A 72089-nucleotide genomic window follows, 5' to 3' on the forward strand; every position below is an offset into this window, starting at 1 on the left:
AGGTCTACCTTTTCAAGTCCTGTTAATGTTTCATGTCTATTTTGTTGTTCTTTGACAATTTACCTAATTCCATTGATTTTATTACGAGTTACTGGTTCCCTATGTTCTTCTTACTCTTATCATATAACCTGTGGCCTGAATTTCATTTTTGTATGAGCAGTTGCTCGAATTGCTCTTGTGAAGCCTGACAAGGCCAGAGGAGTGGAAGATGTTATACTCAGAGCTGCTCAGTATGGGCAGATCACAGAAAAGGTAAGTTTTGTTTTTCTTTACTTCTTTGGCAAAATACATAGATAGCCCCTCAAACTTGTCAAAAACTTTTGTTTAGACACCTCAAGTCAGGCCCATGACCCCTTGGCCACTAGACGTGCGTAAAATGTGCCTAATAGACACGTTTTTGCTGAATATGGCAGCTCGTGTATTTCTCACTCGTTTTGAGTGCGGTTTGCTTGAAAATATGAATTTTTTATCTGGAAAAGTTGAATTTCCGGTTACTACATGTGTTTTCAGCCAGTTTTAGCTCATTGTCTTCTTATTTTTCTTCCTGCAAACCCATACCAGATTCAAACCTCAAAAATCTCCTCTTCCTTATTCAAACTCATACAAGATTTAAACCCCAAAGTGTAGAACTCCAAATCGGAGGAGAGCAACATGGGTTGAATTTTACTCACTATCATCTTTATTCTAAACTTTCATCTTCTAAAACACCATGGCTTTCATTCTCTCAGTTTTCCCCCTCAACATGCCAGCTACCACCACGTACCTTACTCTCTTTCCACTTGCACAAACACACTACATGGCTCTCTGTAAGATATCACACACCAGTAGGCACACACACTCACTTGAATCATCCACAACACTAGACCTACCTTTTTCATCTCAAGGATAATCACCAGATGATTCATCTGGTCTCACAGTCACCACACATACAAGGAATTACCTCACATCCTCCACCACCTGCGTAAGGTAAAACCACTTGAAATCTTTCCTAGCCTAAGAAACATAGTTAGTTACTGTAGCTGGTAACCTTCTCAAATTTTAAGAATCCTTAGTGAAGTAAGAGCTATATGTTGACGGGTATGAGTACCCAGGATCTGGAATCATAAAACTGATGTGCCACATCTAACCCTTCTTCACGGAGAACAAATTCACTCCCTCACGAACATTCTTCACATTAGAATACCTTCGCTTCATTTTCCCAAGAGTGAAAAAGAAGCAGCTTAGTTACGTGTATTTTCTTAACTTTTTTTTAACAGACGCATGTCTCTTTTTTATTGGTTTACAGCTTAATACTACAAATGTTTTGTTTATTTGACTTGCTGATCTTAAAGGGCTTAATAGGCACATATCTGACTACATAAGGTGTTCAATAGATCATGACCTCTGTTGAAGTCTTAAAAGGAAATTCTTTAACAAGCTGATGGGCTGTTTGTGTATTCCACCTACTTCTTTTCTTTAACCTTTTCCTTTTATCTGGTTATTGTATGGTTGCCCTTACTGCTTTGCTTGGAATGATTTTACTTTTTGTAGGTTTCTGAGGAGAAACTTATACAATTACTTGAACAAATTAACACCCAAACTACAAAGCAAACGAAAGTAACAGTAAGTCGCTCTTCTGCTCTGATTTTTTATCCTTTTCCATTCATAAAGCAGAACCTGAATCTTCTTGCGTATTTGTTCTGTCCCCTTCCCAGATCCAGAGGCGCCGGAATGTTCTTGAGGACGACGATTAGAGTGCTACAAGATATGGCAGGCTTGATTATATAGTGCTGTATTTGTAGTTTATATGAGACATGATTGCGGTTTGCACTTTGCAATGTACACTCACAAAGTTTATCAACCTCTTGGCTATTTTAGTATTGTGTTGATATGATTGAGTCCTGTTTTCCAGGTTGAGATTGCTTCTCGTGTAATAGTTGTCAAGAGAGAAATAGAATGGGCTTAGAGCCCGTTTGGGTTAGCTTATTAAAAGTTTGTTAATGACATCAAGTGCTAAAATGAGTAGCTGCATATTTGAATGGAAGTGATGTAGCGGATAATAAGCAGACTTGGCGTTTTTAGTTGGGCATCACCTCACCTTTCACCCCCGAGTACTCTCTCCAATCATGAGGGCCGTTTGGCCAAAACCCCACCTAGTATCTCCAGATTCATTTTTCTTCAGAAGTCCTTCATTTTAAATAAACAATTATGCTTCAACTTTATGCAATTTAGGGTCGACTTTATGAGTTCTTATGATTATTTGTATTGCGCTATTTAAGCATTTCATTTTCGATTATAAATATGCAAGGGTATCTATCACATCTGTTACATGAACTAAACCAGAATTACAGTACAGTATTTCATTAGATAATAATATATTTGGTGTACTCAACCCTCGGACCAAAGAAACATGAAATTCTTAAAATTGCCTTCGCCTCAACACAGATGAATATTTTTATTTTTATTATTTTTAAAATACCTCTTACTAGAGGTGCTTTATCTCATCCAGAATTCAAGCGAGGGCAGCAATCAAAATTGAGAATTTTAAAATAAAAAATTGATACCTTACACAAGTTTTGATCTAAAAGAGTGGATGATATTTTGTGGACCTAGGGATAATGCAAGGCGTTGTCAATATTGACAGAGCTGCTCCGATTTCGTTTTTTTTTTTCTTCTTAATTTGGTAATTGCTTTTGTCTTTTAAGTTGTACCCATCAAAAGGTTGACGTTTTCCCAGACTATAATTATCCTTTGTTTGGTCCCGAGAAACTTACAAAATGGAGAGTACAAATATAGTAAAGTAATTCATCTGTCTTACTTTACATTAGTTTGTGAGAAACTAATTTGATAGAAATCACATCAAAAAATTTGAGTCATTAAAGGAATTTGAATTATTATACATAACTGTTTTTATGTTTGGTTATAAGGGATTTATATTCGAGTCTTTCTCATATGATTTATACGCCTGAGGATGATTGTTACAATATTAGGAAATTAAAGGGTGTTCCCAATGGAGTTTGTTTTATTCAGTTAGCAGTCGTTTGGTAAGATGCATTAGAAAAAATAATGTATGCATTAGCTTTTGGTATTACTAATCCCTTGTTTGGTACACTTTTTCAACCTATATACTACTAATGCAAGCATTAATTGTACAACATATTTGGTATTATCCTATGTATTACTAATACATAGCAATACCAAGGCTATTAATGCATGCATTAACATTGATAAAGACAAAATTATCCTTAAAGCTAAAGAATATGGAGCCATTTTTGTAAACAACTAATTTTCTTAAAAATTATACAATGTATTTTAATTTCTAATACACCACACCAAATAATGGATAAAAAATAATCTTTGCATAACTAATACTTAAGCATACATTACTAATCCACTTTTTTCTGGAAGACTCTGTTTGTGTTACTGATCGTAATAGTTGACTAATTATCATTTGCTATCAGACAAGTACTGTTTTAATTAATTTAATCATTGGATGTAATTGGCGAGAGGTAAGGATAATTTGCAGAAGTGTCATTTTCAGGAAACGGTGGCTTAGCAAAAAATGATTTTGAAACGTTTTTGGTTCACTACTTGTACTTGGACATGGGAATAGGCTGGAAACCGTGTCTTCACACTGTTTTGTTTTCAGCTCTCAGTTTATGTTTATGTTTATGGGCCAATAGTTCTTTGAATTTAACAAATTAAAAATGACTTTTAATATATTTCAAAAGTATCGTCCGAATTTTTAAACTTTAGAAATTTATATGGATGTTTTGAAGATCTTACAATATGAATGTCATGTAACTTGAGATGTGATATTAATAGTCTCTTTGACCAAGCTGGAAAAATTAACTTATTTTGATAAAATACCTTTTTCAAAAGTACTTTTGGTGAAAATAGTTTGTGTGTAAGCAGCAATTAGTGTTTGACTAAGCTTTTAAAAAGTATTTCTAAGTGTATTTTTCTCAAAAGTATTTTTCGAAAAAGTGTTTATGTGAAGAAGCTATTTTTTCTGTTTCTCTTCAAAAGTATTTTTTTTTCCTCTAAAAGTTTGGCCAAACACTTTAACTTTGAAGGAAAAGTATTTTTTTTTTTCCGGCTTGAAGAAGCTTGACCAAACAAGTTATAAATTGATAGCTGAACAATATTTAATTGAAGTTGAAATCGTAAGCCTAAATTTCGACGTTATTCTAAATTTTCTGCCATCTAGGACAAAGGAGAAATTGGAGGCCAGGTACTCATTTCTTCCATCATTTATCACTATTGACATGTTTGGAAATCTTGGTGCCTTCCGTGTTTTTTTGTACCCCTAATCTTAGGTTACTACTTGCTGTTGTCTTGTATTTTGGTTTATTATTTTTTGCTAGTTTCCTATTTTTACTTTGGTTGTCAGATCGATTTGCTTGTTATTGCCTCTCTCCTCTCTTCTTCTTGAGTCGGGGGTCTTCCGGAAACAACCTCTTTGCCTTTTTAAATGTAGAAGTAAGGTCAGCGTATACTTTACCCTTTTCAGACCCCACTTGTGAGACTAAATTGGTACGTTGTTGTTGACATGTTTGGAAATCAAGGGAATTATTTGAACACATTTTACAGAAATGCCAATTAGTACTTCCTCTATCTCAATTAATATGAAAGGGCTCGGAGTACAGTCGGATCAAATTATTTAATTTTATTATTATGAGTTCAAAAGTAGATTCTTTATGTTTTTAAAACAAAATTTATATTTAAAAATTACTATATGAAAAGCACTATAAATCTATATAGTTAATAAATAAAATATTTAAAAAGAATTGCAAAAATTATAGACAATGAAAAAGCTATATTTAATTCCACAAATAGTAACACCATCATATAAAATATCAAACACATCACCATGAATGGGTATTTATACAGACATAAGGGACATTATCGATATGTAGTCAATTGCAATATTCAGCATAGAATACATTTGACGTATGTGTTTTGGTAATGTAAGATAGTTGCCAGTTCTTTAAAAAAAGTCATAGCCAATTATGTTACTTTAATATGCAAAACACATTATTATTATTATTATATTTAATTATGTATTATTAATTAGTCTATTTTTGCACCCTTTAAGTCAAAATTATTCTGTTGACAGCTAAACTATGTCAGTGGCATCTTATTTAAATAATGAGAACCCCCAGATTGTCCTAAATGTTTCACCTAAACATTAATTAGGAGTTTATTCCATGTGGCTCAATCATATAGCTTCAACTTTATTGGAACAGCTCAACCATGGACAAGTCCTGGTTCATCTAGTATTCCTACAGGTAAAGGATAATCCAGATAATTTGGTCCTTTTATTTGATTGTACTGTCCGTGGGACTCTCTTGTACCTATCTTTCCTACTTGAGTTATATATAAACAATTATATTATGTACTGCATATAGTGTGAGAGAAATATTAATGTTGTTTGGCTCAAGTTATGTACTTCTTTCGTTTCAATTTAGATGATGTGGTTTAGCTTGGTACAAAATTTAAAAAAAGAAGAAGAAGATATTAAATATGTCATTTTAAAAGCTTAAGGGGCAAAAGAATTATGGGGCCATAATATTTGTCCGACTATAAAAGCTTCTCATTAAGGGTAAAATGGTAAAATGAAAAGCTTAAAGTTAAATCGTTTCTAAATATAGAAATGGGGTATTCTTTTTTAAACGTACTAATAAGGAAAGTGTGTCATGTAAATTAAAAAGAAAGGAGTATGTTATTTACTATCATAATTAGTTGGGATTGGAATCTGGTAAAGTTGTGTCACGGCTTGAAACCATGAGAGCACCCTTGCATTAGGGTAGGTTGTCTACATCACACTCTGTGGGTGCAACCCTTTCTTAGAACCGGTGTAAATGCGATATGTTTTATACATCGGACTGTCTTTTTTTTAAGTAGAATTTTCACAAAGCACTATAGTTTAGAATCTAATAACTATAATTTGTCTAATTACCATTCATAGCTACTGTTCAATTGTTACTAATTTGTATCACTTGTATTCAAACGCGCAACAAATACAACATGTGTCAACTGTATTAGTTCGCTCAACGAATGTCTGTATCAACTGTATTTATTCGCGCAATTATATTCATTCGTGCAACGAATACAATATGTATCAACTGTAACCAATGCACGAATACAATATGTATAAATTGTAACCAAGTCGAAATACAAGAGGGTATACAAAGGGTACAACTTGTATCAAGTGTATACAAAGGTATATACATACAAAGGATAAACTTGTATCGGCTATATTTGTTCTCACAGCGAATACAATTAAGGTGAAATAATTAATCTCTTATTTTATAAATTTGTTATAAAATTTAAATATAGCTACAAATAGTAGATTGGCTAAAAGTATAGTTACGAATGGTAAATACAATATAAATATTTAATGTGTCTGCGTAATTTTTACTTTTTAAATTTGTTGGGACTAATAGCTAAAATCCAAGAAGAGCGCGTGGATGTGGCAACCAGACATGACGTCTTTTGTAAAGTTCAGTGAAAGTACGAAATTACGAATTAATGGAAACGAAAAAAGATAGCCGCAAAACTTATGACTGAATCAAAACAATTATGGAAAAGATTGTAAAATAAGGCCGCGTTTGGGTGCGAAAATAAGTCATGGGACAAAAAGAGCATACAACTACTTTCCCCAAATATATAGGTACCGCCTTGCAATCCAGCCGTCCACCTCCAAATTGCGTTTTGTTTGCAAAAACACAAAATTGTTGTATTTTCTTCCTTTTGGGAGACTACGGAAATGTGAGATAGAAATCTAAAACGCAAGTATAGTGTTTGAAGGAAAATACGCCACGCATTATTTATACTAAGCAAATGAATACAAAACGATTGATGTAAAATATGGTATCACTTAATAATGATTAGGAAGAGGAGCCTTAATGTAATTGGTAAAATTATTGTATGTGACCAGAAGGTTACGAATTTGAGCCGTGAAAACAGCTTCTTGCAAAAATACAGGGTAAATTTGCGTACGATAGACCCTTGTGGTCCGACTTTTCTCCGGACTCCGCCCATAGCGGGAACTTAGTGCACTTGACTGCCTTTTAAAAAAAAATAATGATTAGATGATACATATTTAAATTTTTGACTTTTATAATTATATTTATTAGTATAGTATAAACACCAACTAAGTATTTCTCATGTTTGATTATAAATTACTTTTATTGTTATTATCTTTTTCTTCTAAATTGTTGGGATGCGGAAAATTGGAGATGGTAAAGAATGGAGACATTTTGAAAAGGTAACATTTTCCTCTCGTCCGAAAAGTATGTTCAACTACCTTTCGCAGAATGGTAGTTTAGCATAAAGCCATGTCAAAAATGATAAGTTTTGAAAAATTAAAAGAGCGACACAATATGGTATGTCACACCTCCTTTTTCCGCCCCGCGAGGGCGCAAAGGAGTTTCTTCCAATTAAAGGACAATCGAAGCGGAATTGGTTTAATTATTTCAGAGTCGCCACTTGGGAGATTTAGGGTGTCCCAAGTCACCAATTTTAATCCCGAATCGAGGAAAAGAATGACTCTATATTACAGTCTGCGTACCAAAAATCCGGATAAGGAATTCTGTTAACCCGGGAGAAGGTGTTAGGCATTCCCGAGTTCCGTGGTTCTAGCACGGTCGCTCAACTGTTATATTTGGCTTATTTATCTGATTTTAAATACAATATGAACTTATGTGCAAATTTTATCTTTCAACCGCTTTTATCATTTACTGTTATTTTTATCAAGAATTGCAACGTTATAAAATGTATCTCGAACCGCGTTACAATCAATGTACCCGTGGTCATCGACACACTTTGACTCCGTTGAGATTTGGATTTGGGTCACATCAATGTGCACCCGAGTTTAAGCAAATTAAATTATTAAAGACGCGCTTAAAGCGACTAGCATATTTATTTTGGGTAGGACCGTGGAATTTTACTAAAACGGTCCATCCCGAAGTCTAAACAATTTTAAAGCAGATGTTTACTGAGGGCCCCGCAATTTGGCGAGGCTCATCTCATTCTTGTTTTTAAAAGGAATTTGCGATGTCATGGACGTGCATTCCGAACCACGTCACAATCAATGTACCCGTGATTAGAAACACATTTCGAATCCGTCGAGATTTGGATTTGGGTCACATAAATGCGCACCCGAATTTAAGAAGGTAAAATTATTAGGTACGCGCTTAAAGAGAATATCGCGTTATTATTCTGGGAAGGTCGTGAGATTTGCTAAACGACCCACCTTGGGGACTGAATGCTTCAATATATACATTTAACGAGGGCCCCGCAATTTGTACGTTTTTCTTTATTTTTGTCGAGGCTCATCTCGTCCTTATTTTACAAGGATATCCTATAGCAACTACGTTTCTTGTTGCGTTTGTCTCTACTAGTTGAAAACAGTATATAGTCCTAGTTAATTATGTACTTGCAAGTTATCTATAACAACATTCAGAAAAGCTTGAAAATCAGAAATGAAGTTGCGTGTACAGTCAGCCGAACAAATAATCACGGGCCCAAATCCAGCCCATGCGTAATAGGCCAGACCTGGGCCACTGCTCGTTCGATGCGGGCCCGCCTGGTCTGTTTTGACCTGGGCTCGACCTTCATGAGGTTGAGGCCCTGAATTTGTGTTTTTTTTTGTTTTAAAGGTGTAGCTTATCAATTATAATGAGGCAGTTTATCAAAAGAAATGAACTTAGCTAACAATGGATGGCTTCATGCTTAGCATGTATTAAAGAATATGCTCCACGATTGTACTAAGTCTAAGATACAACCCAACACATTGAGAATACTTTTAACTAGCAGCATACGTATACAAACTGATATTCAATTACCATGCATTGATATCTACTAGGCGTACAAGCTGCTTCCAGCATCCAAACAAGAATAAAATTATTCTACATTACATGATATTTAATGCAACAATCTATGTATAAAAGACATTCTTCAGGTTTTCTTATTTGTATTCATCCTCAATTTTCCAATTACATCTGACAGTGTATTAGGTGTGTACCTGGTATAGAGAACAAAAGAAGAAAGGAATGGTCAGTCGGGCAGTATGCCACAAACACAGCAGCAGCAGATACACAGCAACAGCACAGCAACAAACCAACAACCAAAATTGTTTTCCACAGTCCACAAACAACCAACAATAATTCCCAGAACAAAAGAAACCAGCAGATAGTCGAGCACCAAACAAACAATCCCAGGAAAGAGTAAGGAAACAACAGGAGGGACAAAGTGTTCAATGCAGCAGACCAACAGTTTGACAATCACAAGCAGCTCAGTCAGTGCCAAAGAAACAGAACTTGGCCAAGACAACTTGACCAATATGAACTCTTATATAGCTCTCAGACGGTGTTTGGTTACAATGTTTTACTGAAACTCTCTTATGTTTTCAGTCTTTTTCTTTAAACTCACAAAACCTTTCTCAAGACTAAAAATTCCAGCCTCAAGACTCAAAATTCTCCCCCCTTCTTAAGTTCTCAAAGGGCCTATTTATAAGCCAAATGACCCAGTGCAGCTAGGCTGCCCTCCCCTCTACTTGCAGACTGCCCATACTCTTTTAAGCCCATGCCTAAGCATCTTTTGGTGCCAGCCCTTTGTTCCCCATGCCTGGTTTTTGTTTAATCAAGAGTTATGGGCTCATTTTATTTATTCATTTTAAGCCCCATACCCTTGTGTCTTGTTCCCCATTGGTATTAGTTTAATCCCGAATTAGTACCCTACTTGTCAGCTTCATTTAAACTAATCTTTTCTATCCTTTTCAACACCCCAGAATACCCTTGTTAACCCTTGATTATTACTGCCCTGCCTATTGCAGCATTAGGGCATTTTTGAACTTCTGAAAGTTTAATTTCAGGACTGCCCTGGACTGAACCTTTTCAGTCATTTTTGCAATGCAAGCAAATTTATTTCAGACAATGCTGGGGCATTCAGTCAGTGACAAGGTTCGATTAGTCACGTGAAATTATTAGCTTATTTGATCCATCAATTATAGAGAACTAATCGACGACATTTATCGAGTCGACTATACTAATTATAACAGGTAATAATCAGTCGTTCAAATAAACAATATGTTCAGGGACCTAAAGGGCTTCGGACAACTTTGGTCAATTACTGGGAACCTATATAAGTTAACTTATTTGACGATTAATCTAATCGACGAACATGTATATCACGAAGTACATTCAGAACACACACATAGAAAATCAATCGACCAAATAAAAGGTCTTTGCTAGAGATGGAAGAAAACAGACAAAGTAACAGACCATAACAAATACCCACAACAACAAATCATCCTGACAACTCAATTAGAACTAAACAAGGGAAAGGAAAACTTACCGAAAATGTTTAAATCAAACAGACCCAAATCTGACTCAACTCTGCCCATTCGAGGCCGAACAAATTTTAACCAGGGTGTTCTCACATGAGAACACCTTGGTTAAGATCCATTGAACCTCAAACCCCTTTCAAGACCGGCCGAATTCCCTAGGTGCATGTGTTCTAAGGTCTGGATTTTCAGATCTGGATTTTTGGGAGTTGTGGGTAGATTCGGACCAAACCAAGCTTGGTTTGGTCACGAGGGGGGTCAGGGGAGTGTCTGGTATGAAGATGGGGTAATTTGGTATAGGTTCGGGTTCGACTCAAATCTTCAAACGAAGATTCGAGACGAAGGAAAGTGATTCGAGGCTAGGGGGTAACAGATCCATGTTCAGGAGAGTGAGGGTGTCTTAGGGTGTTCAGGAGGTGGTCACTGGCGTTCGTGCCGCCGGGTTCTAGTGAAAGGGATATCAGGGCGGCTTGCTAGGGTTTGGGGGTTTCAGCTTGGGGAAGGAGACGAGTGAGGGGTGGGGTTCGGATACGGGGCGTGGGGTGAAGGGTTGAGTTTATATATGGTCTAGGGGTTTAGATCCTGGCCGTCGGATCAAATGAGATCTACGGCCAGGATCTATCCACTTGGGGAAGACGGTGTCATTTGGGTTTTGGTAGTGGGTGAGGCCGGGTAAGGCTGGATCGGGTCAAAACTGGACGGGTTTAGGGGGGAAAACCGGGGTCCGTTGGATCAAGGGGTTGAACGGCTCAGATCAAATGCTTAAGACGACGTCGTTTGGGGTTGAATGGGTGGCTTGATCAAGACCGTTTGTTTGAGTCAGATCAACGGCTCTAATAAGGACGCTAATACGACGTCGTTTGAATCAACGTTTGGGCAGGCCGGATTTGGACTGGGTCTGAGTGCCGGTTTTGGGCCTCTTTTGTTTCACTTTCTGGGCCCAAATCGATTTAATCCCTCTTTTCTTTGTTTTCTAATTTCATTTTTCTTTTAAAACAAAATGAAGATAACAAATAATAAAATAATGAAATTAAAACTAAACAACAATGCAACATTTTAACACAATTATCACAAAAATATTTAAGTAAGTTAACTAAAAGCCTAGAACGAACGATGCACATATATATATTTTTTGAATTTTCTTTTACTGACCGAATTATGGTTTAATCACCCTGACATGCATATTTTGTATTTTGTTTGTTAATGATTAAATGCAAAATGGACAGATCCACAAATGACTAACAACACATGTCACGAAAAACTCGAACAATTGTACAGCGAAATCATTTGTCACTATTTTTATTTTCTTTTGGAGCGATTGCTCGTAAAGCAAAAATCACGTGCTTACAGCTGCCCCTCTTTGCACGAAGACACGAAGGGTTTTCGCGCAAAGATAAAGCGGGCGATTTTTGCTCGTCCGAGTACTCCGTGTGAAGCATTTTTTGAAAAAGATTTGACCGAACCTTTGCTTCAAAGGTTTCCTACATATCCTGGGCTGAACAGGAATCAGGTCAATGTAGTTCGGGAAATTTTGGTAGCTGGGACTACCGTGTGACTGTAGTGCTTGCTGCTGTTGTGCGCTATTGCATGCTGCTGTAGGATGCTACCGCTCACTGATTTCCTTGTTACATTGATCTTGAAAGGAAAAACAAGAAGCTAAGCTAGAGTAGGAGATCTCGTCTATCTCCGACTTGTATTGCTTTCTTGTCGGCTAACGCTTTCCTCTGACGCCTTTATTTTGTGAACTTTGGAGATGATGTTGGTCCTTCACCTTTTCTGAATGTCAGTTCTCATCACTTTGCTTGATTTGCTGGGAACATGGCTTTCTTCTTTAAATCTTTCAATGGTTTCTTCAGTGATATGGCTTTTCAACAGAATTGTTATGTTGGGCATGCCATAGCGTTCTTAAACTGCTTCTTTTGAGATGCGTTCCTTCTTCCTTTTGAATCGCGCGCTTGCCTTTGCAACCTTCTGCCTCTTGGTGCTGGGGATTTTATTGCTTCCTGCTTGGGGATCTCTGTTGTAACCTTCCGTCTTCAGGTGGGGAAAACTGATTCCAAAATCTAGAGCTAAAAAGTATTCCCGCATTTTGCTGGTGGGCGACCTAAAACTTAAATGTATTCCCGCATTATACTGGTGGGCGACCTAGAACTCAAATGTATTCCCGCATTATACTGGTGGGCGACCTAGAACTTAAATGTATTCCCGCATTATACTGGTGGGCGACCTAGAACTTAAAAGTATTCCCGCATTATATTGGTGGGCGACCTAGAACTTAAATGTATTCCCGCATTATACTGGTGGGCGACCTAGAACTTAAAAGTATTTCCGCATTATACTGGTGGGCGACCTAGAACTTAAAGTATTCCCGCATTATACTGGTGGGCGACCTAGAACTTAAATGTATTCCCGCATTATACTGGTGGGCGACCTAGAACTTAAAAGTATTCCCCCATTATACTGGTGGGCGACCTAGAACTTAAAAGTATTCCCGCATTATACTGGTGGGCGACCTAGAACTTAAATGTATTTTGAAATTGTCTCCCCGTCCTTCCGAGAAAAAAAATTTTGGCAGAAAATTTTCTGCCCCGGTTTTGGTGACTTCCCTGGCGTTGCATCTTGCTGCCATCATCAATCCTTTGTTTTCCTGCAGCAGACAAAGGGATTTAATTAGTTTTTATCGTGGTGGTAGAGGGTGCCTTTCTGGCGGGTGATTTTTCCTTTCTTCTCTTTTCCTGCTCTATGTCCCACAATTGATTAGTGGGCAGAGTTGCCTGGTGGGGGGTCTCTAGCCTGCTGGGGATTGGCTTTCAATTAATCCCCTCTTCTGCTTTCTCTTTAAGCACATGCTGTGGGAGTCTGCTTTTAAACTCTTGAAACCACCCTCTTTATGAGCTTACTCTCTCCAAAATTGCATGGCGCGATCACTGCATTGCCCGGGATCAGCCTTTAGGACTGTTTGTATTATCCTGCATCGGATGAATTCCCCTCCGGTTTCTGGTAGTAAGCTTTGAAAAATCCTTTCAAGACACTTTTTAGAAAAAGAAATAAAAGATATGAAAAGGAGAAAATCTTTCTGAACCAATATATTTATGGGAGGAGAAAATCAAAAGAACTTATCTGGAGGACACAACTGGTCCCCGTGATCACGGCGTGCACCACAGATTCCCGACCCAGTCTATTTGTATCAATCGATTTGCCCGATGGTCTGACTTGCTGGGGATGATAAAGGAGTGTTCATTTCGTTTCGAATGTGGTAGCTTTTGCTGATTTGTCTTGTCGCCTCATAGTGCCCTTCGAGGGTTTTCACTAATGAGACTCTCTCGTTTCTCTCATCTCCCGACGCCTTATGGTGCTTGTGAAGGTTTCCACCAATAAGACTCTCTCATTTCATATCCCTCATCTTACATCGCCTCTCGGCGCCTGTGAAGGTTTTCACCGATAAAACTCTCTCATTTTATTTCTTTCGGGAAATTGGGGTGTTGTAGATACGACCCTCTTTTCTGGAGATTCCCTTGACCATCGATTCATTCCCAGTCTTACGATCCTCTTCTTGGCTGGGGATCAGTGTATTATTCTCGGCCTTATTTGCCGGACTTGGCATCTCTCGAACATTGATCGGGAGGTCTTTTGGATGTTGATGTTGGTTTTGGTGTGGGGTTAAAGAAAGGCTTATAAAAATGAAAACAATTTGAAGGGTGATGTGCTACAACCTTTGGAATCAAACCTTTGTTGGAACTCAAAACATAACTTCTGCCCCAGTTTTCTTTGCTTGGGGAATTTTATTTCTTTACACTTATGTTGAGCTATGTGCGTTACGCACATTGTGCCATATTGCACACTATGTACATTATGCATCCTATATTTATTATGATGCACACTATGACCGAGCCGTGAGGCGCCTACGTATCCTCTTTGAGGAATCAGGTCAAACGTAGTTCCCAACGGTTTTATATTTCTTATGATTTTATCTTCTTCTCCTTTTTTCTTCTTTTTTTTCTTTCATCTTTCTCTTTTTTTTTCTCTTTTTTTTCATGTCTTTTCCATTAGTGATTCCAAAAGAGGGGTATGAAAGAACTACTTAAGGCTCAAAGGGGAAGCAAGGGTTAAAAGTGTTTGGATAGAAGAAAGAACTGCCTCCGTCATCTCATTATCCAATAAATGTCAAATACAAACAAATAAACCAAAAATTGCCATAATTAAAGAAATTACGCATAATATCTCTTGATTGCATCTGAATTGATAGCCATGTCGACACATCTACCTTCGACATCTATCAAACACAAAGTACCGTTGGACAATACTCTGGTCACGATATAAGGCCCTTGCCAATTTGGGGCGAATTTGCCTTTTGCCTCGACCTGATGTGGGAGGATCTTCTTTAATACCTGCTGCTCTACTTCAAACTTCCTGGGGCGCACCTTCTTATTATAGGTTCTTGCCATTCTCTTCTGGTACAGCTGACCATGGCACACTGCTGCCAATCTTTTCTCATCTATCAGGCTCAACTGTTCCAATCGAGCTTTGACCCATTCATCATCATCAATCCCGGCTTCAGCGACAATTCGGAGGGACGGAATTTCGACCTCCGCTGGTATTACGGCCTCAGTTCCATACACCAACAAATAAGGAGTTGTGCCTATGGAAGTTCGGACGGTAGTGCGGTAACCCAACAAAGCAAAGGGTAATCTCTCGTGCCATTGTCTGGACCCTTCCACCATTTTTCGCAGTATCTTCTTGATATTCTTATTGGCTGCTTCGACTGCTCCATTCGCCTTGGGACGATATGGGGTGGAATTGCGGTGTGTAATCTTGAATTGTTGGCATACCTCTTTCATCAAGCTGCTATTAAGATTCGCACCGTTATCCGTGATGATCACTTTTGGGATCCCAAATCTGCAGATGATATGGGAGTGAACAAAGTCCACCACTGCCTTCTTGGTTACTGATTTGAAGGTTTTAGCCTCAACCCATTTGGTGAAGTAATCAATGGTCACTAGAATGAACCTATGACCGTTGGATGCTGCTGGCTCGATGGGCCCAATGACATCCATGCCCCATGCTACAAACGGCCAGGGTGCTGACATCGTATGTAACTCTGTTGGCGGAGAATGAATCAAATCTCCATGTATCTGGCACTGATGGCATTTCCTCACGAAAGTGATACAGTCGTGTTCCATGGTGAGCCAATAACACCCTGTTCGAAGGATCTTTCTTGCCAACACATATCCGCTCATGTGTGGTCCACAAACTCCCGCATGTACCTCTGCCATAACCGTCGTTGCTTGACTGGCATCTATGCATCTCAACAATCCCAAATCCGGGGTTCTTTTGTACAATACTCCTCCACTGAGGAAGAAGCCATTCGACAAACGCCGAAGGGCTCTTTTTTGGTCTCCAGAGGCATGTTCTGGATATATCCCCATTCTGAGGTATTCCTTGATATCATGAAACCAGGGTTCGCCATCTGCTTCTTCTTCTACGGCATTGCAGTAGGCGTGCTGATCACGGACCTGGATGTGCAGAGGATCAACATACATTTTGTCAGGGTGGTGCAGCATTGATGCTAAGGTGGCCAAGGCATCCGCAACCTCATTGTGAACTCTCGGGATGTGTTTGAACTTCACCGATCGAAATTGCTTGCTCAGATCATGCAAGCATTGTCGGTATGGTATGAGTTTTAGATCTCGTGTTTCCCATTCTCCCTGAATTTGATGTACCAAGAGGTCCGAGTCTCCCAAGACCAAGACGTCTTGGACATACATGTCAGCAGCCAAGCGCAGACCCAGAATGCAAGCCTCATACTCGGCCATATTGTTGGTGCAATAGAAGCGTAGTTGAGCCGTAACAGGATAATGCCGTCCTGTTTCAGAAATGAGTACTGCTCCTATTCCAACCCCTTTTGCGTTTGCAGCTCCATCGAAGAAAAGCTTCCAACCCGGTTCCTCAGGTAATTCCAACTCATTCGTATGCATCACCTCTTCGTCAGGAAAATACGTTCTTAAGGGCTCGTATTTTTCATCAACGGGATTCTCTGCCAAATGGTCTGCCAGTGCCTGGGCTTTCATGGCCGTCCTCGTTACGTAGATGATATCAAACTCTGTGAGCAGAATTTGCCACTTTGCCAACCTTCCCGTGGGCATAGGTTTCTGAAAGATATACTTCAATGGGTCCAAGCGGGATATGAGATAAGTAGTATATGAAGACAGGTAGTGCTTCAACTTCTGAGCTACCCAAGTTAGGGCGCAGCATGTTTTCTCGAGTTGAGTGTACTTGACCTCATGCACTGTGAATTTCTTGCTAAGATAGTAGATGGCTTGCTCCTTCCTTCCTGTGTCGTCATGTTGCCCCAACACACAACCAAATGAATTTTCCAAGACCGTCAGGTAAAGAATTAGGGGCTTCCCGGGCTTAGGCGGGACCAATACGGGTGGATTAGACAGATACCCTTTGATTTGGTCGAAAGCCTCCTGACACTCTGCCGTCCAACCTACCGCAGCATCCTTTCTCAGCAGCCGAAATATGGGCTCACAAGTTGCTGTGAGTTGAGCGATGAACCTGCTGATGTAATTGAGTCTACCCAGCAAACTCATTACCTCTGTTTTGTTCCTTGGCGGTGGCAAATCTCGGATGGATTCAATTTTGGATGGGTCTAACTCAATCCCCCGTCGACTGACGATGAATCCTAGCAACTTTCCTGATGGAACCCCGAATGCGCATTTGGCCGGGTTAAGCTTGATATCATACCTCCGGAGTCTTTGGAAAAATCTCCTTAGGTCTGCTACATGGTCCTCCTGACGCCAAGATTTGATGATCACATCATCGACGTACACCTCGATTTCTTTGTGTATCATGTCATGAAACACAGCAGTCATTGCTCGCATGTACGTTGCCCCGGCGTTCTTTAACCCGAACGGCATTACCCGATAGCAGTAGGTTCCCCATGGCGTAATAAACGCTGTCTTCTCAGCATCCTCCTCGTCCATTAGGATCTGATGATAACCCGCATAGCAATCCACAAAGGATCCGATCTCGCGCCCAGCGCAATTATCGATCAGGATATGAATGTTGGGTAGCGGAAAATTGTCCTTGGGACTTGCTTTGTTGAGGTTGCGGTAGTCAACGCACACCCTGATTTTTCCATCCTTCTTTGGGACTGGTACCACATTGGCCAACCACTCGGGATACCGAGTGACCCGAATGACCTTCGATTGCAACTGCTTAATCACTTCTTCTTTGATCTTTACACTCATTTCTGTTTTAAATTTCCTTAGTTTTTGCTTGACCGGAGGGTATGCCGGGTCAGTGGGCAATTTGTGAACCACTAAATTGGTGCTTAATCCAGGCATATCATCATATGACCATGCAAAAACATCTTTGAATTCCATGAGAGTTTTGATCAATTCTGCTCTGACATTCGGCTCAATGTGGATGCTAATTTTGGTCTCTTGGACGTTATCAGCGTCTCCTAGATTCACAGCCTCGGTGTCATTTAGGTTAGGCTTGGGTTTCTCTTCAAATTGGCACAGTTCTCGGTTTATTTCTTCGAAGGCTTCACCTTCGTCACATTCAGATTCATCGTCACAAACGACCTCTTGCATCATTGAGTCGGATTCAGATTGATTTATTAGACTAGGTCGAAGATCCGTTGTGCATGCCATGTCATTAGAACCAGTAAAAAGAGAACTGTTCAGAAAGAAAAAGAACAAAACAAAATTAAAATGGGACAAAAGAAAAGAACTTTATTAAATTTGCGGGATAAAAAGGGTTCACACTTTTACAAAACGAAAGTAAAATTGGGATTACACCCTTGAATAATCCGATCAAACAAACAAACAAACAAAACATTAATCAAAGCCTACTACCAAGACTCCCCTCGGACAGGAAGAGGAGTAACCGTCCAATTGTTGGTCTTGGCCTCAGGCCCCACAAATTGTATCTCTGCTCTGCTGGAACCTTCTCCAGCTTCCACCATACTGACATCCGCGAATAGCCTCTCAAAACTCTGATTCAGGTCTTCATTTATACCGATCAAAGGTCCTCGAATCATTGGGACCGGTGACCCCTTGGCACTTGCTTTGACAAAAGACCTTGAGAGGCGTGGTACTGGTTTAGGCAGAAAGCAGACCCTCTTCTTCATTTTTCGCGCTTGCTTCCTGTCTGCTGCGGTTGGTTTGAACCCCAATCCGAAAGTTTCCAGATTTTTAGGAAGGGAGACAGGTTGGACAATCCCTTGAAGCTCGACTCCCAGGCCTTTTCCCGGCACAAATCCATTACCCAGCATTTCTGAGACCATCATGACTGTTGCGGCAGCTACCCTAGGGTGCGGGATGATTTCTCCTTCAGAAATTTTGTTGGCCGACCCTGTATCGAAAATCTGGTAGACCCAAGGACCTTTGTCATCAGCGGTCTCTATGAAAGGTACAATGGTTCCGCCCATGGTGCATGTTGTATCCTCGCCGTGTAACACGACCTCTTGTCTTTCCCACTCGAACTTCACCGTCTGATGTAGGGTGGAAGGCACCGCTTTGGCTGCATGAATCCAGGGTCGTCCTAACAGCAGGTTATAAGAAACTGTGGCATCTAACACCTGGAATTCCATGGTAAACAGGACTGGCCCAATGGTCAGTTCAAGTACAACATCCCCCACAGTGGCTGTTCCGTTTCCGTCAAACCCCCGGACACAGATGCTATTCTTCCGGATTCTTCCGCGGTCGATCTTTAACTGGTCCAGAGTGGATAATGGACAAATATTGGCGCTTGAGCCGTTATCCACCAATACTCGAGTTACCACCGAGTCTTCACATTTGACAGCTAGGTATAGAGCTTTGTTATGCTCCGTACCTTCCACTGGCAGGTCATCATCTGAGAATGTTACCCTGTTCACCTCGAAAATCTTGCTGGCAATGGTTTCCAGGTGGTTTACAGAAATCTCACTGGGTACATGAGCCTCGTTCAATATCTTCAACAGGGCCCGACGATGTTCCTCAGAATGGAGGAGTAATGACAATAGTGAGATCTGGGCCGGTGTTTTTCTCAGCTGCTCAACCACAGAATAGTCTTGTACTTTCATCTTCCTCAGGAATTCTTCAGCCTCTTCTTCGGACACTGGCTTCTTGGTTGCCACTGGGTTGGTTTTTCTTAGCTCCACCGGAGCAAAACATCGACCTGATCGAGTCAGCCCTTGCGCTTCACAACTGACTTCTTCCACCTGCTTTCCTTTGTACATCACCACCGCCTTTTCATATTTCCAAGGCACAGACTGCTGTCAATCATTGGCAGCTGGACCACAGGCTTTATGGTCACCCGTTCTCTACATACCCCTTTCAATACGACTGCCGGTGAGGGCGAGATCCCTGGTATTACCAACTTGCTTGGCTCGGGTTTGCTTGTCATGGCAGACGGGCTCTTTCCCAATATCACTACCGGCTTGATGCCTCCTCCCTGCGACTGTACACTCGTTCCTCCACTGGTTAAGACTTCTTTCGGGGCGGCTTGGATCATCATCACTGTTTGTGAGGGTTTTCTTAATTCTCCTCCCTCACACACCAACTCAATCATGTGAGTTTCGTGGTGCGCTGGCAGTGGGTTTTGGTTGATGTTAGGAGCCTCCGGTGTCTGGACCTCGATCTTATTGGTGTCAATAAGATCCTGTATGGCATGCCTTAACTTCCAGCACTTCTCGGTATCGTGCCCGAGCATCCCTGAACAGTATTCACAACTGATTGATCGATCCAAATTCTGATGTGGGGGATTTGGTTCTCGAGTCTGGACAGGACTAACCAAACCCAATTGCCGCAGCTTGTGGAACAAAGCAGTGTAGGTTTCTCCCAGCTCTGTGAAGGTTCTCTGCTTCCGCAACCTGTCGTTCCTAGCATCTGGATTTCCCCGGAAGCCTGCCCCTGAAGGATTTCTATATGCCTTTGGTGGAGGGTAGGTGTTTTGTGGTGGTGCATATATGTTCTGGGGAGCCGGTGCGCGCCATTGTGGGCGAACCAGAGGCTGAGTGTATACCTGGGCTTGGTGAACGGAACAATGTGGTTCTCGAGGTGGATAGAAATTTTGTGGTGGGCTGTATGGGTAGCTTGACCTATGAGGCCTGGGTTGGTTGTAGTGTGGCCTGCCAGCCCTGGACCAACTGCCTGCCTCGATCGTGGCAACCTCTTCTTTCTTTCTTCTCAACGCACCTCCCGTGCCGTTTTGAATAGCCTGGGTTGTGGCCTTGAGTGCCGAATAGTTCAAGATCTTGTCAGACCTCAAACCCTCTTCTATCATGACCCCTATCTTGACCACCTCGTTGAAAGATTTTCCAACCGTTGTCACCAAGTGACCAAAGTAGGTTGGATCCAATGTCTGCAAAAAATAGTCCACCATCTCTCCCTCTCTCATGGGAGGGTCGACTCTAGCTGCTTGTTCTCTCCAGCGGAACCCGAACTCGCGAAAACTTTCCCCGGGTTTCTTCCCAGTTCTCAATAACGTGAGACGGTCAGGGACTATCTCTAGATTGTACTGGAAATGACCTGCAAAAGCCTGCGCCAGATCATCCCACGTGTACCACCTGCTGAAATCCTGCCTGGTATACCATTCCAGTGCAGATCCGCTCAGACTTTGGCCGAAATAAGCTATCAACAGCTCATCCTTGCCGCCTGCCCCTCTCATTTTGCTACAGAATCCCCGCAAATGTGCCATGGGATCACCGTGCCCTTCATATAAATCAAACTTGGGCATCTTGAACCCAGCCGGGAGTTGGACGTCTGGGAAAGGGCACAGATCTTTGTATGCCACGCTGACTTGATTGCCCAGCCCGTGCAAGTTCCTGAAGGATTGCTCCAGGCTTTTGAACTTTCTCAACACTTCATCCTGTTCAGGGGCCTTAACCGGCTTCTCAACCTCTGCCGGTACTTCCAAATGGGGATTGTAAGCCTGTGGTTCGGGTGCATGGAATGTAGGCTCAGGGGGATAGTATTGGGTATCGTGAGCCTGAAACAATGGCTCACTGGTCGTTCTCTGCAAAGGGGCTGAGGTCGGTCCCACAAAAATGGGAATATTGGGTGTTGGGAGAGGTTGATGGGGTGGTGGAGCTTGGGAATCATGAGGGATTCTTTCTTGATGATAAAAGGGATTTGGACGGCTTGTGGAAGGGCCAGAGTGAGGGTATTCTGGCATGTGTCCCAGTGTTTCAGGGCTCTTTTGTGTTTTGGCTAGGGCTAGCTGCATTGCATTCATCTCTAGTCCCATCCTTTCAATCTTTTCCATCGCTTCTTTTAGCAACTGGCTCATCGGCCTTTCTTCCTCATTACTATTCTCTGAAGTAGTCATGCTTGTTGCTATCGGTCCTTTGGATCTGGTTTGGTAGGAGTGTGTTGCCAGAGTTCTTTAACGACTAACTTGTCTGGTAACAGACAACAACAAACTTTGTTAGCGTTAGAGCTTAACAGATTTGATCATAACACATAGAGGATGCAATGCACCTAGGCAGTTAACCGTTTCTACATGCTTTGCTTTGAACAACATGCGTCATCCCGGTTTGCTCATTCGTCCCTTTAAAGTATTTTGCGAAACCCTGCGTTTTATTTTATTTACATTTTCTTTTCTTTATTTATTAAAAGCGGTCGAATCTTATGGGGATTGCCTACGTATCACGTCTCCGCGTGAATCAGACCAGGCGTAGTTCTGCCTCAAAGTAAAGACACATAGAAATTCTTCCGGAGTCACTTAATTTTATTATCAAAATTTGCTATTACACATTGCTTCAAACAAAATAGCAACAGTACAGGCTCCACGGTTCTTTGACTCTATTTGGTTGACGGAAAAATAGAAAACAACATATGGGAAGCTCAACTAAAACAAGACTTGACCAGAGGTTAATTTTCCAACTTGGGGACCCGCGAGGCATCATTCGGCCTTTTCGCGGTTCTAGGTGCGAGATCCCTTTCGAGCTGCTCCAACTCGTGCATGGTCTGTTTGACATAACCCATCACTGCTGGGAGAATGGTAGCGCAGGTCATGTTTTCACACCGCCGACACCTTCTGATGACGGCATGGGCAATGGCCCTGATCTTGTCTCTGGTTTGTTTCTTCTCTATGAGTAGGTGTCTTATCTGATCACTGCACGTCTTAAATACCTGTGAGTCCTGTATATGCTGATCCCTCAGCTTCCGCACTTCCTCCTTCATTTGGGCCAACGAGTCGTAACAGTATCTACTTTCCAATTGGAAATCCCTGGCCTGCTTAACTGTTTTAAACTCAAGTGTAGCCATTTCCCTCTTTACTTTGGCAACAGTCTTCTCGTGGTTGCATTTCAATTGGTTCAAACTTCGGCGATGCTTATCTACTCTTGCATCCCACTGTGCCCTGAGCTCTGCTATGACGTTTTCAGATTTCTCCAAACCATCTTGCCACTCCCTGATTTCACTTTTTAGTCTTTTTATCAGGTGTTCGTCTGATCGACGCCTTGGCTGTTTATCCGCATCCACCCTTATCTGTTTGATCTGGGCCCTGAGCATTTCGTTCTCCTAAACTAATCTGTTCCGTTCTCCCAAATCGGTAGCGGTTTGCACATTGTGTTCATATTTCAAGCCTTCTACTTGTTGCTTTAACCTGCTGATTTCGGCGCAATAGCCTCTTTCCTTTGCTAACCAATCCCACTGCCTTTGCGATGATTCGGTGAAATTCCGGATGTGGGGTCTCTTAGCTGGCCTTTCATGCTCAAGTTCCCTTCTATACCATGCAAGGTAACCTGGCGCCGTCTCTCCTTTGGCTCGATCCCGCACGCAAGTATCTGATTTCAAATATTGACACTCACTCCAGATTTGGCGAATCTTTGCTTCTGGGAATTGTCCGTTAGGACTTATCTCAACTGCTTGAGTGCTAAGATCTTCCTCATGAGGTACTGTCTGGCATCTTCCGAACTGTCTCAAAACTCGGCAGGGTGCGTAAGGTTGAATGCTCTTAAGCCCCATCAGTAAGAAATGAGTTTTAGCTGCAGACATATATAGGATCTCATCAACAGGCAACCATCCCAACGTCCATTGTATTTGGCTGGCAGTAAGAGCTTGAAAGAACGAGGTCCATGCCAGGACTCCTTTGGGCAAAATGATCTCTTTGGTTCTCGTGTAAGATTCTTCTATGCAGGTCTTTTCCGGGGAACCATGGCTCAAAATCTCGGAATGATGGCAGAGGTGCTCGGTCATCCATATCTGTAGGAGCAAGTTACAACCTTCGAAGAAATTTCCCCCAGCTTTACAAGCTGTAAGAGCTCGAAAGATGTCAGATACCACCATAGGCGCGAGAGTACTGTCACTTTGCGTGAGTAAAGTGCTGACGACCCCGGATATCTTCAAATCAATGTTTCCGTCTTTCCTTGGAAATACCAGAAGGCCCAGGAACATCATCATGAACGCTACCCGTCTGTGCTTGTCCCACTTCTGACGAACTCCTTTGCTGCACAGTTTGTTGATTGGATTATTGAATCCCCCCTCATGACCGTACCTATCATATATGAAGCATGGAGTACAAAATCCGGCTGCCAGATCCGGGTTGTGGACTGTTCTAGGTATCTTCAATGAATCTAGGAACCGATGTACCGTGACGACTCTTGGGGCGACCAAGTATTTTTCCCTCAAGGGAAGTTCAGTATTCCCGATGTATCCGGCCATTTCTTCCAAAGTCGGGGTGAGTTCAAAATCAGAGAAATGGAAAACATTGTGCGCCGGGTCCCAATAGGTAACCAAAGCTCTTATGATATCTCCCCGAGGCTGGATTTCCAATAAACCCACAAGACCTTTCAGATATCTCTTAACCTCATTTTGTCCTTCAAGACCTAGATCATTCCACCATAGTCGTAACTTGACAGGGATTTTGGTCATTATTGAAAAATGTTCATTTTGCATCGTGCTCATCCTGCACATTTATTAAGGTGATTTTAACAAAAATGACTGACTCAAAAAATATTTTTACAGGGGGGATCAAGTTTTGAACACGGCCTTTAAACACTTCGGGGATGAAGATTTTAAGGCTGTGTGGGTCTACTGGGTAAAAATGCTAAATAAGACCCAAAGGTGGCTATTTAGACAAAGTCAGCCTTCCGGCGTCCCTTTCGGGAACATTCGGCTATTTATGACAAAACAACGTCAGATTTATTTACGACTCTTTTAAAATTTGACACATTTTTTATTTATTGATTTATTGATTTTGGCTATTTTAGCGAAAATGGGGGTTGAACCCGACAAGGGTTGCCTACGTATCTCACATCCGGTGAGAATCAAACCGGCGTAGTTCGGGCATACCGTAAGTAGAAAAAATCAAATAAACCTAGAAATCAAGAATACGTATTTTTATTATATTTTTTTCTTTTGCAAAGAGATAAAGACTAAAGAAAATATATTTTTTTCTAGGAAATATTTGGACTATTAGTCTGAATTTATAAAAGGGGTACTACGAAAGAAACAACATTTTTTTTTTTATAAAAAACTCCGGCGTGGTTTTGACACTACTTGGACATTGGTTTTATTTTTCCAAAATAAGTAATTATCTCCCTATGCCGCTATTTTTCTTCTTTTTTTTTCTTTCTTAAAACCGGTCAGCATGCGGAACCGAGGCAAATAAATGCGCAAAACAAACAGGATGCAGCAGGGTGGCCTTTTCATTTCAGGTTGCCTGTCCTAGACGGACCCAACCCCTGTGTTGAGTCCCCTAAGTCAAATGCAACATGATGCAAATAAGCGTTCCTACTAGGGATCCGGCACGAAGTCAAGTTATTCTAGGTTCGTAACCTGGGTATTTGTTCTAGACTGCGTACCCGGGCGGACAACTCGAGTCGAGGAGGGGGCTACGTACCGGGGACCCGCGAGATCGTCCGGCTTTGTAACTTGTCCGACCTCTTTCTTATTTCAGGTATTGACACTAACAGAATAGGGAGTCTCGACCAGCGAGCTTCTCCCCGGAGGTAAGAAGAGAAGGGTTTCGGCACAGTTTATATACAGTTCAGATAATATCAAAGCGGTAAAAGACAACATTTAGCACGTTATGCAAAAACATGTAATAAAGATCAGATAATAAAGCCAAATATAACAATTATTCTAAGCTCGAATTCTTGAACCCTGAACCAGTGGTTCTAGGTTTCCAAAATCCCCAGCAGAGTCGCCAGAGCTGTCACACCTCCTTTTTCCGCCCCGCGAGGGCGCAAGGGAGTTTCTTCCAATTAAAGGACAATCGAAGCGGAATTGGTTTAATTATTTCAGAGTCGCCACTTGGGAGATTTAGGGTGTCCCAAGTCACCAATTTTAATCCCGAATCGAGGAAAAGAATGACTCTATATTACAGTCTGCGTACCAAAAATCCGGATAAGGAATTCTGTTAACCCGGGAGAAGGTGTTAGGCATTCCCGAGTTCCGTGGTTCTAGCACGGTCGCTCAACTGTTATATTCGGCTTATTTATCTGATTTTAAATACAATATGAACTTATGTGCAAACTTTATCTTTCAACCGCTTTTATCATTTACTGTTATTTTTATCAAGAATTGCAACGTTATAAAATGTATCTCGAACCGCGTTACAATCAATGTACCCGTGGTCATCGACACACTTTGACTCCGTTGAGATTTGGATTTGGGTCACATCAATGTGCACCCGAGTTTAAGCAAATTAAATTATTAAAGACGCGCTTAAAGCGACTAGCGTATTTATTTTGGGTAGGACCGTAGAATTTTACTAAAACGGTCCATCCCGAAGTCTAAACAATTTTAAATTAGATGTTTACTGAGGGCCCCGCAATTTGGCGAGGCTCATCTCATTCTTGTTTTTAAAAGGAATTTGCGATGTCATGGACGTGCATTCCGAACCACGTCACAATCAATGTACCCGTGATTAGAAACACATTTCGAATCCGTCGAGATTTGGATTTGGGTCACATAAATGCGCACCCGAATTTAAGAAGGTAAAATTATTAGGTACGCGCTTAAAGAGACTATCACGTTATTATTCTGGGAAGGTCGTGAGATTTGCTAAACGACCCAACTTGGGGACTGAATGCTTCAATATATACATTTAACGAGGGCCCCGCAATTTGTACGTTTTTCTTTATTTTTGTCGAGGCTCATCTCGTCCTTATTTTACAAGGATATCCTATAGCAACTACGTTTCTTGTTGCGTTTGTCTCTACTAGTTGAAAACAGTATATAGTCCTAGTTAATTATGTGCTTGCAAGTTATCTATAACAACATTCAGAAAATCTTGAAAATCAGAAATGAAGTTGCGTGTACAGTCAGCCGAACAAATAATCACGGGCCCAAATCCAGCCCATGCGTAATAGGCCAGACCTGGGCCACTGCTCGTTCGATGCGGGCCCGCCTGGTCTGTTTTGACCTGGGCTCGACCTTCATGAGGTTGAGGCCCTGAATTTGTGTTTTTTTTTGTTTTAAAGGTGTAGCTTATCAATTATAATGAGGCAGTTTATCAAAAGAAATGAACTTAGCTAACAATGGATGGCTTCATGCTTAGCATGTATTAAAGAATATGCTCCACGATTATACTAAGTCTAAGATACAACCCAACACATTGAGAATACTTTTAACTAGCAGCATACGTATACAAACTGATATTCAATTACCATGCATTGATATCTACTAGGCGTGCAAGCTACTTCCAGCATCCAAACAAGAATAAAATTATTCTACATTACATGATATTTAATGCAACAATCTATGTATAAAAGACATTCTTCAGGTTTTCTCATTTGTATTCATCCTCAATTTTCCAATTACATCTGACAGTGTATTAGGTGTGTACCTGGTATAGAGAACAAAAGAAGAAAGGAATGGTCAGTCGGGCAGTATGCCACAAACACAGCAGCAACAGATACACAGCAACAGCACAACAACAAACCAACAACCAAAATTGTTTTCCACAGTCCACAAACAACCAACAATAATTCCCAGAACAAAAGAAACCAGCAGATAGTCGAGCACCAAACAAACAATCCCAGGAAAGAGTAAGGAAACAACAGGAGGGACAAAGTGTTCAATGCAGCAGACCAACAGTTTGACAATCACAAGCAGCTCAGTCAGTGCCAAAGAAACAGAACTTGGCCAAGACAACTTGACCAATATGAACTCTTATATAGCTCTCAGACGGTGTTTGGTTACAATGTTTTACTGAAACTCTCTTATGTTTTCAGTCTTTTTCTTTAAACTCACAAAACCTTTCTCAAGACTAAAAATTCCAGCCTCAAGACTCAAAATTCTCCCCCCTTCTTAAGTTCTCAAAGGGCCTATTTATAAGCCAAATGACCCAGTGCAGCTAGGCTGCCCTCCCCTCTACTTGCAGACTGCCCATACTCTTTTAAGCCCATGCCTAAGCATCTTTTGGTGCCAGGCCTTTGTTCCCCACGCCTGGTTTTTGTTTAATCAAGAGTTATGGGCTCATTTTATTTATTCATTTTAAGCCCCATACCCTTGTGTCTTGTTCCCCATTGGTATTAGTTTAATCCTGAATTAGTACCCTACTTGTCAGCTTCATTTAAACTAATCTTTTCTATCCTTTTCAACACCCCAGAATACCCTTGTTAACCCTTGATTATTACTGCCCTGCCTATTGCAGCATCAGGGCATTTTTGAACTTCTGAAAGTTTAATTTCAGGACTGCTCTGGACTGAACCTTTTCAGTCATTTTTGCAATGCAAGCAAATTTATTTCAGACAATGCTGGGGCATTCAGTCAGTGACAAGGTTCGATTAGTCACGTGAAATTATTAGCTTATTTGATCCATCAATTATAGAGAACTAATCGACGACATTTATCGAGTGGACTATACTAATTATAACAGGTAATAATCAGTCGTTCAAATAAACAATATGTTCAGGGACCTAAAGGGCTTCGGACAACTTTGGTCAATTACTGGGAACCTATATAAGTTAACTTATTTGACGATTAATCTAATCGACGAACATGTATATCACGGAGTACATTCAGAACACACACATAGAAAATCAATCGACCAAATAAAAGGTCTTTGCTAGAGATGGAAGAAAACAAACAAAGTAACAGACCATAACAAATACCCACAACAACAAATCATCCTGACAACTCAATTAGAACTAAACAAGGGAAAGGAAAACTTACCGAAAATGTTTAAATCAAACAGACCCAAATCTGACTCAACTCTGCCCATTCGAGGCCGAACAAATTTTAACCAGGGTGTTCTCACATGAGAACACCTTGGTTAAGATCCATTGAACCTCAAACCCCTTTCAAGACCGGCCGGATTCCCCAGGTGCATGTGTTCTAAGGTCTGGATTTTCAGATCTGGATTTTTGGGAGTTGTGGGTAGATTCGGACCAAACCAAGCTTGGTTTGGTCACGAGGGGGGTCAGGGGAGTGTCTGGTATGAAGATGGGGTAATTTGGTATAGGTCCGGGTTCGACTCAAATCTTCAAACGAAGATTCGAGACGAAGGAAAGTGATTCGAGGCTAGGGGGTAACAGATCCATGTTCAGGAGAGTGAGGGGGTCTTAGGGTGTTCAGGAGGTGGTCACCGGCGTTCGTGCCGCCGGGTTCTGGTGAAAGGGATATCAGGGCGGCTTGCTAGGGTTTGGGGGTTTCAGCTTGGGGAAGGAGACGAGTGAGGGGTGGGGTTCGGATAGGGGGCGTGGGGTGAAGGGTTGAGTTTATATATGGTCTAGGGGTTTAGATCCTGGCCGTCAGATCAAATGAGATCTATGGCCAGGATCTATCCACTTGGGGAAGACGGTGTCGTTTGGGTTTTGGTAGTGGGTGAGGCCGGGTAAGGCTGGATCGGGTCAAAACTGGACGGGTTTAGGGGGAAAACCGGGGTCCGTTGGATCAAGGGGTTGAACGGCTCAGATCAAATGCCTTAAGACGACGTCGTTTGGGGTTGAATGAGTGGCTTGATCAAGACCGTTTGTTTGAGTCAGATCAACGGCTCTAATAAGGACGCTGATACGGCGTCGTTTGAATCAACGTTTGGGCAGGCCGGATTTGGACTGGGTCTGAGTGCCGGTTTTGGGCCTCTTTTGTTTCACTTTCTGGGCCCAAATCGATTTAATCCCTCTTTTCTTTGTTTTCTAATTTCATTTTTCTTTTAAAACAAAATGAAGATAACAAATAATAAAATAATGAAATTAAAACTAAACAACAATGCAACATTTTAACACAATTATCACAAAAATATTTAAGTAAGTTAACTAAAAGCCTAGAACGAACGATGCACATATATATATTTTTTGAATTTTCTTTTACTGACTAAATTATGGTTTAATCACCCTAACATACATATTTTGTATTTTGTTTGTTAATGATTAAATGCAAAATGGACAGATCCACAAATGACTAACAACACATGTCACGAAAAACTCGAACAATTATACAGCGAAATTATTTGTCACTATTTTTATTTTCTTTTGGAGCGATTGCTCGTAAAGCAAAAATCACGTGCTTACATGGTAAACTAAAGTTACGATTAAATTTATTTTTTGAAGAGTGAATACTACAGTAACTTTAATTAAAAGATATGTGCACCCGTTAAGAGTATGGCAATCTATAACTTTGAGTCATGGGGATCACGTCACTGAATTCGAGAAATTCTTTTGCATATACAAATGTTCCACATTTGCTTATTGATGAATCCAACCGTGCAAAAGTGACTAGTGAGGCTTCCTCAATTGTTAAAGCACTTCACTCGAGATTGTTAGGTCGTAAGTTCGAGTTACGCTAGAAAAAAATTATGTGCAAAACTACCCCTAAACCAAGCACAGTTACTGAGAGAACTTAGTGATTTTTTTTTTCCGGGAAGAGAAACAAAGCAATAAAAAAATTCGCTACAAATCAAGAGAAGAGATGAAATGCAACATCTCCCGCTGCACGCGAAGAAATGCTTGAAAACACAGTGTAATTATCAATTTGTAAGGCAATACAACTCCACCCATGTCCCAGACTTCTCGAAGACCTGCAAGAACTCCCCAAAAGCTCAATTGTAAAGAAGGTGTAGACCTTATTCTTCAAGCTGCTTGAACCATATACCGCAATATACTGTTTTCATGCTTAGGTAATATTATTGATGGGTCTCACTTGAAAAAAAAAGTGAAAAATCAATAATTCGTGAAAATTATAAGATAATACATGCTTATACACAATAAATCCACTTGACATGAGTGTACGTGGAGTGTTTTAGCTTGTCACAAACAAGATAGACACATGACAAGTTGACAACGTATAATAAGATTACTTATATTATAATATTAATTTGGTTAACAAACACAATATTAACAATGTCACTCGGTAGAGTACGTACTTATATACTTGCAATATGAAATATCTATATATATATTAAACCAAGAAAATAACCATATATAATTAACATTATGGTTAAGCCAAGTGACAAGCTAATAAATGTCAATAGTATATGGTAACTTTATTCTATATTTGACTATTTTAGTTAAATACAAATAATATATATATATACACACACATACACACACACGGAATTTGAATTAAAACATAATTTTGAACTTATAGATAAAGTTCTAAAATTCAAAAAATTTATCTTTTTTTATCATGTTATTATACTTAATTCGTTAATGAGCATATCCAATCATGTTAGAAAATTTTGTTCTTTTTTATAATTATTGAAATACTACTTCGCTGACCCTCTCTTCCAGATCCTCGCTTCTATGAGCCAAATCACTCTCCTCGGGAGTTCTCTCCTTGACTACACCCTCCTCGGCTTTGTTACCCAAACACTCATCCTGAGCAATCTCTTCCGGCTCAGCAGTGTCCAGATCTGGCATCTTTGCCTCTTCTTGTTCAGGGTCCTCTAGAACCGTAAAACGGTTCGGGCTGACTAGGTCCAGTTGGGTCATTTCACTCGCACAACTAGTGTCCAGCCCCCCTTTGCTATTGTCACTACTGGTACCTGACCCCGTCGGATCGACATTTTTGCAAACACCTTCCCTTACTCAATAGGGCAATTCAAAGAGGAGAAAAAAAAACTACTCCATATAACTATAAAAACTCTTTCACATTTAAAATCTTATAAGTATAGTTCTTTGAAACACTGTAGCTAGATTTGAATAAAATATTTTTTTTAAAAAAAATAAATGTAATATGTAGGGTACACGTCTATGTTTATCTAAATAACAAAAAAAGTTTATAAAACCAAATAAAAATTTACTTACATATATAATAAAGTAAACGTATATGCTGGAGAAAGAAACATCACAAAATCAGTCAATATTAAAATAAAAAAAAAGTTGTTTCTTTTTTCTTCTTGAAGAATATTTGTTTGAAGAGTCAATTTGCATAAATGGACATCAAACAAATAACAAAACTTCTATACAATTGCTATCATTAATTTCAGTTTAGCACATTCAAGGAATTGAAGGGTATAAGCTGAAACTCCTTCATTTAGCTGTAGTCAAGCCATTGCAAGGGTATAATATTTTTTTTCGTTGAAGAATATTAGTTTGAATCATTAGATTATGTGAAAGGATTTTTTTTCAAAGTCAACAAGAGATAAATTGGTTTCTAATTGATAGTTTCTATAGCAACTTTTAAATGTATTAAAGAGTATATATAAAGAAAAAATTGGTATGACTTGATTTTTTTTAAAATGTAAATAAATTATTTCGAAAAATCTCTTTACTTTTTTTTTAATTCAAAGATAATAAAAAGATAAGATATTTTTGAACATTAGTAGAGAGTTTTAAAATTATTATAATAGAAGTTATATCACGGATAAACTCAAAAAACTGAAATCTTATGGAATATTTACATAGTATCCAACCATATTTATTGTTTACTTTTTATAGCTAATATAAATAGATGATATACCGACAACACATGATTATACACATATTATATATGGATTATATAAATTACACATCATTCAATTTTTTAATTTAAGTGATCGAGTGAGCACCTATTTAAGCTAATTAAATAAAGCCAAAAGAAAAATATGAAATAATTTCAACCAAACACTAAAAATATAATTAGAGTTCATATGTAGACAATTTTTATTAAAATTCATCCTTTTATAGTAACAACAAAAATAATGACATAAAAAATAATATAAAAGAAATAAATATTGGAAAAATGTTAGAAAGATCTAAAAACGAGAAATAAAAGATGACAACAAATTTCTTCTTATGTTTCATCTTTGTTGAGTATAAAATATTTGAAAGTTAATCTCATTAATTTCAAATATTGTTTTTCAACTCAAATACATAGATTATAAGATAAGGATATTTTCGAATATTTTATTTTTTTTAATTTACATTATGTGTCGTTTTTAAAAAATTATTATTACTAACAAACTGATATGATATTCGAATTTGAATTGGAATGCAATTTGAGTAGTTTGCATTGAGGTAAACCAAGTATGGTGTCAAAAAATAAACTACTTGACAATTTTAAGACAATATATGCAATATTTTATAATAATAATCAACTAATTTAACATTTAATGATTCAAAGAACAAAATTTTTGTATATATAGGATATTAAAAATTCAAATTCTGGGGCTAGAGATATCGATAAACTTAAAGTGGAGTCATACTGACATAAATCCGGCCAAAGAATCATTTAAATTTTTAGATAGCCGATTAAAGTGAATTTAAAATTAAGGATAATATCTTCACTTGCATCATTATAATATATGTAAAGTTTTAGAAATTGAAATTTCAAAATAGAAATATTTTTTGAAAGGTAAAATCATACCAAATAAGAGTTCAAGCCGTAGTATAAGAGGCGTAATCAAAAAATCGTTTATATCGTGTCAACCTTTGTGTTTTGCCATAAATATGAGTTATTATTTCACTTTCTGGCTATTTTTAGGTTCCAATGAAACCTATGAGAATAGTGCAAAAATAAAATTATCACTACGAGAATTGAGAAAATGTTAGTCTTTTTCATGTAGTGTTTCGTAATTAATATTTGACGATTATCTATAATTATTTAGAAGGTTTAAATGTTAAGGTTATTTACATATAATTCAAATAACTCAGATATTTAACATGGTTAGTGTCAAATATCAAAATGGAGTAAAAAATTCACTAGCTAAAGAATTTTTTATATTTTTAGATAGTCAACTAAAATAAGTTTTGAATTAAGAATAACATTTTCAATTACATTATTATAAAAATAATTATTATTGAAAAATAATGCTTTAGAAACTGAAATTTTAAGAAAGAAATATTTTTTTAAGAGATATCAACACACCAAATAAGAGTTCATGTAGTAGTAAAAGAGTTAAATCTTATCCAAAGAGTCATTCATTGTCTCAACATTTGATTATTTTGCCATAAATATGAGTTATTATTTGCTTCCTGACTATTTTTAGGATCCAATGACACCGACAAGAATGATATCAAAAAAGAAAAATAGAATGAATGGTTAATTTTTTTCCATGTAGTTAATATCCAATGATTATCTATATTTACTGAAAAAGTATAAATTTTAAGATTATTTACGTACAATCCAAATAACTTAAATATTTGACATGATTAATGTCCGCGTATCCGCACAGGTACTAATACTAGTATAGATATTAAGCTCAATGTGAAAAGCAAGAGGGCCCAATAAAGTAATCATTAACTAAATATTATCTGCACTTAAATAGGTCATGGATTGATAGCCAAAAAAGAATTAATTGTAAGTTTTTAATGTACCAAGGATAATATTAATGTTCTAATTTGTTACTATTCGATAGCCAAACAAGACCTATTCCTCTCTCATAGTCTCTTCTGTTCCATAGCACCAACACTCAGAAATTGGGTGTCACGTGATAACTGCCATTTTCAAGGACTATCTCCTGGTTTCTGGTATTCCGACAGGCGAATTAGCCGTTTTCCGGCGAAACCCCATAATGGAGAAAGAGCCTCTTCTCCCTTATGTCAGCACCAGAACACCACCCCACCCACCCTCATACCCAGCCCCTATCTCCCTTTGCCCTTTACCTGAAGACAATGAAATCTCAATCCCTCCCCCTCTTACCCCTTCTGAACTCAAAGAACGCCTTATCTTTGGTACCTCTGAAGCTTCTGCCACTGCTCTTGACGCTTTCACCTTTAACAATTTCACCTCTCCTGAGCTCTCTGCTTCTTCTTCTTCTTCTGCCCAAAAATCCAATCTTGAAAACACTGATATTCACAATTCTTGGTTGCTTGACCCAAATTATCCTTCTTGGACCAAGAGTAATCTTCATAGGTCCAAAACTGCTCCAGCTATGGCTACTATTAATGATATTGACCATTCACCAGATCCTAAGCCACCCCAGTTTGGTAAAAACACAATTGTAGGACAAGGTGTTGTGCTTTTGATTCTTTACTTGACTCTTGGTGTGGGTATTTATTCTTTATTTAGGGATCATTTTAAGGCTACTGAGACTCACCCTGTTGTTGATGCTTTGTATTTTTGCATTGTTACTATGTGTACTATTGGTTATGGTGATATAACTCCTGATAGTACACCTACCAAGTTGTTTTCCATCTTGTTTGTGCTTGTGGGGTTCGGGTTTATCGATATTTTGCTTACTGGGATGGTTAGTTATGTGCTTGATTTGCAAGAGAACTATCTGTTGAGGAGTATTAAAAGTGGGAGCGTACATGATGCTAGGTCTTATATTATTGATGTGAAGAAGGGGAGAATGAGGATAAGAATGAAAGTGGCTCTGGCATTGGGTGTTGTGGTCCTGTGTATTGGAATTGGGGTTGCGGTTATGCATTTTGTTGAGAAGCTTGGGTGGTTGGATGCATTTTATTTGTCAGTTATGTCGGTTACCACTGTGGGGTATGGCGATAGAGCGTTCAATTCAATGGCCGGTCGTATCTTTGCATCCATTTGGTTGCTTGTGTCTACACTTGCAGTTGCTCGAGCCTTTCTTTATTTGGCTGAGGCCAGAGTAGATAAACGTCATAGGAAAATGGCAAAATGGGTGCTCGATCAGGATTTGACTGTTTCACAATTTCTTGCTGCGGACATTGATAATAATGGATTCGTGAGGTAAAATTTGTCTTTTCCTCTTGAAATTATTGCTATTTGTCTTAAAATAACTTCATAAGTTTTTACTCTATTTGCTGATACTTGCCATAGTCAAACTCAAGGAATCTGTAGATGAGATATATGCTTGGATTTTACCTTTGAATGTAGTGTCATATAATTTTGCCCTTTAGACTTTAGTTGTTTGCGTCTGTTGGAACCTGAGTTTTGACGCAAACAAATTAGTCAAAACTCAAATCTGTAGTTCGCCTAGAATACTAATTTGTGGATGGGACCATTCATTCGATCAATTTGGCAGAAAACACAAATACCTGGTAGATTGTGGATCTCTTGGAATTATTATGTAGGAAAGCTGATTTGTCTTTTTTGCCCCTTAATTTTATAAGCGAAAGAGTAAGTGAAGTAGCTATGAGTAAACACGACAAGATCCTATTTCTTAGACTTAAATGCTTTTCAGGTTTTATGGCTAGTATACTTTACTGTCTAACATCACACTTAGAATACTGAATTCAGGGTGCAGTAGTAGTAGGTGAACTCTCTCACGTTCAAGAAAAGGTACAGAAGTTTTCTGTTCAAACCAACTGAAAAAAGAAATTGGTCAATGTTGAGAGGGTAGTGGTTCATTGGAATCAGGTGGTAGGATATATATTGGCTTCATTCCTTGTAAGAGAGAATTTTTCATCATTAAAGTAGATGGAACAAAGGAGTAGGGTATGGTCATGTGCGTAAAAGCTTTTATCAAGGATTTATTCGTTGGCGAAGCACAGAGCTTATATTTTTAATTGCAGATTTCCTTCCTCTAATGACTTGCTCTGTTTTTGTTGCTTGACGTGCCTTTTCAGAATTTAATGAGCATAACTGAATAATATAGATATCTAAGGAGAGAAAACATATTCCATGTTGAATCTTGATGTTTAAAGAGTTAATACTTATGGTTTAGGAAGTACACTGTATCTGGTATATGTTAAATCTTTTGCATTCCTTCAACGTATAGAAGGAAATTTCCTAGTTTGTACTCTTTCTGGTACTTTCTTGGTACTCTTTAATGAAATGTATTACTTTTTCCATTAAAAAAATCCAAGGAGACATGTATAAAAAAAATGTAGATAATTAAGGAGACACTGAGCTTGATATGTGCTCTGAGCCCGTGCAAGCTTATCTCCATGCTAATGCTTGACCCATGTTTAGCAAGTTGTGAAATTTGGAAAACACATGCATAAGACCGTGTTGGATCTACGCAGATTACAAATGATTGCTTGAATCGTGAATTTTTCAGTAGTTGCCATCCAAGATTCGGTCTGACTTAATTTGTTGACATCGGTCCATTCGGAAATGCCCTTGCTTGAAAATGCAAAATAACCTATGCGAAATATAACGTCCCTTAACCTAATTCAGAGAAAAGGCACAGTACATGGTACGTAGAGATGAAAAAATCCTCTTTGTTGCACCTCCACTTTCTTATATATTTGGTTCTTTTGCACTTAAAGTGACCATGCTGATCATGAAACTTATTTGTTGCCAAGCCTGGTCATTTTAGATTCACTCTCACAACTTGTCTGTGCTGTACGAACTGAAACTGTATTTACTGTTTTACCTCCAATGCAACCAATGCTTTGATCTTGATCTTCCTGATGTTTGTATATTTGGTTGGTATTTGTCCTCCTTTTTACAGCTTTCAGAGATATGCTAGCCAGATGAATTTAGCATAGAGAAGTTACTAGAACTTGAAGAAGTTGAAAGCATGTTGATTTTTAAGTTTAGATGCAGAAATAGGCAGAAACTGCGACCATCGTACATATGAGTGTATAAGATTCTAGTTAACATGCAGAGATAATTTAGCTTTTCCATTCCATTAATAGAGCACCAAAAGGGTAAAATGTGGTTTTGGTTTGATTTCTGCCTGCAGCTACTTACTTTTTGAACCTTTATACTTGATTTAGTCCTGTTTAGGAAGAAGTCTAAACTTTTAGATATGTAAGATCTATACATCATGTAAGCTCTCCAAAATCCGGGTAGTTAAAGTTGTTAATGACACTTCTCGTAAAAATTGTTTCAGTTTATGAGATGCACTTGTATGAGTTACATATTTTGATAGCTTCAGATTTCATTCCCCTTCTCTCCTTTTTGTAATGCTTCCTTTCTTATCTTTTTATCCAGTTATAGTATTGCACACAGTCATCATGTATCAATAGCTATATTAAATATTATAATTTGTTCAGGATGAAATAAAAATCATTCCAGAGTACATTGATCTACAATAAAAAAAAAGAGGCACCAAGTTAGGAAGATAGGAGGATAACACATGACAGCCAGAGTAAAGTAAATTAGTCCAAAAATATTACCATCATTTTGAATTATATCAAAGAGTCATTCTTTTTATTGCTGTAGTAGCTAGTATACCTTGTACAGACATTATCAGTAATTGTTAAAATAACCTGAATATGCCTGCCATAACTTTAGTAGCTTACATAGCTCGTAATAAGGTGTACTTCTTAGGAACCCTTAATGATAGTAATAAGACATTAAAGACGAAAAAATTTAGTGATTCGGTCAATTTTAACTTTAATTGTTTGAGAGGAGCATACCGACTTTATCCAGAATATATAACAAAGAGTACGGATTTAGAGTCGATAATCTAGTTAACCCAAACCAGAGAGAATCACCTTACAAAGTTCACTCATAAAGAGGTTTGCACAAAGTGTTTTCAATACTGAATTTTCTCACAATATTACTCTTTACAAGATCCCAAAAGGGGAAATAACAAGAGACAAGACTGAAGAGTTGAGTTAATGCGTGATATCTGATAGATAAAACATGCCCATTTATAGGCAAGAACTAGGTTAGTTCTACGTCTTGATCCGCGAACTGCCAGACATCCACTCCACTCTACGGTTATATGGTCTGCAAGACATTAACTTAATCAAAGTAGGAGCCATTAAGAATAATCTTCATCAGAAACAAAGTTCCTGATCCAAAAAAAAAAATCTTCATCACAAGCAGGCTTGGTCCCATAATTTGAAGGCGGCAGGTGCACCATTACGGTTAACATACACCTAACAATGGCCTTAAAGTGTGTGAGTGGAGTGTGTTTGTTCGGTTCGGTCTGATTTGGTTTCATTAGGTTTGGTTTTTGATTCTTTTTGAGTTAATTCGTTTCGTTTTATTTGGTTTTGATTGATTAATATGCAAATTGATCACCTCATCGAAATGAATTCGATATGATTTTTCTGGTTCAACTTTTTATTCAGTTCAGATGGCAACTATCTCTACTATGCACTGTAGTAACATTTCCATGGTATAAGGATGAACTAACATGGACCTTTCATTATCTAGCTTTGTTGCTATTAAGAATATGTTACACACTAGAAGGGATTTACTCATGCAGTACGCCAATTAGCAAGATCATTTCAATAATCTGCTATCTTTAACTTGAGGGAGAAGAGTTTTTGCTAAGAACCATGATACTTGATCCTCAAGTTGCTTATTAAAGGTGATAGCTCAAGATTCTTGGAGCATTTTCAGTGAACTTATTTAACATAGCTAAGCTAACAGCTTAAATATGCTTCTTGTGCTAGGTCTGTGTCTTTTGAAATACTTGCAAACTCTCATCTCATGGATAAACTTTGGCATGCTTGTCCCTGTTTATATTCATGGGCTTATTCTGATCCCACTAGCAAGAGAAGAGGGACCTAGCTTATGAACCAATCAACTACGTAGATCAGTTATTTTAAACAGCCCTAGCAATTGTTCAGTGGTACTGATAGTTAAAGTCGAGTGTTGGTCGTAGTAAATTTAATCAAGTTATTTAGCTAGATGAGTGTCTTTTGTTTTGCTGCTTTTGGGTTGAGACTGCATAGAACTTCAGGATCTCTGCCTTTCACATTCAAGAATATGCCAGATTGATTTCTGACCTGTACCCAAGTATAGGTAGTTGATGAATCATTTTACCTACTAATTCAAGGTATGGTCTAACCACATACTAAAGGTCAGTAAATATCTTTTGTACACGTTCCCGGATCAATATTGGCAGAAATGCACTGACTCCATGGAATGCTTAATAACTTTAATACAACTAAATAAATTAATAGGATTCCATGGACAAGGGGAAACCTTTATACTCCTATGTTATATGAACAGTCTGGCTAGAGAGGAACGGCAAATGTTTTGAAGGGGAAAAAGACCATATTTCATATGTAAAATACAAATGTAAAGAAAAGTTACTCTTTTTCTGGAAAATTTTGTATATAGCCTGACAAATATTTTGTTAGACCCTCTGAAGCTTGTGGAGGACAAGTCCTTATTTTTGTATTTTTTTTTTCTGCACTTTCTTGGACTTTTTATCAGTAAAATAGCTTATGTTATAAAAAAGATTATTTAGTTGCATCTACTGTCTTGGGAGAAATTGGCGTTTCATGCCTAAATAAATACCGAGTTTTGGTGTCATATAAATCCAAACTATTCTGTGGAGATGTTGCCAAGAAATGAGTCATAAGAAATATTTAGTTTAGCTTTTCCCGTCTCTTGAATTTAACTGCTATTTCAAAATTTAATTGGAATTGTCAAATTATCTGAATCCTCTTTTCCAGTGACTGCCATGAATATTTGTGTGGGTATAATTGGGTTTATGATTTTTGGGCCTTTCTGTGAAGCTGTGCGATGAAGCTAAGGTAGCTTGAGTTCTTCTAGTCTTAACCCAATCATGAGAGTGTAGAGTGCATGCCTCTAATATAATTGCGAGGTAATTTGACTTTCCATCCGAAGTTCCAATTTCTTTTGTTTTGAGCGTTCGAGGTTCCAATTTGCCATCTAGTTTTCGAATGTGCAATCCTGTAACCTTTCTGTTCATAACTCTCAAGTGGTGCACAAAATTTTTAGTGTATCACCTGCAATCAGAGGCGGATCCAGGATTTGAGACTTACGAGTTCCTACCGTAATTTTAGATTAATATGCAATAATAACTGGGTTCACAGTTAGATATTTATAAATATTTAGTGAATTTCTTAATATAAATACATGGTCTATGCAAAAGTTAATGGGTTCCCGAGAACCCGTATTCTATGCTCTAGGTCCGCCCCTGCCTGCAATTTGAGCGTTTTTAATTAGATAAGTAGTCACCTGAAATTTAAACACAAAGTGGGAATTGCATAGCATATTTAAAAATGTAGTATAAGAGTATCTGGTTTAGTTGAGTTGTTTGCCAAGCTGAATGAAGGGTTTTTTAGATTGTACCTGATATGTTTATAGATAATTTTTTTTTACTGTATGATTACTGCAGTTTGTTGTTTAAACTACTTGCTCTTTCTTTGATCAACTGTCAGAGTCGTTTGTGGCTTAAATTCCCACTAGTCCTAGTTGATTCTTGAACTATGCCTACTGGAATTTTGATTATATGGTTATGAGAAATATGCGGCTATGCCTGCTTTTGCACGTGTCAGTGGATTGATTTTGCATCTTCTCTGTGTTGCAGTAAAGCAGAATATGTGATATACAAACTGAAGGAGATGGGGAAGATCTCAGACAAGGATGTAATGCTGATTTGCAAACAGTTTGAACGGCTGGACGCTGGCAACTGTGGAAGGATTACTCTTGCTGATCTAATGGAAAGCCACCACCATTGAACGTTTAATTGGCGGTTTTTTATTGGATTGTAGGGAGAGGAAAAAACATGAGTTGCAGCATTTAGGATTGGCAACTGGACAGGGCAGAGAAAAATTTCTTGGTAAATATGGCCTGGTGGAGAAATTGGGAAACCTGAGTTCCCTAGTTTTATGGGAAGGGTGCTCCATTCTTGCTGATGAGATGTCTTGTTCTAAAGTGCAGAGTTTCTGATGAAGTAAGAATGAAAAATTTTGTAAGTGTCTTGGAAATCTTGCAAAGTTCTGAAGCCAGAAAAATTTATTTGTATATAACTATATGATAAAAGTAATCTTAGAGAGGGAAAAAAAAAATGATATTCTCAGTATGATACATAATTAAGTATTTTGGGGAACTATACTTTTGAAAAGCACTTATATAACGTGCAATTTTATAATATTGGACTGAGACGAGCTTAAAGGAAGCGACATGGACAATGATCTTGCATATAGGGTGTGTTTGGAACTAAGGAAATTTTTCTCATTTTTTCCTTGTTTGGTTGGCTTAAATGTTTTGAAAAATATTCTCCTCATGAACTCATTTTTCTTCAATTGAAGGAGAATGTTTCCCTATCAAAAGAAGGGAAATTATTTTCCAAAACTCTTCCCTTCCCTACCCTATTCCCCATCCCCACCCTCAGCCACAATGGGTCATAACCCACCCACCCCCACCCCCCCCATGCCCACCCCATCATACCACCCACCCTGTGCTACCCCATCCTAAATAGAAATATTATTAAGAGTACTTTCTTTTCATGTTTTAGATAGAGTATTTTTTTTTTTAATTTCTAACAAAATGAGTATTAATTTTTTCATAATATAAAAGAGTATTTTCATTCATTTCAACCAAAAGTACTTTCTTTTCATAATGTAGAAAAAAGTGTTTTCCTTCATTTCAACAAAATGATGTAGTAAAAAGTATTTTCTGTCATTTAAACAAAGTGAGTATTTTCTTTTCAAGATGTAGAAAAAATATTTTCTCATTTTAACAAAATGAGTACTTTTTCATGTTGTAGAAAGAGTATTTTTTTTTCCAACAAAAAAAATAGTATTTTCTTTTTAGTTATGTAGCACAAATTTTAAAGTTATTTTTGCGTGAAAGTAAAGCACCACATTAGTCCCTTTGGATTTGTGTGAATTTTTAAAAGAATAATTTAACTCTTGAAGAGAAATAAAGGCCGCAAAACGTTGGGTATTTGGGATTTTTTTTTGGTTGTGGGGGGAGTAAGGAAAGTAGCATAAATTTAATTTGAAGTTGTAGTATAATCCAATTTGCTAGAAATTCAGAAGTTGTAGTTAGTAGTAGTACATATATATCTTGGTTGCCAGGAAGGGAAGGAGATCCTTTTTGGTATTTGAAAATGATTTTTCTTTTCCCTTCAAACAAATACATCTAAGTCTGCGATATTTATAGAAGATCGTGAACAATAGGAAAAGTTTCGAGAAAATAACATTGTATAACCGTTGTAAAAATAATAGCCGAAAAATCGTATAAAATTTGTATATATATATAGATTTTGTATGTTATATAAGAAAATTATACACTTTTTCGGCTACCATATATAAATAATTTGCGACATGGGCTAAAAGTGATAACACCCGAAATTTTTTATTTTCTATCAATTTTCTTGTCATCCCATTAATGCCTAAGCGCTAGATTATTCACCAATTCGAGTGCTAATTAGGTCCAAATCAGTAGCATATGCATCTGACAAGACTTGTTGATGTTTTTTGACCTTTTCTTTTTGGGATGATTTAAAATGATTTACCTATATGAAGACTTAACTTAGCAATGGGGTTCGGAAAGAAAAACTTGGCAATGGGATGAAAATACAATTTCAACAATCATATGCATGTATATTATATATATATATATATATATATATATATATACCTAATTAAGTTTCCAGAAAATACGAGGTATGTGGTCTTCAAAGACCTTGACTAGTGGACAAAGACTTGGAGTAGAAATCTATACCATTCAAAAGATTATAAAATTGAGTATTTAGTATGTGAAAATAAAGGGTGCAGTTGCACTATGACCTGACCTTGTCTATTTTTTCTCCAAAAATTAGTATTTAGATTATTGTGCTACTTGATGGTTGTCAACTTTATTTTTCTTTGTAACTTTCTTGGAGGTCTACGTTCTATTATAAAACTATACAATAAAGTAATTATGTCAGGTAAAAAGGAGAAATATTTATTCATACATAAGCAGTCAATTTCATCACTGAGCATATGATAGGAATCCTAGATATTTAAAGTAAGATTAAAGAAATTATTGGTTAACAAAAAATGGAGGAGGAAGAATGCCAAAGTAGTTAGAATTGGTCAAAAATATTCTCTAAGTGAGTCTATTAGAATCTAATCGTCCCAAGACCCTTCACACTTGGGCCATTATTGGCTTATAAACAAGAAAACAAGGGGGAAAATCAGAAATATGGGGATTGAAAAATGCTACAATTTCAAAAGTAACTCAAATTTATTTATTTTTTCACATAAAGATAAAATCGGTACAAAAAACACTTAAAATGCGGAAAACTTCCAGCATAATATGTTGGAGTTCAAATTTTTTACATATGAGATTCCAGCATAATGTGTGTTGGAATTCCAACATAATATGCTGGAAGTTTATACGCAGGAGCTCCATAATCCAACATATAATGCTGGAACTTTTCGTGTTTCATTTTTGTCTGAATTTTATCTACGCATAAAATAGTGATTATTTTTCAATGACTTTGCAAACGCAGACTATTTTTTTTTTATTATAAGTCCAAAAACTGGCTAGACCATGCTATTTTCACATAAAACAAGTAGGAGATAATGCACAGATATTGTGTTCTAGCTCAATTAGTTTGTATAATTGATTTCTTTTCTTAAAAAATTGAATGAAGCATCTCATGTTGTTTAAGAATTGAACATGTTGACTAATACACAACATTCCAAGTGGAGTAGATGGATCTTGATGATTGGAAATGTTGACTTTTGAGAGTTTTGACTCAATATGTTAATGAAATAATATTATTGTAAATAAAAATAAAATATTTCAGGATGGGCACCAATAATGCGGCGTGAATAGAATTCATTAATAATTATTTGCATAGTAGTTATTTTGAAGGATATAATTGTTATTTAAAAATGAAATATACATAAGCAAGACTATCATTGGTTCATATGTCTCAAAATGTAATGGAATTTAAACTAACTCCTGACTAATTGGAAATTAAGGAGGTAAAGAGACATATATGGTCGTTATATTTTCACATCATATAGAGAGGATTCTAGGTTAATATTGCTTAGAATGTTTGTTTATCTTTTATTTCTGACCTAAACTTTCTATCATTACCGAAAGAAAGTTATGAGAGGAATAATAAAGAGGAGAGAGTTGCAGTTTCAAAGTTCACTACTGACTGACTGCTTTATGAAAGATAGAAGATTTCAAAATCATAAAGTATATGGTAGAGGAAAGGGAGAAAGTAGCAATTTATATGACTCTCATAATGATTTCATCTCCTTTACATTTTATGCCAAAAAGGGGAGTGTCATCCTTTATTATATGATTACCAGAGCCAACAGTTTTGCTGAAGAAAATTTTTATTCATCACCAGACAAAAGACAAAAATATACATCATACAAGAGCCAAAATAGCACCTAATAGATATTAACACTATACAGGCTTATTTACACTTGCCTATCATTTTATTTTTTTTTGTCAGAAAGATAACATATATTACTAATGAATACGTACAGAGAGTTGGGACCTAACTGGTTCCCTATTACAAGCCGTAGTGCTAGATTCAAGCCATAAGTTACTACTACTATTTACAGTTGTCATGGTTATCCTATTGAAATTATCATCATGACAACTACTTACATCATAGGATAGTTGAGCCATGTTGCTACTATCATTATGCCAAGAATTTTGCTGGCCTGACTGACTCTGATCCATACAGGCCTTATCTCTTTCAAAAACTGGTGCAACAAAAATGGGAACAGCTTCAAACACTCTTGGCAACCATGCATCTCCAAAATTGTAGTCTACTTTAGCTAGTTGGTCTGCTACCATATTTTGCTCTTTGCACGCATGTTTAACTGCTGGGTTACCTAGTAGGCCCAGATAATACCTGCAATCAGCAATTAAGTTAGAGAGGGCAAAATTTTCAGTATGAAGTAGTAATATAATATCCTTTGCATCCACCTCCACCTCAAGAGGTGTGATATTTCTTTCATATGCATATCTCAAACCCTGCATCAATGCATAAAGTTCTAAAAAAATGACAGATTTACATGGAGCAGCTCCCGCAAAGCCCAAAATTTCTTATTACAGTATATAAATATCTCAGCCATATCCTTTCATCATCCTTCTTCCTTCGATCCTAACATTCACTCATCTGGTAATTTACACTCGTCCTTCACTTGATTGCATAGGCTTTGTGGTCGTGGGAAGGGACGTCAATTGTTCGGTTTGGTCGGTTGTTTTATAAAATTTGTACCATACCAATTTCGGTTATTTAATTATGTATAATTAAAATTAAACTTTTCGAAATCGTCCTAATCATGTTAGTTTTTCTTCGGCAATGGTACGGTTCGATTAATTTTCGATATTTTTTTAAATCTCATGTAAAAAATACTAGTAAAAGTAGAACGCAATAACATACATACTATTATAGGACTTAGCAAAACTCTCTAGACAATTTTACTTAGGGATGTACTAGCCGAACCGGAAACCGCACCAAACCGAAAAATAAAACCAAACCGACTAAAAAATTTGAGTAGGTTTAGTTTGATTTGGTTTGGTATTGAGTAGTAAAATTCGAACAAAACCGGTATATAAATATATAATTTTTATATATACTTTTAAGACCTTTTATAGAATTTTCTTTAAAAAATGTCTAGAAATATTTGCGATTCTCTTATGGGATGTAATATTTAGTTAAATATGAAGTGCTCCATATTTATTAACTTTAAATAATGGGTTATATGATCACTTTCTAATCAAGTGTTAGTGAAATACGTTAATCTCTTTGTTCTTCCATATTCATACATCAAGATCTATTGAATTCTTATATCTTTTTTGCATTTGAAATGATATTTCGATAATTTAAAATTAAATAGAACATATTATATAGGTTCATATTTATTTTTATGTTTAATAATTAAATTCGGTTAACCTTGAAAGTGTACATCAACGTAAAATTATTGTTAGACGACTAAAAAATAACTATCATGTGTTACTAAGAAAGTTTTTTCATAAAAATATTTTGATAGATCATATATTTGTCAAATATTTTTAATTCTTACAATATATATTTATTTATAAAAAATACAAGGTAAGATTGAAATAATGTTCATATAACAAAAAAAACCCCGAAAACTCGACAAAATCAAACCAATCCAAACCGATATAGTTGGTTAAGTTTGATTTTGATAAAAACCGAACCAACCCGCTCCATGTACAACCCTAGACTTTTACTGTTTAAATGGTGATGAATTAAGAAAACATAAAAGATGATCAGAGTATAAATCCATCAACTACTCTACATCAACATAAAAGAAACTAAGCAATGACGAAGAAAAGACAAATCACACGAGTAGAAAGACATTAACCAAGTTGGGACTCAAGAATAAAGTTTATAGAAGATTAAATATTTAAAAAGACAAATCTAAATCATACGAAAGGAAATATATCCAATATATTGTAGTTTACTACTCATAATCGCTAGAATACTTTATGTCTTGCTAGTGAATATACTAGAAAGAACTTAGTTTAAGTAGGAGTAGCATATTAGTTTTGGGAATTAAGATTTTGATTTTAATTACTTATTGGCTTGTAACCATTTTCATAATTCCAAGGCCCAAGGAAAAATTTAATGCTTTATATTTTTAAATGTCACACCCCGAACTCGGGGAGCGCGACCGGCGCTAAACCGAGTGAACCCAGTCAAGCAAGCATGTTAGATACTTTCTACCCAAACTCATTCATGATTAAAGAGAATATTATTTTCATTAATTAAACAATAGGGAGACCATATAGACAATATCAATTCATTATCATTAGTTACACCATTTAACAAGTCTCAAAATACACGCATTTTCATGGTTTGAAGTGGAACAAGTGATCAAAACACAACATAACCTGTTTGACTTTCCCAACACCCATCTATAACCCACACCATGTCTACGGAACCTCTAAAAAATACCAAAGAGTACAATGATAGTGCCGGCAACAAGGCCCCGACTATACCTCAAAACACAATATACAAGGAACAAAGAGGTACATGACCCCGACATAAAGTGGGGCTCACCAAGTCTGCTGGGAAGAGGGTGTACCGCTATCACTGATCAACACCGCCTGCTATAGAACCACCTGCATCCATTAAAGATGCAACGCTCCTGGAAAAATGGACGTTAGTACATATAATAGTACTAGTATGTATAACTAAACACCCTCTCAATAGAATGAGTAATAATGCAAGAAGAAACAATTATAATATCGATTAAAAACCTCAAGCGATATAAAACATCAAGTTAGGAGCAAGATAAGTCTTTCAAGTAAACCTCATATTTTAGATTGAGATATCTTAACACCGATATGTCACCATTCACAATACCACCGTACTTTTGGTACGGAGTTCGATCACGACCTGATCGGCTAGGCCGTCTCATCCGAGACATTAACCACAGTCACAATTTCAAGTACAAGTTTCAACATAATCCCTACCATGTGTGCAGCATGACGTTCGATCACGACCCGATCGGCTAGGCCGTCTCATTCGAGACATCATTCGTTTCTATCAATCAACCCATTTCACACTTCTTTCACATCTCTTCATTTTTTTTACACTAGTGGTCACAATTATTATTTCTCTTGGCACGTTGGCCGTGTTTCATATTTCACATTTCATATTTCGTATTTCATGCTTCGTATTTCATGTACACCTTTTCACTTTCAACCATCATCATGGATTTCCAACAACAAGGTATTGCTATTCAAGATATTTAAGCACATATATGAGCAAATGTGAGTCTTACGCGCATTAAGATTTCTTACACAATTGTCATTAGCTTTCATTTGAAACACAACTTGAAGTCATGACATTTAGACATGCAATCCATACTTTGAACACATTCTCAAATAGTATTACAACATAACAAGAGCATTTGAATTATATATTGAACATAAATATCTTTTGACACAAAGCTTATTTGGAATAATCGATTCATAATGAGCAACTCGGGACTTACAAGGACATTGTGGGGTTCGATTCTAAGAGAAGAGTTTAGTCAACATACCTCACTCGAGCTTCCTTAAGCTCTAAAATGTTACGAAATTCTTAGCAACTTCGATCTATTTTAGAAATGTAACAAATTGAACCAAAATTAGGAAGATGATCATGGTTCTAGCTCATTTGAGCATTTTATCAAATACAAGGTATGCATTAAGATTTCAAGGTCCTTCTATGGTGGATTCTATCATCCCACAACCCATTCTTTACCATTCTTAGCTCAACATTCTTCCTACACTCCTTGATAACAGGTTCATGCAAAACAAGCAACTCCCATACCCAAGTATTATCTCACTAATTACCCATTTCTAGTTAAATTTCGAAATTACGGGTGTAGAATCTTACTTCTAGGACGAAGACCTAGTGAGTTTTCCTTGTTAATATTCCAAAATTTGAGCAAGAATTAAAGAACAAATTGTTCAAAACTCTCTCCCACTCTAGGGCACTCTCTCACCCCCAAAATATCATATTTTTGCAAGAAAAATGGTTCACAACGTCTATATAACGAAATAGGGTCGGGTTATAAAAACCCAAAAATGAAGCTCCGGAACAGTAGTCGCATATGCGACCACATAATGCATCTGCAGTCCGTGAAATGGACCTTGAAATGAACCTCTGGAACTAGGCATCTCTGCCTGGGTATGCGGCCGTTCTACAACCCGTAGACCTGTTCTGCGGTCACAAAATGCACCGAAGAACTTCCCTTCGAAAAATTTCCATTTTGGTTCTGCGGTTGATGTGTGGCCCGCAAAACGACCGCAAAATGTCACCCAAACTTGCCCAGTTTTCTGCTTCACGTTGTGGCTATTCTGCGGCCGCATAGTGCACCGCAGAAACGCCTTTTTCTGCCAAGATTTTCCTTTAACTCCCCAGCGCACTGTTCAACTCAAAAAGTCCATACCGTGGCGAGCTTCTCTACAATAGATAATACATAAGCCTATCCCGGCACCACGAAATCCCATGTTTTGGGTAAAATTTCACGGGGGCTTACATTAAACTTAATATATAAATATATTTTTCACATATAAATCTATTCGGTATAGTTCAGTATTTTTCAGTTTATTTTTTATAAAATAAAAACCTATCCTAATTATCAGAATAATTATAGATTTATATAAAAACCTACAGTTTTATTAAAATAAACCTAAAAAATGGTTCGATACAGTACAGTTCGATCGTGTTCACCCTTAAAAATAGATAACAATTGAATTTATACGCGGTTTTAAATATATGTGGATTGATTCAATACAAATGATCAAGAATGTTAGATAAATGATTAGAGATAAAATAAATAACCAAACCAGTTGAAATATTGAGTTCGGTCTCGGATTCTAAGCTTAACAATTGTTCCGCCCTCGATTCGAAACCAAACGTGTATGAAGAGCTACAGTTAAAATACTTTTTTTTATAACTAAGAAGCAGAGAAAACAAGTTTGTATTGCCTTGATATGCGCGTTACCTAGTGTCTATTGAATAATAAACGTCTTCTTTATATAGTAGGGTAGTTTTACCTCTAGTACATTTCTAAAAAAGGTAAAAATCCTCCTTGTACATCAATTACTGATATGCTACTGACATCTGGGGAGATTCACGCCGTGATATCTGGTCGGGTGCGGATATCATGGACCCCTATTAGTCGTGTGTAACCGTTAGCAGTGCTTTTCGAGGTTTAGGAGCTCGCTCCGGGGTCGGGGGAAGCATTGCCTTATCAATCTCGGTGGCGCATACTCCGTTCAGGACTTAATACGAGAATTACCCAGCTTCGATTTCGATTTTATGTAGTTTTTCCCTTGCTTAGTTTGACTAACTGGGAAATCAGGGTGCTCATTAGCCCTAGTTTCACCCATATACAGATATTACCTTCGTTTCTCGGAGAGTAGGTTCACCGAAATGATGGGAAACGACAGATGAACATGGTTCCTTCCTTCATACATTACAACTGAGATGGTGGATAAGACGAAATGTCCCAGTCACGTCGTTCTGACTTCGGACACGTGTCGTTTAACGGCTAGTTGCCTTCGATGGTGAAGCGTTGCTAATCTCCTCCTATAAAAGCTCCCCCCTTACTTCCTTCACTTTCTGATCTTCGAACTCCACAAAGGCTTTTAACTTCCTCAAATCTCTATATCTCGCTTCTTGAACCTTCATATCTTCATCTTTAACCTCAAATCTTCTTACATTTTCTAGGATTTTCAATCCAGGACCTCATATCTTCACTTCCAAACTTCAAATCTTCATAAAATTTCTTCAAATCGTTATATATTTTCCAGTTTTATGATGGACAAGACTTATAAATCAGTTCCTCAGCAGGTTACCTCTTCATCTTCCCAACCGGCCATGGGTACCGAGGCGGCCATTCCTAAGGTGGTCGCTCTCGAGACGACCACTTCTGAGGTGCTCGTTGCTGAAGTGGTCCCTAAGCCCCACATGAAAAGCTGTATCCCAGAGGGTTGTTCAAACGCAGACGACTTCAAAGTTAAGAAATCCTCCTCCAAATAGGACCGGGGTGATGGGGCATGGAGATACATATGCTCCATAACAGAAGATGTCTTTCCCACAATCCGAGAGGACTGCAAATGGGAAGGCAAAGATGTGGTGGTACACAAGCCCAAGGATGATATCACTACCCACGTGGAGGGGTATTCAAGTGTCTACAAATACCCCATTTTTCAAGAGGTATGAAGTGTGCCTCGGGCAAATCCACCCTTCTCTCTAGAGGATCATGATCCTCCTCCGTTACTTTATGAATAACACTGAGTCTCCTCGGTTCACCCTCGACCACATGCTCCATTTATACAGTCCCTGAATTTTTCGAGGGGGACTAATCAAGCTTACTCACCGGGCCGACAAAGCTCCCTTTTCGAGCATCAACGAGGATCGAGACCGAGGTTGGCAGGGCCGCTTCGTTCGAGTAAAAACTGAGGATTTGATCCATCCCGAATTGCTGCCATTTCCCTAGAAGTGGAATGCATCTCGTTAGTGTAATCTTTTCTTAAGTGTTAAATCTTCTTTGTTTTCTATCTCATTATCGTTATTCTTGGTTGTGCAGCTGTTTCTCGGGTCCCCAATACGGTCCCTTGGATCAAGGAGTGGATCGAAGGCATCTGTACGCAGATGTAATACTTCGAGCGCTCATGGCTCAAGCTTTCGAAGGGCCGATGGGAGGCCCTTTATCATGGTAAAGTTCCCCTCCGAATAGATATCACTACGCTTTAAACTCATATAACGCTGATCTCTCCTCTTTCTTTCGCAGGTTTGCCTAAGACCATAGAACTTACGCCATTGGAAAGGGACAAGGATGTGTCCTTTTCTGTTGATCCCTTCATTACAGGCAGCCCCGGGTTGGTGCGGAGGAGAATAAGAGAAAGAGGAAATCCTTAGACTGAGAGGGGCCCAAGGTGAAGATAAAAAATAGTTCGGCTACTCGAGCTCGCAAGCCCAAGAAGAACTCTGGGTCCCAGGTACCGGACTCCGACCTACTTTATCGGCTTAGGGATGAGCATGAAGAGGGAGATATCTTTGTCGCCCATGGATCAACCTCTGCCGTGGAATAGGCGACGACTGTGGAGGTAGGTTACGAGGTCGAGCTCCTTCCGGTCTGAGAGACTGAAGTGGAGATGAGGGCTGCAACTTCTCAAGAGACTGCTCCTGTCCTGAAGGAGGCGACCAATGTGATTGACATTGTTGAGATGCCCTCCTACACTGAGTCTATGCTTTAGGAGGCCCAAGTGATCAAAGAATAATCAAATGAGAGAGTAGAAGGTGCAGAGGACCCTCTCTATTCCTTCTTCGATGGCATAGATGTGTCAACACTGGAAGATTTCTCCAGGTTGGGCCACCTGGAGGTACCAAAGAAGGATGTGTCTTCGAGAGCTGACTGGTTGAGTATGAGACAACAATTGGTGAAGCATTTCCTTATGACAAGTGCGGACCCTGAGCGTAAGAGAACGGTTATTATCACGGTCCCAGAGGATGCCCGGGTCTTAGTTGCTTTGGTAGGCGTAGCCAGTTACCTCCGATGTCTGGTAACCGAGGAGGACCAGACAAAGATAAATAAGGTGGGCATGTCGAGCATGTTTAATGAGGCACAACATGCGCTAAACCGGGTAAGGTCTTAGATCCCTCGAGCTCTCCTTATGAATCACTTAGAATTTACCTTTGGTGTTTCTTACTTAACTCCCTTTCTTTACAGGCTTCAGTGCTTCACCACGAGAGCTTCCTCTGGTACCATTTGGAAATAATTCAGCTCGAGTTCTATCTCAAGGAGCAAGCTCGGATAAAATACATGTACAATCTCCTCATTGAGAAACAAGACGGGGCCATCAAGGACCTTCGGGCTGAGCTGGATAGGGCTCAAAGGGAATCTTAGACCCTGAGGCAGAAACAAGCTGACCTGGTCGAAAAGGCAAATGTCTTTGAAGTTAAAAATGAGGATCTAGTCGTGGTGACTAACGACAAAACCTCGCAGGTCCAACAGAAGATCGACCAACGTGACCAACTTTGAGTCGAGATGAACGAGGTCTAAGAAATGGACGATGGGTAGAAAAGGAAAATGGACCTCCTGGCTTCGGAGAAGGAAACCTCCAAGGCAAAGTTGGATTCAGTAGAGGTCCAACTTCGGGTGGCAAAGGAGAAAGCTCACAAATGGTCTCAACTGAATAGCAATCTTCGAGCACAGTTGAACTTGGCTGTCGTAGAACGGGACGCCCTCGGTAGAGAATACAAAGCAATGAAGTCCAAATTAGATACAACCTTTGTCGATGCCGAAGAGATGGTTGTCCAATACAAGGCTGATGTTGAGGCATCTGAGACCCGCCTGAAGATGAAGGCTGAATATATGAGGCGGCTGTCCCGAAGAGAGACCCTCAAAGAGATCCACGCTTGGGGTTTCAACTTGTTAAGGAAGCAAGAAAGCTTGAGGCCGAGGCGAAGAAACTTTACGAGCCTGAAGGTGTTGAAGGCTCCGACGGTACTAGTGACGAGTCGGGCCCCAGTGAAGATGAGGCATAAGTGCCTCAGTACTCTTTTAGTTTTTTTCTTGTGTATTTTTTATTTTTATTTCGAGGCTGTTTTTATTGGGCCTTTGTAAATACATTCTGAATATATATATAAAATTTTCCCTTTCTGGCAATTTTGAGTCTCTACTTTTTAGCATATTTTCATAATTTCTATTCTTGCAAGTGTCTCTAATGCCTTAGCATAGAATCAAATGTAGTAATAAGGCGTTCGTTTTTCAGAGGTCCGAAAGGAGCCTAGTTTTGATAAACCTTTGTTTGCTCGAGGATTTGAAAGCTCGGTGTGACTAGAAGTTCTTTCAAGATGCTTAAGTGATTTTAGGTGATGTTTTTGCCGAGGGTAACCTTTTACCAGGTTTCAAATTTTTATAAAGGCCTTTCTTTTGATTACGGGCTTTGGATGTCTCCGAGCCGCTTTTAGGGTGGCCGTAGCCTTTTGTATTTAGGCACCGCCTAATAGGTTTGGTGTTTTTGGGATTGGATAGCCTAGTTTATCCCAACTTTTTCTGGATGATAGTCCCTGAGTAGGGGTAGTCCTTAGGCTCGATTAGTAAACTATAGTCCCTGAGTAGGGGTAGCCCATGGGCTCTTAGGATTAGGGTTTTAAGAGACAGAAGAATGTGTAATAGCAAGGCGGGACTTTCTTTCATTTCAATGTTTGTAGTACATGATAAGAATTTGTATTATGGCTAAAGTGGACTACGTGGGAATGGTTCTTATGACCGTTTGGCCCTTACAGTGAATCCTAGTCATCGAGCCTTAACTACTTAAGTACAAAGTTTCCTTCTTTCCTTGCTGAGTACCTTAACCCGAGGGTAACAACCCCAGTATTAGTGATCGAGCTTGAGAGGGCTCGAATACTGTTGGTGCATCCGTTGAATCCGGTTTGAGGTCGGCCTTCAAATCTAAGTTAGCACGATTTACTATTGCCTCGTTAAAAACCTTGCTGAAAAATCCTTTTGGGACAAAAACGGTTCAAGGAAAAAAGAGTGCAACGCGTTCTCTCAGACATAACAACCACGTTCATCCTTGTCCGTTGCATGTAAGTGTTAGTCCGATTCATGATATTATTAAAGAGTAATTGAAATTGTACCTTAGCAGTAGTACCGCTTTAAATGTGTCATGTTCCAGTTATTCGGTAGCTATACATCGTTTCCTGCTTCGAGCTTGTTTGAGCCTTTGCCGGTAATTCCGATGACTCGGTATGGACCTTCCCAGTTCGGTCCCAGCTTCCCCTCGTTCAGTTTTTGGGAGTGTAAAGTTACCTTCCTCAACACCAAATCCCCAATCTTGAAGTGTCAGAGGTTGGTTCTTCAGTTGTAGTATATTTCTACATGTTGTTTCTCGAAGGCCAATCGGACTAGGGCAGCTTCACGCCTTTCATCCAATAATTCTAGGCTCATGATCATGGCCTCGCCATTCGACTCTTTGGTCGCATATTGGAACCGGAGGATCGGTTCTCCTACTTTGACTAGTATTAGGGTTTTGTCACCGTAGACCACTGAAGATGAAGTGGCCCCGGTACTAAACTTCGAGGTCGTACGGTATGCCCACAGGACTTCGGGCAAGATTTTCTTCCATTTTCCTTTGGCATCGGGCAACCTCTTTTTTAGGTTTTGAAGTATGTTTTTGTTTGTTGATTCCGCATTTCCGTTCCTACTAGGGTGGTAAGGTGTTGATAGTATCTTTTTAATCGTGTGATCTTCGAAGAATTTGTTTACCTTGCTGCCGACGAATTGTTTCCCATTATCACATACGTTCTCGGTCGGAATTTTGAATCGGCATATTATATGGTCCTAAATGAAGTCAATGACTTCTTTTTCCCGGACTTTCTCAAACGGTTGAGCTTTGACCCATTTAGAGAAATAATCGGTCATTAATAGTATGAATTGAGCCTTACCAGGTGCCCACGGTAGGTGACCGACTATGTTCATTCCCTATTTCATGAACGACCATGGGGATAAAACCAAATAGAGTAGCTCTCCGAGCTGATGGATAATCGGCGTGTGTCTCTGGAAGCCTTCGCATCTTCGTACAAAGGCTTTCGCATCTTTCTCCATTTTGATCCAGTAATAATCGGCCTTGATTAAATTCCAAACCAAATATTTTGCCCCCAAATGGTTCCCGCAAGTGCCTTCGTGAAATTCTCTCAAGGCATATTCGGTATCTCCCAGGCCCAAGTATATGACTAGTGGTCCATCGAATATTCTTCTGAACATAATCCATTCGGACAAGATAAACTTGGCTACCTTCGTACGGAGAGCTCTCGATTATTTAGGATCTGAGGGCAATTTCCCAGTCTTCAAGTAATCTATGTACTTGTTCCTCTAATCCCAAGTTAAACTTGTGGAATTTACTTCGGCGTGACCTTCTTATATCACCGATTTCATGAGTTGTACTATTGTCCACGAGCTGAACTCATCATCATCAACCGAGCCAGAGCATCATCCTCGCTCTTATGTTCTCGGGGTACGCGCTGTAGGGTCCATTCCTTGAATTGATGCAGCGTTACCTATAACTTGTCTAGATACATTCATATTCGTTCCTCTTTCATTTCGAGCGTCCCATTAACTTGATTTACCATGATGAGGGAATCGCATTTAGCTTCAATCACCTCGTCCCCAAGTCTTTTAGCCAATTCGAGACCTGCAATCATGGCCTCATACTCGACCTCATTAGTAGTTATTTTTACAGTTCTAATAGACTGCCTAACTACATTCATGTAGGTGGTTTCAACACGATGTCGAGTTCGAGGCACCGTTCGTAAAAAGGGTTCAGATACCCGAGATAGTCCCAAAGTTAACAATAATTCCTTTTCAACTTTGGGTATTAAGGCAGACGTAAAGTCATCCACGAAGTTTGCCAAAATTTGAGATTTGATGGCGGTTCGGGGTCGATACTCGATATCGAACCTACTTATTTTGATGGCTCATTTGGCCAATTGGCCCGAGATCTCGGGTTTGTACATGATGTTCCACAGTGGGTAAGAGGTTACGACATATATAGGGTGGCATTGAAAGTATGGTTTTAAGTTTTTGGAGGTGTTTAGCAAAGCGAACACCAATATTTCTGGGTGAGGAAACCTTGTTTCGGCTTCGGCTAGAGTTTTACTGACATAGTAAATAGGAAATTGCGTACCTTTCTCTTCCCGGACTAGGACTTCACTTTCTTCCACTTCGACTAACGCAAAGTAAAGGTAAATTTTCTCATCTACCTTCGGTGTGTGGAGCATGGGCGGACTCGAGAGGTTCCGTTTGAGCTCTTCCAAAGCTTGTTGGCATTCTGGGGTCCAAGAAAAGTTATTATTCTTCTTTTTCAACAGCGAGAAGAACCGGTGGCTCTTGTCCGAGGACCTTGATATAAACCGGCCTAAGGTGGCTATACGCCCGGTCAGCCTTTGAACGACCTTGACATTTTCCTTCACAGTGATGTCTTCTATATTTGATTTTGTCAGGATTAATCTCGACCCATTGATTGGATACCATGAACCCGAGGAACTTTCCTAATCCCACCCTGAATGCATACTTCTCCGGGTTCAACTTCATATTGTATTCTTCAATACGTTGAAGATTTCCTGCAAATATTTCAAATGGTCTTCTACTCGCAGGGACTTAACTAATATGTCGTCAATATAAACTTCCATTAATTTTCCTATCTATTCTTCGAACATCCGGTTTACTAGGCGTTGATAGATGGTACTGGCATTCTTTAATCCGAATGGCATTATATTGTAACTATAGGTGCCGAATGTAGTGATAAAGGAAGTCTTTTCTTGATCGCCCGGGTACATCCGAATTTGGTTGTACCCGGAATAAGCATTGAGAAAGCTGAGTATCTTGTGCCCGGCCGTCTCATCGATTTAAGCAAAGGAAAATAATCCTTAGGGAATGCTTTGTTCAAGTCTTTGTAATCTACACACATTCTTAGCTTATTTCCTTTTTAGGTACTACCACTACGTTAACTAACTAGTCCGGGTACTTAACTTCCCGAATGGATCCTATTTTAAGGACTTTAGATACCTCGTCTTTGATAAATGCATATTTGACCTCGGATTGAGGTCTCCTCTTCTACTTAACCGGGTGGAACTTCGGGTCCAAACTCAGCTTATGAGTGGTTACCTCCGGTGGGCTCCCTGTCATGTCAAGATGGGACCAACTGAAATAATCTACGTTATATTTATGAAAAATTATGAGTTTTTTCCTGAGCTCGGGGACTAACCCTGTGCCCAAGTATACCTTTTGATCCGGCAGGTGCTCGATCGATATGCCCTGCTCCAACTCTTCGACCGCTGATTTGGTGGTGTCGGTATCATCAGGAGATATGAATGATCTCGGAACTCCATAATCATCCTCCTCATTGACTCCTCGTTCCTCCGGTCCGACCAGGACCAGCGTCAGTGATTGCTATTTAACTTTGGCCTTTCTCGTCGGCTCCATGCTCTTTAATGTCGAAATGTCGGGTACCGGGAGTACTTCATCGACCGCGAACATATCCTTTGCGGTCGACTGTTCTCAATATACTGTCTTGATTCCTCCTAGTGTTGGGAACTTCAACGCTTTATGTAAGGTCAAAGGAACCACCCTCATATTATGAACCCGTAGTCTTCCGAATAGAACGTTATATCTCATATACCCTTCGATCACATAGAACTTTATTTCCTGGATGGTCCCAGCGGTGTTCATCGGTAGGGTTATTTCCTCTTTGGTGATTTCGCACACCATGTTAAATCCGTTCAACACCTGGACTGCTGGCACTATTTGGTTTTGTAACCCCAACTGCTCTACGACCCTCGAGCTGATGATATTGGTCGAGCTACCTGGATCAATCAACACACGCTTAACTCGAGATTTATTGATAAGTACAGAGATTACCAGTTCATCATATGAGGTTGTACAATGCCTTCGATATCCTCGTCGTTGAACGAAATGGTTCCCTCCGGGATATAATATCGAGTGCGTTTCTCCCTCGTGATAGACACTTTAGTACGTTTTATCACCGGCCCTTGAGGGACATTGACTCCTCCAATGATCATGTTGAGGATGTGTTGAGGTTCCTCTTGTTCGGTCTATTTGTTGGCGTCCTTATTTCTGAAGTGGTTTTTGGCTCGATGACTCAGAAATTCTCGTAGGTGCTCGTTATTAAACAATCGGGCAACTTCCTCTCTCAATTGTCGGCAATCTTCAGTCCTATGGCCATGAGTGCCATGATATTTACACATCAGATTAGGATCTCTCTAGGTAGGGTCGAACTGGAGTGGTCAAGGCCACTTGGTCTCCCTGATGCGTCCGATTGCTGATACGATGCTGGCTGCATCAACGTTGAAGTTATACTTTGATAAACTTGGAGCTTCCTTTCCCCCGAGCAGCCTGTCGAAATTATTTTTTCTTATTAGGCCTCGACTATTGGGCCCTTGATCACTCCTCTTTTAGTTCCTTGCAGAGTTACACCCAGACTTATTTCCCCTTCAATCTGTACTGTATGGTTGGTACCGATCTCGGACAGACCTTGACTCATGATCGATGACTCTCTTAGGCCTATCGTCGGTTCTGATGGGATAAACGGAACCAGAGGGGGCTCCGAGTTGGTCATCCTCGACTCTGATTTTTGAATGGTTCCTATTGTGGACGTCGGACCAAGTTACTGCCGGATACTACATCAAGTTTTGTTTTAGTTGCTACAAAGCCAAGAAGGTTCTAGGATTAAGTCCTTGAGCGAATGCTTAAATGGCCCAATCATTGGCAACCAGGGGAAGATCCATTCGTTCCATCTAAAACATCGACACGAATTCCCTGCATTTCACTATCTCTTTGTTTAACTTTGAAAATGTCCTATTTTTTGGTCTCGACCTTGATGGCCCCAGCATGAGCCTTCACAAAAGCATATGCAACCATAACAAATAAATTAATAGAATTTGGGGGTAAGTTGTAATACCATATCATTGCTCCTTTTGACTGAGTTCCCCGAACTTTTTAAACAAAACCGACTCGATTTCGTCATCTATCAAGTCGTTTCCCTTGATGTCGCATGTGTAGGAGGTCACATGCTCTTTGGGATATGCATATCCGTTATATATTGGAATGTCAGGCATATGAAATCTCTTTGGTATCGGCTTCGCTTCAGCGCTCAGAAGGAAAGACTTTTGGATAAACTTCTTAGAATTCGGTCCCTTTAATATCGGGGGCGTGCCCGGGATTTGATCGACCTTGGAGTTATAGGTCTCCACCTTATTGTCGTTGGCCTCAATTTTCTTTTCCCCTAATTCCATCCGCTTTGTCAATTATTCAAACATTTTCATTATTTCGGGGTTGGTCCCGCTCAGCTTCATCCGCCCTTCCGCTATTTTGCTCATTTTTTCAGGCACTCTCCCGGGACCGTTCGGGCTCGACACTACCAGGAGTGTGGCATTGATTTTGCAGTTGCACTATCGCCGCCTGTTGAGACTGCAACATTTCGAAGATTAGCTGCAGGTTTATCCCATCACCTTCATCTTCGGGTATTTCTTGAACTGTTGCTCGTGGGTCTCCGGGAACGCTGTTCTCAGGGTCAGTTGGCAGGTGGGCATCGATAGAAACCTATGAATTGGCGTCAATTGAAACAGGGGGTACCTCATTGCTAGGCACCAAGTTGTTATTTTCGCCATGATGGCCAGACTCAGCCTCAACGTTAATATGAGCAAACTGAGAGTTTGATATTTTTAAGCAAACCTGAAATTAAAAACTTAAAAAACAAGCATAAAATGGAGTGCTTTATGAAAATTTGTATCAAATTACCACTTTTATCCTTTGCCCCACAGTGGGCGCCAAACTATTTACCCTTAAAAATGGATAACAATTGAATTTATACGCGGTTTTAAAGATATGTGGATTGATTCAATACAAAGGATCAAGAATGTTAGATAAATAAATTAGAGATAAAATAAATAACCAAACTAGTTGAGATATTGAGTTCGAGTTCGGATTCTAAGCTTAACAATTATTCCGCCCTCGATTCGGAACCAAATGTGTATGAAGAGCTACAGTTATAGTAAGAACTTTTTAATAACTAAGAAGCAGAGAAAATAAGTTTGTATTGCCTTGATATGCGTGTTACCTAGTGTCCATTGAATAATAAACTTCCCTTTTATATAGTAGAAATTTTTTACCTCTAGTACAATTCTAAAAAAAATTAAAAATCCTCCTTGTACATCAATTACTAATACGCTACTGACATCGGGCAAGATTTGCTCCGTGATATCCGGTTGGGTGCGAATATCACGACCACCTGTTAGTCGTGTGTAACCGTTCGTAGTGCTTTCCAAGGTCTAGGAGCTCGTTCCGGGATCCGGAAAGCATTGCCTTATCAAGCCCGATGGCGCATACTCCGTTCGAGCCTTAATACAAGAAATGCCCAGCTTCGATTATGATTTCATGTAGTTATGTCCTTGCTTCGTTTGATTAACCGGGAAATCGAGGTGCTCATTAGCCCCGGTTTCACCCGTACATATGTTGATTTAATCAGTTTTTAAATATCCATTGACACTCCTAGTCGTGGAACTCTGCTTTGCCATAGAGCTTCATTCTTTCCCTTCAACAACATCTAATAGTTTGTGCATAACAATTTCAAACTCATTAGACTTGAGGATATTGGTAAAAATAGCATCAACCCCATTTTTTTGTTCGTAACATGTGAATAAAAGGAGAACACCTCGCTATGACAAATATATAGCTCCCAAGAATTTTCAGGTCTTCACATGCTAAGTCAGAAAGACTTTGGTGACTCAAAATTCATACTTAAAAAAATAAGGATGAGGGCAGATAGGGTAGACCTCGGCCGTTTGATCATCCAATTCGCTCCAACATATGAGAACATGATTTGGTTGTCCCCATTTTCAATTTCCATTGTACTAGTAATTTTCAAAAAAGTAATGAAACACACACACAATTTTTTATTTATTTATACGATATAATGTCATTTACACTATTTCTCGAGAGATCTCTATTAGTTGCAACTTGGGCTAGAGAAATTTTCTTCTTGATAATAAGTAGTCTTCTTTCCTCACTTGTGCTGGATATGTTATTATTGTTATTTGGTAAATTGCCATAACGGTGCACTTGCCATGAATAGGGCGATTTCATTTGCTTCAAACAGCAGCATGTGGAATAATATCAGGAAAATTTACAAAACTCCAAAGGCCTCGGAATCTTTGATGTTTGTTGAATACGAACATTAGTTTGTCAGCCAAAATAATGCTGAATTGCCAACAGTCACATTAGACCTTTGTATATATGGTCTTGATTCTTGAAGTTGCTGCTGTAAACAGTACTCCTGTTGAGGTTGAATTCTGTTCAATTTATTAATGTGTAATTTTGACTTTACAAGTTTCAAATTAATAAGTTGGTCAGCTATATTCTACTGGTATCTTGAATATATCAATGTCCTCGAAAGAGGGGGGGGGGTAAAATCCATGATTATACTCATTCCTTAATTTTTGGCCATAGTCATTCCTTGTCTTAGTTTTATTTTTTCTCTTTTATTCATAGTTTTCTAGTGATAAACCTAACTAAACATACACAGTCTTTAAATATGCGGTTTTAAAAAAACAAAGTTTCATCGCTCTGCTATTACCAAAATCCATTGTTATTTTTAAACAAAATTGGGAAAAGGGTTCCTCACAATGTCATTGAAACAGACTCCAGTTCATCAAGTAAACTAACTCAAATAGTGGTATATTCTGTGACTCTCACTATATGTAGTAGTACTTTATTATAACATGTGTAAACCTTCTTACAAAGAATGATCTTTATTTTATATTCACTTGGCATTTTATATTCACTTGGCTCCCTAAAAGATGCATGATTAGGTTACTATTCGAATTTTGAGGCTTGCCAAGATAATGACGCTTGACTTTGGAAAGTGGAGTTTATTTTTTATTACCACCCTCATATCCCCTAGTTGGCTAGTTTGCTTTGGAGAACTCAATGCAATCTTGTTTGGAGGTTTTCGGTTTTTAAAATGTTGTCCCTCTGTATCAAATTATCGATTGTATTTTTTTTACATGCTTCTTAAAAAAAATTAATAAAAAAAGATTTTAGACTATTTTATCTGTATTTTACACGCTCCTTAAAGATATAATCTCTCTTTATTGAATATTTACTTTATTTATGTGTTATATTCATCTTCAAGAACAATTATTACTAAGGATATATAAATGGAAAAAAAGTAATTAATTTTGTCTTGAACTTCTAAAGTGACAAATAATTTAAGACAATTCTTTTTAAAAATCACGACAGATAATTTGATACGACGGAAGTGAAGAAAAACACTTTTCTTTCTTAATCAATAAACCATATGTCAGAAAGAACTAAAGTTTATTGTAACTAAAACATATAGTTCTTGTAACTTATCCACTGAAAAGTTTCGTGCTATTTGTGCATTATGCCCTTTATAATTTTGAATTTAAAAAAAATGATCTTTTTAGATCTCTTATATGTAAAAGACATATTTCTTATGTGTAAAAATAAATTTTTATATGTAAAAAAAGAGGTAGGGTCATAAAACTAAAAACAAGTTTGTAAAGAGACAAAAAATCAATTGATTTTCTTAGCATGATATTTAACACTTTCAGACCTAAAAAACAATTCATTGTATGAGAAATTATCTAAACTAATTTTCTTTCAATTACAAAAGTTTAATTTTTGAAGCCACCTGAGTGCAAGTATAATTGTTTTTGGTACTTGTGTCAATTGTTTAAGTTTTATTGGGTCACAAAACAAAAATATTAGATGCAACAATATTGAAATATTTGGTACATGAAGACACGATCGGATAGATATACATCAAAATCTACTATCTACTTAATATAGGGCAGTTCAGTGCACTAAGCTCCCGCTATGCGCAGAGTCCAAAGAAGGGCCGAATCATAAGGGTCTATTGTACGCAGCTTTACCCTGCATTTTTGCAAGGGACTGTTTTTACGGCTCGAACCTGTAACGACCCGGCAGATCGTTTTAAGAGTATTAGCCTCGATCCCCATTTACTGCTTCCCCCCGTATCTTTTTCTGCTTATGTGACTTGCCGAGAGGTTTCATTTTGGTTTTGGAGTGTTTTGGGACATTTAACAGAGGCTTAAGTCTTTTTTATCATAGTCGGAACTGTGTGAAGATGACTCCAGAACGGAGTTCCGTCGATTTCGTTAGCTCTGTTGGGTGATGTTGGACTTAGGGACGCATCCAGAATGTGTTTTGGAGGTCTGTATCTAATTTAGGCTTGAAATGACAAAAGTCAATTTTTTGGAGATTTGGACCGGTAGTGGACTTTTTAATACAGGTGTCAGATTGAATTTCCAAAAGTTGGAGTAGATTCGTGGAGTCATTTATATCTAGTGTGCAAAATTTGAGGTCAATTGGACGTGGTTTGATAGGTTTCGGCATCAGCTGTAGAAATTTAAAGTTTCAAGCTCTTTAAGTTTGAATTGGAGGGTGATTCGTGATTTTAGCGTTGTTTGATGGAAGTCCGCAGGTGCGTGATCACTAAGCAGAAAAAGAGGATTTCGAGGATTTTATCCCATTTTTAATTTTGGAACTTTGAGAGCTCGGATTAAGACGATAATTCAAGGATTTTTCAGAGAGAACTTTGGGATAATGATTCCTAACTAGTTTTTGGTTGTATTCCATTAATCTATAGTTGATTTCATCATTAAATTAAGGAAATTGGATGAGAAATTTGGGGAAGAAAGGTGGAAGTTCTTCAACTATGCTTTTGAGATTTGATTGGAATTTTGATATCGGATTTGGATAATTTTGGTAGGAGTGAACTCGTGAGTGAATGGGTGTTGATATTTTGTGACTTTTACCCGATTTCGAGACGTGGGCCCGGGGAAACGTTTTAGGGCGATTTTTCAATTTCTTGCTTTAGCTTTGATTTCATTAGCTAGATTAGTTTCTTATAGTTATATTTATGATATGTGATTGATTTTGGCTAGATTTGGAGCATTCAGAGTTGGATATTCATGAAAAAAGCATTGTTACAGATTGATTTGAGCTTGGTTCGATGTAAGTGGCTTGCCTAACCTTGTGTGGAGGAACTACCCTTAGGATTTGGTACTATTTTGATATGTGAGCGCCGTGTACGTGAGGTGACGAGTGCGTACACGGGCTATTTGTTGTAGAATCTGATTTTACTGAGTAATAACCTGCTTCTTCTTATTTGAGTTCTATCAACATGTGTAATTATCCTGCTTAACTTAGAATAGCATGTCTGCGTGTCTTAAATGTTATCTGAACTCTGTGCAGCATGCCTAGTGAATTTTCCTGCTTTTCTCTTGACTTGTACTTAGTCTAAACTAGGGGTGTACATAGGTCGGGTTGGTTCGAATTTTTTAGTTATCAAACCAAACCAATTGTATCGGGTTATTAAATCTAAAGACCAAACCAAACCAATAAAATTTGGGTTTTTCAATCTCGATTTTTCTAAGATTTTTCGGGTTTTCGGATTTTTTTCGATTTTAATAAAGTCTTCATAGCACAAAATATAGAATTTGTGCTCCAAATATTTCTTTAATCCTAGTAAGATAGAACTATCTAAGGTGTTTTTTAATAAATAACATAAATATGAGATGAGTCATGACATTGTACTAAAATATTCAACAATAAAAATAATAAAATCGCATAAAATAAGTATTATTAATAAGTCATAATAAAAATAAACGTAATTTAAAATTACTAATAAGTTGCTAAAATAAGTACGACTAATAAGTACTAAGTATTATTTATATGACTAAACACTAAAAAGAAAAATAAGTTATATATTTTATCTAAATCACGGAAAAACTAAAAAATAGATATCCAACACTCTTTTCATTCATAGTACAATTGAATTGAATACCTTTTATTAACATTAATATTGATTTGATATTGGTTTAGGATTTATTTGAGTTACTAATATTTATGAACTATAAAACTTATTGGAGCATCCAAAAATTATACGTCCAAGCTTGAAATAATACGTAAAAAGATAAAACTATAAAAACCTTAAGAAATATTTATAAACTACACTACAATAAATATTTTTATGTATTAAATATATTTAAAACTTCTATACATTTAATGTCGGGTTGGTTTGGTTTCGGTTTGACTTTTTTAGTTAAAACCAAACCAAGCCAAATATGATCAGATTTTTTTTCCCAACACCAAACCAAATCAAACCAAACCATAGTCGGATTTTTTTCTCGATTTGACTCGGATTATCGGGTTAGTGCGGTTTGTCGGTTTTATTTGTACACCCCTGGTCTAAACTGTAGGATCTCTGCTATAACTGTTATTTTTATTGTTTGAGTTGCATATTTACTTTGGGATTACAGGACAGTATTCCGGGAGATCCCTCTGCATATTTACTTTGGGACTACGGAACGGTATTCCGGGAGATCCCCATGCATATTTACTTTGGGACTACGGAGCGGTATTTCGGGAGATCCCCCTGCACATTTATGTTTGTGACTATGTGACGGTATCTTGGGAGATCCCTTATTACTATTTTGTGTACTATACTGTTTTCCTTTCTGTGATTTCCTTCAGGTTAAATTTCAGTCTTTATTTTATTGCGATATTTTTGTTCCACCTTATTTTATATATATATATATATACCAGTAAGGCCCCGACCTGACCACGTCACTACTCGACCGAGGTTAGGCTTGACACTTACTGGGTACCATTATGGTGTACTCATGTCTCTTCTGCACATATTTTTTGTGTGCAGATCCAAGTACCTCATACCAGCCTCGAGTTTAATTGCACGGTTGCTGCTGTTCAGGAGACTTCAAGGTACATCTTCCACGTTCGCAGACCTCAGAGTCCCCCCTCTATCCCCTTATGTCGATTCTTCCCTTATTTTTTTAGACACTGATGTATAGAACATTTAGAAATTCTTAGAAGCTTGAGACTTACGGTGTTTCGAGTCTTAGGAAAGTTGTGTATACTTCGAGAGTTGACTATTATATATGCCGAGCGACATCTCAAATGTTTATTTAAATTATATGTTACTATTAGTTGTTAACCTTTAAGTTTTCATTTCATTTCCGCAAATGTTAGGCTTACCTAGTCGTAGAGATTAGGTGCTGTCACGACAATTTACGGAGGGAGAATTTGGATCGTGACAAAACCCGTAACCTCTTGGTCACATGGCAGCAATTTACCAATTGCGCCAAGGCTCCCCCTCTATGATAATTTCATTGTACGAGAAATTATCTATTTTCTTTCAATTACAAAAGAAATTATCTAAAATAATTTTCTTTCAATTACAAAAGTTTAATTTTTGAAGCCACCTGGGTGCAAGTATAATTTTTTTTGTACTTGTGTCAACTGTTTAAGTTTTATTGGGTAACAAAACAAAAATATTAGATGCAACAATATTGAAATATTTGATACATAAAGATATGATCTGATATATATATATATATATATATATATATATATATATATATATGGGAAAATGTTGGACTATAAGGGTCTATTGTAAGTAATCTTATTCTATATTTCTGCAAGAGGCCGTTTCTACGGCTCGAATCCGTAACCTCCTGATCACATATCAGCAACTTTACCAATTACGCCAAGGCTCCCACGTACTATCTACTTAATATAATATATAGATCTATAATCTAGAGATAGAAATTCAATGCTGAGTAATCGACAAATGACCTATGTTACTTCAAATTGAAGCTTTGAAGTTTGAACTAGTCCACAATCTCACCATTTTTTAGCAACAAGTAGACTTGAATGGTGTCAACATTTGCTATGATGAAGTTAGAAAGATGCCTTTTGAATAAACTTTTAGACTTTGGAATTTCTATGAAATGATCATCTATCATATGGCCCTTTTCTTTACCTTATATTCATTATACTTTTCTCATGTGTCACCGTCCGAAAGATTCTTTTTTAATTATTTTTTATAAAGTATGCAAACCTAACAAATAACCTGTCTCTTTTTCTTCTGTATTGATGGAGACTTCCCAAACAACACAAAATACAAATTTTTTTGTCACATATAATGGACACAAGTTATAAGGTCAACAATTTCATGCTTCTCGATCTCTTTTCTCCCTTTTGATTTTACAATTTTAATCTCTTTCCAAAAAACTCCTCTCCCCTCTACAATGAATAGAGCTCTTAAAAAAGAAAAAAAATTGCTTAATTCTCATTTATTTATTTATTTATTTATTTATTTTAACATGAAAAGATGGTACGCATTGGATATGATTTGGAATTGTTAGTTGTAATTAGATCCCTGCATACTATTTAGGTGCACCATTCAAATTCTACCACATTTCTCCCTTGTTTTATTTTTAATTTCCCAATCAGTTGGAAACTCTCTTTCAAATTTATTTCTTTATATTATATATCTCATCAGCTCTCCAAGAAATTGCCCACGATATACTCATAAATGATTGAGTACAATACAAGTACAGATTATATATAGGTTCATTAATGTAAATTCTTGTATATATGTTAATATGTTATTACTTTTTATTTATCAATATGTCTAATTGTCTCCCTCAAACATGTCAGCCCAGAGACGGATCCGAAATTTAAAATTAATGAATTCAATCTTTAAGGTTTTTAATATTAAATTTATTGTTAAAAATCTAATAATTGTTCAAAAATTGCTGAGATATCTCACTATATATTTATTTTTTATATAAAAGATACCGGTTTATCTGAATTCAAATGAACTTTTATGAACTCCATAGTCCATCGGTCAATGTTTGCCGCACACATAAATGTGGAATAATGTCATGTTTCTAGATAACACATACCTATGTTAAGGGGCGGAGCTAGGTGAGTTCCGTTGAACCTTTTAGTAGAAAATTATATTGTATATATAAAGTTAATTTTTATTATATTTATATATTAGATGTTGAATCCAGGAGCGAAGTTACACTCTTATAAGCAGTAGCAAAGCTAGAAATTTTTCCTAGGGTGTTCAAATTTGAAATAAGTAAAAAAATCCCTGACAAAGGGCGTTCAATATACGCAGTGTAATTTTTCGATGAAGAATGATCAATTGACCACCCTTACCATAGAGTAGCTTCGCCCATGCTTATAACTTATAAGGGTGGTCAATTGACCATCCTTCATCGAAAAATTACACTGTATATATAGATAAAATATTATATTTTAGAGGTATATAATATATATTGAACACCCTTTGTCGGAGATCGTTTTCACTTCTTTCAAGTTTGAACTTGGAGAAATTCCTGGCTTCGCTGGTTGAATCTCTTTAGATTCTTCACATGTTTACTTTTTTTGTTTTTTAATCCCTTGATGAAAATTTTGCTTCCGTCAATGTCACTGTTATGGAATAAACAGAAATTATTGGCTAATGATCATTTCCTTCCCCTCTACAAACGTATTACTGTGTGTCGCATGTGTTTTTCTTCTAATTAAGGAGATGATAAATGTATTATGCATGCATGAGGTATTTCCAAACGTCACGCTTTCTCAAAAGCTCTATAATTAGCTCTTAATAAGTGATTAGGGTTCGATGATTGATTAGTCTCAATGGCTATAACTCGGGTGTTATTAATAAATCATTATTTTTGTATTTTTACTAATTAATTATGTTATATGCACTTGAGAATCTGAAAATGACATATATCGGTGTGATCTTCTTTAGTGATGACATTCTTTTTTCTCTTATTACCAATTTATTTTTCTATTCTTTCCCTCTAAATAATGCGAATGCTTATCGTCATAACTTGGGCTAGAATTTTATTCGTTGGCTTCTCATGATTATCGATTAGTTGTTGGATGAGAGGCAACAATGAAAAATCGAGAAAATCATTTTCTTTCATTTTGTTCTATTTCATTCCCACCCAAGAGAATGGGGTAGGTATATTGGAGGGGTAGGTGGTTGGTTAGGAATACGATTCTGGCATCGTGAATGATACATTATGTAAGTATATATTAATTTTCGCATTATGATAATATTAAGATCTGGTTTAAAGTAGAAAATATTTTATCTTTTGTTATAGCCATGAGAATTACTTTTGTCGTTTTGTTTTTCTTACCATAAATTCTACATATTTAACATTTCTTTTAATTTTCTTTGTTTTATCATTTTAGCCATTTTGTTATTGATGAGCAAATTAAAAGGACTTTATTCCAGGAGAAAATTAATTATATTTTCTCATACATGTGTTCCTTCAGAATGTTGTCAACTTCAACTCAAGGAAATGTTTAGACCATGTGCCTTTGATGTTGTTCCGCAAAGCAATTTTAATTTCACAAGCTAAGGTAGAATTATTAATACAACTATTAGAATATCTAAGAAGTCAAATATATTTTGGCATATGTTTGGTACGGTAACTAATTTAATTTGGCTTTCAAAGCTATATATGTGACACATTTGATTAATTTATCTCTTTCCAAAAATCTACAAACAAGTCAGGTTGATTGGCAAATTCATGCCTACTTTTTGTTACTTTGCAACTAATAAATCAGGAAAGGAGGAATAATGTCAATTTTGTACATTTATTAAAATCTTTTTATTCCTTTTAAGTAAAGTGATGTACAAAGCATTAATTAAAGGAAACAACTATGAACGAACAACAAATTACAATTATTCATCTAATGAAAAGATCAATATAATATTCATCAATCGAACAATATTCCTAGCTGCATATCTTTTATATTGGATTATAAATCAGGAGAGAGGGCAATTTAATTACTTCTAAGGGTTTGAAGATTGAATATATTTGTTGGAGGTCAACAAGACGAATATTATACACATATGGAGAGAGGTGAATAAATATGTGCGTGCATGTGTAGCTTATAAAAGATTTAAATGTATGTATTTAATATTTTCCATTGCACCAAAAAAAGAAAGTCATTCTATACAACACATTAGATTAATATATAGTAATTACTTGTAAAATTTTGCAAGATAAAACAGAGGATCGGATTTGATTGGGAGATTGATGGCTAGTTTTGTCACCCAGCAAACTACTCAAAGGAAGTAGGAAAAGTGTCATAATACTTACTATATGATTAAGCAAACCAATAAATATGCGCCAGCTAAAAGTAAAATGAAATTTAAAAAGGGGTTAAATCAAAGCTGTTTGAACAATTAAGCTCATGTCATTTTGTCAAATAAGTGTGGCATCTCCATCAGTTTAATTAGTCTCATTATGGCTTTCACTTTCCTCATTCTTCTACGCAATTTAAAAGCACACACATTAGATTAGTTTTTTTTTTCTTTTCTTTTTAGAAAATGTATAGGAATGTCTAAAAAATCTAGATTTCAACTATCATAATTAAGCTCTTATGGTTGGTAATCAACCATGCAAAGCCTTTGAATTCATTACAATAGTTGTCCCCTCGTTTTCCTTATTAACAATGCTCAAATTGCTAAATGAGTGCATCTAATGTTTGAAGTTATTAGAATCTGCTAAAATCTTCCCTGCAGCTTCTAGCTACATTAAGTACATGATACGTTCGAATATAATGAAAATCCTTAAATAGTATCTTTCCCGAAGGAATCTTTCAAGGAAAAAAAAAACCTTAATGCCTTTTTTGTTTTTGTTTTTGTAAACGAAACATTATGCATCAGTATCACCAAAGGAGAGTGCCGGTAGGAGCATTAGAGTTAATATTACAAGCCGTAGTGTCAAAAGAAACGTTTCTACTCTGTTTGCTTCGGGGAAGCTTAGTAGCTCAGTTAATTGGCTAATTAACTTTTATATTATTGGTTAGTGTGACGACCCGGCCAATCGTCTCATGAGTTACCGCTCCGTTTTCCTTATTTCTTTTTCTTAATGCTTTGTCTATTGGTTCTATATATGATTGGGTTGGTTGCCTCGGGTTCGGAAAGGATTTGGTAAGGTTTGAGACACTTAGTCTCTTTTGAGGAAGCTTAAGTTGGAAAAGTCAACCGGATGTTGACTTATGTATTAGAGGGCTCGGATGTGAGTTCCGATGGTTCAGATAGCTTTGGGAGGTGATTTGGGACCTAAGAGCGAGATCGGAATGAGTGTTGGAGGTTCGGAGTAGATTTACGCTTGAATTGGCGAAGTTAAGATTTTGGCGATTTCTAGTTGGTAGGCGAGATTTTGATATAGGGGTCGGAATGGAATTTCGAGAGCTGCAGTAGTTCCATTGTGTCATTCGGGATATGTGTGCAAAATTTCAGGTCATTCGAACGTGGTTTGGTTGGGTTTTTGATCAAAAGCGGAGTTCAGAAGATTTTTAGAAACTTAGGCTTGAATCCGATGTGTTTTGGTTGATTCGATGTTATTTGAGGGTTTTGAAGATTGGTACAAGTTTGAATAAGGTTTTGGAATATGTTTGTGCTTTTGGTTGAGGTCCCGGGGGCCTCGGGGTGATTTCGGATGGTTGACGGAGAGTTTGGGATTTTTGAAGAAGCTGCAGATTTTTTGCTTCTGGTATTTCCGCACCTGCGGATTGGGGACCGTAGGTGTGACACCGCATATGCGAATGATTGGTGGCAGAAGCGATAAGGGGCTAGGAGAGCAGGAACCACATAAGCGGTCTAGGAACCGCACCTGCGATGGCGCAAGTGCGGATATTTCATCGCAGATGCGGAGTGGGCATTTTAAGTGATTTCTGCAGAAGCGGTTCAAGGACCGCAAATACAATACCGCATAAGCGGGTATATGGCCGCATGTGCGGAAATGCCTGGGCCAGAAGGTATAAATTGTGTCATTCGCGATTTTTGAGCTATTTCACCATTTTTGAGTCGGGTTGGGAGCTCTTTGGACGATTTTGAAGAGGGATTTCAAGGGAACTTCATTGAGGCAAGGATTTTGGACCTAAAAACTCGTTTCT

General features: G+C 38.0%; 2 protein-coding genes across 3 annotated transcripts in view; both read left to right on the forward strand.

The window, feature by feature from the left end:
* The window catches only part of LOC104235191 (uncharacterized), a 9849-nt gene extending 7826 nt beyond the window's left edge, over nucleotides 1-2023 (forward strand). For both annotated transcript variants that reach the window (XM_009788899.2, XM_009788907.2), the window contains exons 5-7: nucleotides 161-252; nucleotides 1531-1602; nucleotides 1695-2023. In XM_009788899.2, the coding sequence (XP_009787201.1) occupies nucleotides 161-252; nucleotides 1531-1602; nucleotides 1695-1733 (203 nt within the window). In that variant the 3' untranslated portion in view covers nucleotides 1734-2023. The remainder of the gene's footprint in view (nucleotides 1-160; nucleotides 253-1530; nucleotides 1603-1694) is intronic.
* A 32047-nt stretch (nucleotides 2024-34070) lies between these two features.
* LOC104233858 (two-pore potassium channel 3-like) lies at nucleotides 34071-41460 on the forward strand. The gene is made up of 2 exons (XM_009787305.2): nucleotides 34071-35343; nucleotides 40808-41460. Exons 1-2 carry the CDS (start codon nucleotides 34208-34210, stop codon nucleotides 40956-40958), a joined length of 1287 nt encoding a protein of 428 aa, XP_009785607.1. The 5' UTR covers nucleotides 34071-34207; the 3' UTR covers nucleotides 40959-41460.
* Nucleotides 41461-72089: the final 30629 nt, after the last annotated feature.

Source organism: Nicotiana sylvestris, chromosome 2 (assembly GCF_000393655.2).
Source record: "Nicotiana sylvestris chromosome 2, ASM39365v2, whole genome shotgun sequence".
NCBI lineage: Eukaryota > Viridiplantae > Streptophyta > Magnoliopsida > Solanales > Solanaceae > Nicotiana > Nicotiana sylvestris.

What these genes read in the sequence shown, in the direction of transcription:
- LOC104233858 (XM_009787305.2), top strand. Translation starts at nt 34,208, where the DNA reads ATGGAGAAAGAGCCTCTTCTCCCTTATGTCAGCACCAGAACACCACCC. An exon ending in GATAATAATGGATTCGTGAG is followed by an intron (nt 35,344 to 40,807) that starts GTAAAATTTGTC and finishes TCTGTGTTGCAG; the next exon opens with TAAAGCAGAATATGTGATAT.